The 60,948-nt window shown below is 38.7% G+C and overlaps 1 protein-coding gene across 1 annotated transcript; it reads left to right on the top strand.

Annotated features, from left to right (window-relative positions):
- The first annotated feature begins 4,221 nt into the window (after positions 1–4,221).
- Positions 4,222–33,831, top strand: Fgl1 (fibrinogen like 1). The gene is made up of 8 exons (XM_090354022.1): positions 4,222–4,291; positions 9,667–9,741; positions 11,227–11,407; positions 21,210–21,369; positions 22,095–22,192; positions 25,794–25,882; positions 26,265–26,452; positions 33,483–33,831. Exons 2-8 carry the CDS (start codon positions 9,682–9,684, stop codon positions 33,640–33,642), a joined length of 936 nt encoding a protein of 311 aa, XP_090210148.1. The 5' UTR covers positions 4,222–4,291; positions 9,667–9,681; the 3' UTR covers positions 33,643–33,831.
- The last annotated feature ends 27,117 nt before the right edge of the window (positions 33,832–60,948 follow it).

Genomic DNA, 60,948 nt, shown 5'->3' with positions numbered 1-60,948 from the left:
AGCAGGCTAACAGGGAAAACAGTCTAGCTTGGAACAAAAGTAAGACTCTCGATCCCCAGAAGAGAATATTCCACTGAGCAAATCCCTTCTCTCTCCCTTAACTTTCTTCCTTAGCAGCCTTATTATGACCATGTCAAAGCAGAACCTGTGGGATATGTAAGATCTGACTTAATTCAATTATACAAACTGATTAAACACTTACTGCAAGGCTATTTGCAAAAATGGTGGTGGAACTTAAAGTATGCATCACAGGTGAGTGACAAAAGTGGATAGATGCCAGGGAAAAAAAACCTGGATCCCATGAGGGGACTAAAACTTGTGTCCATTCTTATGGCCTCTGACTTTGAGAAGGTTTGTATTCTATAGAACCCAGGTCTTTTATCATGCACTCAAGAAAAGACTAGGGAGAGCGGAGCAATTACTGTCTTGGCTGTTTTGACTATTATCTAGGCCATCAAGGTAAGTGACAACACAGGCAATGGAGACAACATGGGGCTCAAATAGTAGTGTTCTTGCCTAAGTTAAGTAACGACATGTGAGAGCCACAAAGATAGGCTACACCTCATTTCTGCACTCCCTATCTCCTACAATGAACTCTAATGAGCCTAACAGGAAACAGAAAAGGCACGGATTTATGAGAAATGAAGTTCAGTTAGCTAAGCTGACACGTTATAAAATGTACCATTTTTTTCCTATCTCCCTCTTTATTAGTCTTCACTTCTTTTTTGCCATTTTTAGTCAGAATCATTTAAAAATTCTTACATGTCTGAAATGTCTATAACTCTATCATTGCACTAGATTATATAGACAGCTAACCATCGTTCTGTGGAGAAGGGTATCGCCATTCTCAATGTCAGTTGATTCTTGTTCTTCCTGAAAACATTTTCTGATTTTTCTATCACTGTTAAAATTTTTATCATGATTATCTAAGGGATATTTTTTATTTGAAAGGTTTTCTTCCATTTTTTAAATATATTTTTATTGTAATTAATAGAAGGGTTACATGATATTTGCCAGATAAAATAAGGGATTTTTTTTAAATTGGTCATGCTTAGCACTAAATATGTTATTTACTCATTGTCTCCTATAACTCTGTAGGTTGTGGGTTGTTTCCCTTTGATTTCCTTGATAATTTGTTCTCTGTTGTTTTTTGTGTTCTCCTTGAAAGTCTATTAAGTAGATTATTGATTGCCTGAATTAAAGCTTTAATTTTCTTATCTTTTTCTCTCCTGCTTTTGATATCCTTGTCACTTCATTTCACCTTCTATATACTTATATAGACATATATACTACAATTCATTCTGAATTGTATTTAAATTTTTCTGACTACTATATTTAATTATTTTGAGTTATTTCTTCTTCACAAATTGTTTCTTTGTGAAAAATAATAGCATTCTATTCTTATCCCTTATTCCTCTGATAATAAGTATAGTTTGGAAGAAAATTATCTCATGAAAATAGCTTCTTTAGAAATTTTTGTTTAGGGGTTGGATATATGGCTCTGTTGGCAGAGCATTAGCCAAAAAGTGAATGTGTCAGCTATTGAGTTCAATTCCTGGTCTCGGACAAAAAATAAAAGAAAAAAAATTGTTTAAAAAAAGAAAATAGGGGCCAGGAGTTTGGCCTAGTGGTGGTAGAGTGCTTGCCTAGCATGCATGAAGACCTGGGTTCAATTCCTCGGTACCACATACATAGCAAAAAGCCGGAAGTGGTACTGAGGCTCAAGTGGTAGAGTGCTAGCCTTGAGAAAAGTTCAAGGACAGTGCTCAAGCCCTGAGTTCAATCCCCAGAAATTGGGGGAAGTAGGGGAAACACTATAGCTGAGTGTGATGATGCATACCTGAGGTCCAAAGTATTCAGGAGTCAGACAGGAGAATGGCCCAAGAACAGGAATATGAGACCAGCTTGTTCACCCATAGGGATATTGTATCTTAGAAACATAAGAAAACAGAAATTAAAAACAACTGTTAGCTGCTACATTGTGCAGGTATCTTGTAGATTATTACACCTTCAAAGCTTTCCTTCCTTCCTTCTTTTCTTTCTTTCTTTCTTTCTTTCTTTCTTTCTTTCTTTCTTCCTTTCTTCCTTCCTTCCTTCCTTTCTTCCTTCTTTCCTGTCTTCCTTTTTTCCTTCCTCTCCTTCCCTCTTCCTCCCCCCTCTCTTTTCTTTCTTTTTTCGCCTAAGCTTTACAGAGAAAGCTAAGCATATCCAGGGATGTTCCTGTCTACCATCTTTATGATGCAATCTGAGCATGCCTGAAAGTACCTGTCCATCATTTAATCTTTGAAACATGTGACATAACCATGAAGGGGTTTTTTTTGTTGTTGTTTTTATTTTTTGACAGTTCTAGGGCTAGAACTCAAGGCCTGAGCACTATCCTTTGGCTTTCTCAAGACTAAAGCTCTACCACTTGGGCCACAACACCACTTCTGGCTTTTTTCTATGGATGTGCTACCAAGGAATGGAACCTGGGTCATCATGCATGCTAGGCAAGCACTCTACCACTAAGCCAAACAGCCAGCCAGATTTTAAACCTAAGTTCTACAGCTTTGCCTTTGTCTCCTTGCACCAGGAAGCTATGAAAGGATCTTCTCCTGGACTCAGTATCCAGGTCTCACATTAACTTGGATCACTCACAAGTATTTTCCATTTCTCACTGTCACCTGGTTATTTGCAAAACCCTTAATTCTGGTATGTGATATGCTTCTATGTTACATGTGAGGGTGTCTTATAATTAATAACAATTAAATAAAAAAATAAGAGTAGAAGTTGATCTTAGAAATTATTTGATTAGATTCTTTCATTTTATAGATGAGAAAAAATCAAGGTCAGAGAGGTGGAATGACTTTCTGGAGAGCACCTACTCAGCAATGACCAATTTTTCCTTAATAATCAACAAATTTTTACATAAATGATAAAAAATATTCAATAGGAGGCCTTACATGGAAGTGGAGGGACAAAGGGTGAACAGATGGTACACACTGGGCATTTTGTTGAAAAATGAACCTACAACTTGTAGGTGGAGATGGGAGAAAAAACTGGAAGCAGCAGGGGAAGGAATAACAATGTCCAAAAAGAAATGTACTGTTTACCTGATTCATGTAACTATAATCCCTTTATAATAACAATACAAAAATGTTATAATAACCTTTATAATAACAATACAAAAATGTAAAAAAAAAGGCCTTAGACAGGGAATGCTCTAGCCCAGGAAACAACAAAAACAAACAAACAAAAAAAAGCAACTTACATTTTACTGGAATCTGAGTTAGTAAGCAGGAACCACAGAACAAATAGCAAATAGCTACTTGAGTTGCATCATAATGGCATAAGATAAACCTGGATTTGGATTTCTAGTCTGAACTATTACCCAATATGATTTCTAAAGCTAACAAGTTAACTATTACATTAGAAAACCCCCTAGGAGATTTTCAAACTAAAGAAACAACTTGCTCGAATGTACTTGATATATACAGGAAAATTTCACCTTTGGGGGGGGGGGTGGTATGTGGCTTGAACTCTGAGCCTGAGCCCTGTCCCTGAGCTCTTCAGCTCAAGGTTACTGACTTGGAGCCACGGCCACACTTTCCCTTTTTTAGAGATCAGTTAGAGATAAGAGTCTCATGGCTTTGTATTGCCCGGGCTGGCTTTAAACCCAGATCCTCAGATCTCAGCCTCTTGAGTAGCTAGGATTTCAGGTGAGAGCCACCATACCTGGCTTAAAATTTCACCTCTTTAGTAAGGGATACGTTTACTTTCCTTAAGGATCAAATACACTGACCATTTCGCCTTGACTATTATTAATCTGCCATAAGTTATAATTAAGAAAAATTTGGCCTCTTTCCATATTTTAGTTGAAATTCTGTAATTTCATCGTTACAGGTAACTGCTTATCTCCCTTAACATCTATAAAGTAAATCTTCAGCTGAACTTGGGTTTTACTCCATCTGCAATTGGGCAGTACTGAAGTTTGAAGACAAAACTTTTTTGAAGGAGATAATGTGGGGTTAAAATAGAAACATATTGTTGGATCTTTTATCAAATTTCATGCAAATAAGGGGAAATAGATAATATCATCCTATTGGGATTGGTACTTGCTTATTTTTTTAAAGCTTTCCTTCCAGTTAAACTGATTTCCTAATGTTCTTTCTGGACTAAAACCAAAATCAACATTGTCCCAATTTCTGATCAAATGAGGAGAAAAAAAGTACCAATTCTGAGTTCAGTTAGAGAGGATCCTGGAAGGCACTGGATCAAGACTGAGCCGTCTCTAATTCATTTTTTTCTTTGGGTAAGTTATTCAATGTTTCTGTACTCTGGATCTGACTTTAATGATGCTAATTAATTTTCACAGGAATGAGAGGAGCCATAACTCAAGAAATAAGCATTGGTTTCTGGGAGAGATAAGACTGATTGAGAGAAGGCAGCTTCTTCAACTTGGAAGACAGATTTAAAATTGTATTTTCTTTCTATTCTCTTTATATTTGGGAGTGTGATGTAAAAGGATATGATTTTGTGTTTCAACCTACAAAATGAAAAATTAAATGGGTTATATTGTAATTGCCCCTCCATATGTTTTTCCCTTCATATATTTTTATTTCACCTATTTGGGGACAAATGCTTAGCTTTTCACAGGTCTTTATTAAATATAAGTTATTGTTATAAATAACAAATATTATATCTCAATTTCAAAAAAAAGGTAGAAGTTAGAGAAAGGAAAAGAGCCTCTAAGGCTGTGTTAATGGGTAAAGCATTAACTTTCTTTTTTTTAAGCGTTAACTTTCTCACATTAAGATTATAGTTTATTTGTGAGTCTTTGTTCAATAACTTTTTCCTTCTGTTTTCATCTGTCCTTAGATAAAAGCCTACTATTAACAGATAATTCTTGAAATTTTACGTTATTAATATACTTGCTTTTTAATTGTGCTTTTAAAAGTGATATTTTAGCAACAAAACTTACTAATTTACTGTTTAATTTTACTAGTAGAAAACAAAAACAAAAATATAGGGCCAGGAGTTTGGCCTAGTGGTAGAGTGCTTGCCTAGCATGCATGAAGACCTAGATTCAATTCTTCGGTACCACATATACAGGAAAAAAAGCTGGAAGTGGTGCTGTAACTCAAGTGGTAGAGCTCTAGCCTTGAGAAAGCCCAGGCCCTGAGTTCAAGCCCTAGGACTGAAAAAAAATAAAAATGGCTTTGATTTACAATTAGCTAGGATTATGGGCAGGGGTCACTGTTACTCAGCTCAGGAGCTGAATAATTCAGTACAATCTTGTTCAATCTAGATTTTCAGTACATACAATTTATTTATGTTAATAAATGATTTTCAAAGAAAATTTCTTTTTTTTTTTTTTGCCGGTCCTGGGGTTTGAACTCAGGACCCGAGCTCTGTACTGGAGCTACTAACTCAGGGCTTCATGCATGCTAGCAAGCATTCTACCTCTAAGCCATATCCCTAGCCCCTCAAAATAATTTATAAACTGTATGCCAGTGGCTTACACTTATTTCTTCAGGAGGCTGAGGGTGAGAATCAGAGTTTGAAGCAAACCCAGGCAGGAAAAATTTATGAGACTCTTATCTGTAATTAGTCACCAAAAAGCTAGAAGTGAAGCTGTGGCTCCAGGGTGAGAGCTCAAATCATAAGCACAAAAGTTTGGGTATACAAAAAAAGACATAAAATAATGTGTCTCATCAGAGAATAGTTACTTGAAAATAATTTTAACTTGATCATCAATTTTATGGTATTTTTTTAATAATGATAATGATTTATAGTTTGAAACAACTAAAAGCAAAAATATTGCAACTAATTTTAAGGTATAGTGAGAAGCAGGGTAAATATCTTTTTCCTTTGCATCTGGATTTGAACTCAGAGCTTCAAGCTCTAGTTTCTAGCCTTTTCTGCTTTGGTTATTTTTGAGTAAGTGTCACTTTATGCCTATGTCAACTTGGACTGTGATCTTTTTTTCTTGCGTTTCCCCATGTTCCTAGGGAAAAATAGGTGCACACCACAGGCATGTGTACAGGTAAATGTCATCATGCGTAGCTATGGAGTCCTCAAGAACTTTTATGTCTGAACAGGCTTGAAACTTTGATCCTCTAATTTTCACCAAGTAGCTAGGATTACAGATTTGAGCTATCATGCTCAACTTGACCATAAACAGTGTGCGGGTGTGTGTGTGTGTGTGTGTGTGCGTGTGTGTGTGTGTGCATGTATGTGTGTGTGCGCCTGTGTGTGTATGTGTCTGTGTTAATACTGGGGTTTGAACTCAGAACCTTGTGCTCATAGCTGGCACCCTGACACTTGAAGCATACCACCAGTATGGTTAATTGGAGATAGAATCTCTGAGCTTTTCCTACCAGGGCTGGCTTTGAATCTCAGTCATCAGATCTCAGTCACCTGAGTAACAAGGGTAACAGACATGAGCCACCAAACCCAGCCCCCAGGTTTTAAAACACTTACCTAAGAGCCGAGGTCAGAATATGAGTTAGAAAGTGCTTTGAAGTACTTTACGTTTGGAGTAAATAAAATATTTGACTCTACAACTACAAAACTTAAAGGCATTAAAGCAAAGTCTAGAAAACGTCAATATCTTAAATGAAATGACTTTAGCTTTATGGTAATATTAAATGCTACCTGGAATCTTTTCCTTAAAAATCAGATTACATTATCAATTAGAGAATATCACCTGGGTGCCAGCGGCTTATGCTTATAATCCTAGCTACTTAGGAGGATGAAATCTTAGAATTGTGATTTGAAGCCAGCCTGAGCAGGAAAGTCTGTGAGACTCTCATACCAATTAACCATTAAAAAGCCAGAAATAGAGCTATGGCTCAAGTTACAATGTGAGTGCCAGCTTGAACAACAACAACAACTAAAACCTAAGGTACAATACTTGGGCCCTAAATTCAAGCTCAAGTATTGCATTAAAAATCATCGGCCGGGAGTTTGGCCTAGTGATTTAAGTGCTTGCCTAGCATGCACGAAGGCCCGGGTTCTATTCCTTGGTACCACATACATAGAAAAAAGCCGGAAGTGGTGCTGAGGCTCAAATGGTAGAGCTCTAACCTTGAGAAAGTCCAAGGACAGTGCTCAGGCCCTGAGCTCAAGCCCAGGACTGGCAAAAAAATAAATAAATAAATAAATAAAAAATAAAAATCATCAATTGGCAGCAAACCTATTCACCTTCTGTTCTCAATTCTTTGCCACATCTCTTCCTTTACAAATGTCTCTCTTATTCTGCCCTCTACAAAAATACATTGGAAAACAGTGTCAGAATTTTTTTGTGCATTTTAAGTTAATATTTGCATGTAATTAGTGTATTTAATAAGTTATATATATATATACATATATATAAGCACCTAGTAAACTTAGCACCAGGCATAAATAGGTGCTCAATCTGAGATTAATTTCAAGAAATTGTTACAAATATAATAGAAAAAAGTGAAATTCCAGAGTTCTCCTAAATTCAATACTTATTAGAGGTTTTCTGTAATGAATAATTGTGTTCTTAAATTTTTTATCAAAGCTCTGCACATTTTATTGTGTAATTTCTTCAACCCCTCATCTCTTTCTATATACTTTCGGTTAGGTTAACATTGTTAAATGAAAGAATTAAGTTATAGTAAAAATATGTTTTCATGATAAATTAATTTCTATTATATGGGTTTGTGCCAAGTATTGCAATGTAAGACATTTGGTGCTTCTCTTTAAGTGGCTTAAGGATAGATACAAAATAAAACTTAATATGTATATATTTCTTCTGAAAGACCTTCTTTGAAACAGATGAGCTATTATGCCCATAGCTTTTCTGAAAGAATAGATGAGGCTTGCCAAGCAGTGAGCTTGAACAAGACCAGTGAAGGACAAGACTCTGCTGGTGTTAATCCAGGCAGGCCTTTTCCAGGTCCTTCAGAAAGGAGGCCCATGCTGGCCGCCTGGCTGCAGTGATAGAAGTAGCTAGGTAAGAGGGAATGTCCTCAGCGTTTGCCCTCTCCCAACCCCAGTCTCTCTTTTGTCCTCGAGGGTTCCCGCTATCACAACACCTGAACCTCTCTGCTTCATTCTCTCCACAGTCACCCTTCTGAGTGCTAAAGGCTTGAGAGAAGCTCAGGATTTAGATAGGGATCTGGGGTTAATTTCTTGCCTGCATTTTGTCTTCAGTCCAGCCCCAGGGCTGGGGTGCTAGTTTACATGTCATGCTGTACCCAATGTACTGCTTTTTCAGCCACAGGCTTTTTGTCATCTACAGACTCGTTAATGTTGTCCACCTTGTGTCTTTTCTCTTCCTTTCCATTTAAACTTGGTCACGTCACAACAAATTGACAGTTTCCCTTTGTTCCTTTGTTTTATTTTTTAAGTTAGGGTATCAGGACAAAGATAGGGAAAAAAAAGCTCAAGTTCCAATTAGACTGTAAGTCCTTAACTTTATTTGAGGGGAGCAATATGGGAAGCTCACACTCAGCTTGATTGCTTGGCAGGCACTCTACCACTTGAGCCTTGCCTCCAACCTTCTTAACTTATTCTTAATGGTTATTTTCCAACATACACCTAGCCTCTTCTTTTTCCATAGAGGAGGAAAGTATGAAGTACCAAAAGACTAGTTTTATAGCAAAGAGATCACATTTTCTCCTCTGGCAATGGTTTTCCATCGAGGAGGATAATTAATGCATAGACAACTAAACTTTTATGAGTTAAAAGCTGGGAGATATAATAGTTAGCAAGATCTGGATTTTGCCTTCACAGAATTTTATTCTAAGTGAAGCAAAGCAAAACATTTACCAAACAGTAACTCCATCACCTGGCATAGTGCTTAGAACACAGTAAGCACATAAAAACAGTGCCTATAAAATGAACAAACATTACATTGGTCTATAAATATAGTATGGAATCATGGTGGATTAAGTAATTAATTTTGAATTGAGAGATTCTCTGGGAAAGTTTAGATGCTTATACTTATTTGCATATCAGTTCATGTACACTTAGCTTATATTGCTATACGTTTCCATTTTAATAGTATTTCTTTTTCCCCTCTAAAACTCTAATAAGGCAACTATGCTTTATTTTTCATAGCACATAGCATATGGTGCTGAGCCATTCATTAATGATAAACTCTTGATACCATTACCATTACATAAGGTGTCTTAGATTGAGGGCTACTGTCTCCTAACCTAAGTGTAGTTAACCTAGCATTCTTCTAGAGGAATGCAGGAGTCAGGAATTCTTACAAAAGCTCAATATTATCACTGTTCAGCTCACTTCCTATGACAAAGGCTGGAAATCTAGGAGAATTTTCTGGGTAGTCTTCAGATCATGATTAACCTGTAGCTCCATTTGAGGCTTTTGGGGGAGGGGGGCATAGGACTTGAACTGTGGCCTGGGTGCTGTCCCTGAGCTCTTCAGCTCAAGGTTAGGGCTGTACCACTTGAGCCACAGAGCCACTTCTGACTTTTTGGTGGTTAATTGGAGATAAGAGTCTCACAGACTTCCGAGCCCAGGCTGGCTTTGAACCATGATTCTCAGATCTCAGTCTCCTGAGATGCTAGGACTACAGATGTGAACCACCAGTGTCTGGCTCCTTGAGCTTTTTGAATCTGAACCCAACTCTACTCTCATAGAAAAATTCAATGTTGATTAAGTGTAGGAAATCATTTTTGTTGCTTTCAGTTCTTTCTGGAGAACATGGAGAAGATACTCAGTTTTATCTTAGCCATGGCTCTGATGATGGGCAAGGAAAGTGGGGTAAGTTTATTGTGAAATCCTGTTGTATTCATAATGCTTGCTTTGAATTCTTTGAATTTGGATTCTTAATTTTGCAGAAAACTCATATTAACTGGTCACTAAAAAGAGTTGAGGGTAGCCAGGCACTGGTGGCTCACACTTGTAATCCAGGTTGCTCAGGTGGTTGAGTAGATGCCAGCCTGGGTAGAAAAAGTCTGAGAAATTCTTATTTGCAAGTAACCACAAGAAGCAAGAAGTGGAGCTGTGGCTCAATTAATAGAGTGCTAGCCTTGAACAAAAAGCTCAAGGATAGTGCCCAGACCTCGAGGTTAAGTCCTGGTACTGGCACAAACAAACAAAAAGCTTAAGGTGGAAGGAGGAAGAAGGAAAAAGTTTTATGCAACCACTTGACACATAGCAACACTTACCAAATACTTAGAATTTTTAAAAGTAAATATCAGTATTCACTGCAAATGAGGAAAATGTTTAAAAAGTCACTGATTTATTTCCTTGTTACTGTAATCTCAAGAATTTTCAATTGAGGGGGGCTGGGAGTTTGGCCTAGTGGTTAAAGTGCTTGCCTAGCATGCATGAAGACCCAGGTTCGATTCCTCGGTACCACATACATAGAAAAAAAGCCAGAAGTGGTGCTGAGGCTCAAGTGGTAGAGTTCTAGCCTTGAGAAAGTCCAAGGACAGTGTTCAGGCCCTGAGCTCAAGCCCAGGACTGTCAAAAAAAAAAAAAAAAGAATTTTCAATTGATCCTAGTATTTGTAATTTGCAATGGGCTTACCATTAGTATAAATTACCCATATTACTTAAAATCAGTGACAATGACCTGTGTCAATTATGAGTCAGAAAGGGCAAAATATGTATTCACTCAGAGTTTGGGGGGAAAAAAGGAAAAATCCTAGCAATATCATAAAGATTATACATACTTGACCTATGTTTCCTTCTCTTATTTTTAAACTGCACAGTGCATTGTGTCTAACATCATCACAATCAATTTCTCTATTTACTATTGCAAAGCACCATAGGTTCTAAAATGGTCTTAAAATGTCACAATATGTCCAGGAATTTGGCCTACTGGTACAGTGCTTGCCTAGTATGAATGAAAATCCAGGTTCAATTTCTCAGTACCATGTGCATAGAAATAGCTGGAAGTGGTGCTGTGGCCCAAATGTTAGAACTCTAGCCTTGAGAAAGCCCAAGGACAGTGCTCAGGCGCTGAGTTCAAGCCTCAGGGCTGGAAAAAAATACCATAAAATGCTCTTATTGTTCATTTTGTACCCTTTGTGACTTAAAATACTAGCAAACCACCCACTCAGGATTGTTAGTATAACCTTTATTCTTCAAATAGCAAATAGTATTAGAATTTTTCAAGACATTTTCTGGCTGGGATAATATTCTGCAATAGGGCAGTTGGAGACAAAATGCCATCATTGATTTATTTACAGTATTAACAGCTTTAATTTCCCATGAAAATGAGATGTTCATTTCTTTGCAGGCTCTGGAGAATTGTTCCCACGAGCTGGCACGACTCAGAGCCCAGGTACGACAGCTGGAAACTCAGGTCAAAAGGCAGCAAGTCACACTTGGGCAGCTCTTGCATGAGAAAGAAGTCCAGTTCATTGATAGAGGACTGGAGAATAGCATCATTGACATTGGAGGCAAGAGGCAGTATGCAGGTGAGAACTGATTCTTTTTAAGCGCTTCAATAACCTGCCACACATACACAGATTCAGTGATGGTGGTGGGTATTTGTTCTGAGAAAAGGTTTCACTATATAATTCATGCTGACCTTGAATTTGCAAACTTCCTGCCTCAGGCTTCTGAACATTCCCATTACAGGTATGGGTTAACACATCTGGCTTACTGCAAGTCTTGTGGAAACCCCTTTTCTATTCTAGTCAGAAGCAACATTTAAAATTGACACATTGTATCAACTTACATCTTGTGTCAATTTTACATACCTTTTACCTTATGTTATACTTTTAGTGTGAGATAAGTTTAGGTACAGAATTTTTTTTTTTCACCAGTCCTGGGCTTGGGCTCAGGGCCTGAGCACTGTCCTTGGACTTTCTCAAGGCTAGCACTCTACCACTTGAGCCTCAGTACCACTTCTGGCTTTTTTCCATGTATGTGGTACCAAGGAATCGAACCCACGTCTCTGTGCATGCTAGGCAAGCACTCTACCACAAGGTCAAACTCCAGGCCCTACAGGAATTTATTTTATTTTATTTTTTTGCCTGTCCTGGGCTTGAGGTCAGGGCCTGAGCACTGTCCTTGGACTTTCTCAAGGGCAGCACTCTACCACTTGAGCTTCAGCACCACTTTTGGCTTTTTTTTTTCTATGAATGTGGAATTAAACCCAGGTCTTCGAGCACTCTTCACTAGGCTAAATTCCCAGCCCAGGAAATGTTTATTATAAATGGTAAATATGTGAGAATTTCTATAGTTCAATAAGAAATCAGCATAATAGATTTATATTTTTATTGTACTCAACGGTAAGATATAATTATGAATTTTTATATCTGAATTTTCCTTTGTGGGTTACACTTGCAGTGTCTTACCTTCCATTTGTTTTGTTTCTAGTGATGTCTCCTTGTATTATTCGGTCTAATTTTGAACTCTTGGGCTCAAGAAATCCTTTATCTCAGCCTTCCAATAGCTGAGGGTACAGGTGCACACCACATTACCCAGTTTTCCCTTCTGAAACTCTAATATATCTAGGGTGGCAAATATGTGAATACAGTACAATAAGAGGGCAAAAAAGGGGGAAAGAACCACACTTGTTAGGAACATAGAGAGTAGTTTGTTAATGTGTATGTTTTATGATTTAATAATTTTCCTTTTGATTAGGCCAATATTTTCCTCCTAGAAATGATTTTAAATTGTCAATATGTTACACTAATCAATGCATATGTCATTATTTTCCATATAAGAAAATCCATTTGACTTTTTCCAGATACGTTACAGGCTTCTTTTAGAGCAAAGCTTAAAAGAGACAAAAAGAATACTCTCTAGAGCATATTGTTCATTTCTCTTCCTGCACTGCCATAATACATTTTAATTTCTCTGTTTATGAATGTATCCTGTGGTCTATTAGCTAGACAGTATATGAGGTTTTAGATGATACTTTACTTACTTTCCCTTTTTATTTATTTTATTTTACCTTCATTTTTTGCCAGTCTTGGGGTTTGAACTCAGGGCCTGGACACTGTCCTTGAGCTTTCTCAAAGTTAGCACTCTGTCACTTGAGCCACAGCACCACTTCCTGGTTTTTCTGTGTATGTGGCACCAAGGAATTGAACCCAGGGCTTCCTGCATGCTAGGTAAGCATGCTAGGCCACACTCCTGGCCCATTTCCCTCTTTATTAATGATCAGGGAACTTATGGATGAAAGTAAGGTAACACGTAGAAATAGGAAAAACAAGAGCAAATACAACTTAGGAAAAGTACATCTGACTAAAATCAAAAGATTGCAGATATCAAAGAGATGTCAAACATATAGGAATAAAATATATTTTGTGCTTCTAAATATACGCATTAGTGTATGATCTAAGAATTTGGAGAGGCCGGGAGTTTGGCTTAATGGTTAAAGTGCTTGCCTAGCATGCATGAAGACCCGGGTTCGATTCCTTGGTACCACATACATTAGAAAAAAGCCGGAAGTGGTGCTGAGGCTCAAGTGGTAGAGCTCTAGCCTTGAGAAAGTCCAAGGACATTGCTCAGGTCCCGAGCTCAAGCCCAGGACTGGCAAAAAAAAAAAAAAAAAAAAAAGAATTTGGGGAACTACAAAATGATAGCTTCAATAAAATTCTTCCCTTGTCTTCTTCTTCTTTTTTTTTTTTTTTGCCAGTCCTGGGGCTTGCACTCAGGGCCTGAGCACTGTACTTGGGCTTTCTCAAGGCTAGAGCTCTACCACTTGAGCCACAGCACCACTTCTGGACTTTTCTTTGTATGTGGTACTGAGGAATTGAACCCAGGACTTCATGCATGCTAGACAAGCACTCTACCACTAGGCCAAACTCCCAGTTCCTCCCTTGTCTTTTGTTACCAAGATCTCAATCTCTTTCTGCTCTCTTTCCCTGGATTCCAAACCCTTTGTTGCCCAGGATCTTGATCCTTAGTACCTAAATGTTATGCCTGTCCACCTGTATGGGTCAGAGAGAGGCCAGAGCCACTGGCCTGTAGTAGTACCAATGGATATAGAGCAAGGGTGGCTAAAGGGTCTGGAACATGGAGCAAAAAAAGAGCCAGGGGCAACCAAGACAGACTGGAGAAGAGAAAGGGAATGTTCTGTCTGAAGCAGTGGGGAAAGGGGAAAGATGGACAAAAACAGGAATCAGAACCTAAGAAGATTATTACTATGGAGATTAGGGAATGAAGTGAAAGACAAGTAAGGGCATCAATCCACAAGGAAGCAGGGTCCGCCTGCTTTGGAGACGGTGATTCTAGGCCAAGACTACTCATGAGAAGCACGTGGGGGCTTTTCACGATGCGGATGCCTAGTAAGAAGTATGTAGGGCTGAGGTTTTGCCCTATTTGGAAGCTAACAACTTGTTCTGAACAGACTCAACCAGATTTGGACTCCTGAATGAGAGGCAACGTCTCTGGTTCTCAAATAACCAAGAGCCCTGCTAGGCAGATACTGGGCAACATTACAGCTGGCAGTGTTAAGTTGAGGGAGCCATATATTGTCTTATTATTAACTGACTTTATGTTATTATAGAGGTGATATACAGAGACATTACAATCACATGAGTCAAGTAATGAGTACATTTCCTTTCAGTTTCTTCTGTTCCCTCACCCTCTCCCAGTTCCTCCCTCCTGTCTCCACCCAATATTTTTTAATGGGTTACAAGCAAAGATGCCCAATCTTTGTCACAGAGGGGGATGATATTTTTATTTGAATGGGCTGAAAACAAAATTACTGTCAGTTTCAGAGGAAGACATTAATTCTTATCTTCCAATGCTGATTACTATACAAATATCCTTTAAAAACTAGCTCAAGACATATAAAGCCTCAGATTAACTTTGTTTTCTTAAATTTATGTGCCAGTGATTGCATATAGAGATTCCCTTCTTGAATACTTGTTTGTTAACAATGACATTTGAAATATGATGTAAAAAATTAGTGTTAATAAAAAATTTTAATTAAAAAAACTAGTTCATGGTATAAACTCTGCTGGCCAAACATGGAATGTACTTGATCCATGGAGAATTAGCTATAAGCCATACCTACTCTATGCCAATTAAATGTGCATCCCTACAAAACAAAAAAAGATGTGTGCTTTTACTGTTGGGTGTGGATGAGAACAGTTAAGACCAGAACCAGGTCTCACAAAATTTCTTCCCAGGAGCTAAGAAAGCAGGTGAAGAAGACTTTCTCTCTTTTCTTTTCTTTCTCTCTTTTCTTTTCCTTTCTTTCTCTCTTTTCTTTCTCTCTTTTCTTCCTTTCTCTCTTTTCTTCCTTTCTTCCTTCCTTTCTTCCTTTCTTTCTTTCTTTCTTTCTTTCTTTCTTTCTTTCTTTCTTTCTTTCTTTCTTTCTTTCTTTCTTTCTTTTGCCAGTCCTAGGGCTTAAGCTCAGGGCCTAGGAACTGTCCTTGAGTTCTCTCAAGGCTAACACGCAACCACTTGAGCCAAAGGACCACTTCTGCTTTTTCTGGGGTACCAAAGAATTGAGCCCAGGTTTTCAGGCATGCTAGGCTACATTCCCGACCCAAAGACTTTCCTTCTTTCAAATAAAACATGGTTCCTGTGACAGTGGTTCTACATAGTAGCATTTTTATTGGTTGAGATTTGGGGCATGATTATAATTCAGGCAGGAATCTACTCAGGAAAAAAATGAAGCAAACTGGGTACCCATGGTTCATATCTGTAATATCAGTTAATCTGGTGGCTGAGATCTGAAGATCGAGGTTCCAAGACAACAGGAAAGTTGGTAACTACCAAAAAGTAGAAAGTAGAGCTATGGAATGAGTGGCAGATGTTAGGCTTGATCCAACATGCCAAAGGATAGTCCCCAGGCCTAAGTTCAAGCTCCAGTACACACACACACACACACACACACACACACACACACACACACACACACACACACCCCGCAACTCTGAGAGGTGTTTACAGATTTAAAGAGGCATTACCTTTTCTAGTTTTAAATATTTAAGCACCCATTTTGTCTATGTGTTAGACTGGAAGGATTTTTAACTCTTGGAATTTGCTAATAAATTTGAATGAGGTCCAGACTTTCTTTCTTTGTTTCTTTCTTTCTTTGTTTCTTTCTTTGTTTCTTTCTTTCTTTCTTTCTTTCTTTCTTTCTTTCTTTCTTTCTTTCTTTCTTTGCCAGTCCTCAGGCTTGAACTCAGGGCCTTGGCACTGTACTCAGGCTTTCTCGAGGCTAGAGCTCTACTACTTGAGTCACAGCACAACTTCTGGCTTTTTCTCTGTATGTGGTACCAAAGAATCGAACCCAGGTCTTCATGCATGCCAAGAAAGCACTCTAGCAGGAGGCCATGCTCCCGTAGGGTGCAGACAATCTGATGTTCTAATGTTTGTTACTAGGTCTGCATAACTAATCATCAATAAGGCCTGGGAGCTAAAACTCCAGACCCTTTGTTGAGAGAATACTATATATGCTGTAAAATATTACATAAAATGTAAGAGTCTGGTCACATCAGAGTTTATGTTTATAAAGCCTTTAATTGAAAAAACACATAGTATCTCTATATAAGTATAAATTCCCTTGTCTTTATTTACAAGTTACTGTATTCTACTAAATTAGTTACTTGTTGAATTGTAATTTGTTGCATAGTAACGAACATCTAATTACATGCAACCTAGCAATTTGTACAATGCACACTATTATTATATGCCACATAAAAATCCTGTATAATTAAACGGTATCATTTAAAGTCTTAGGTGTGATTGGGTTATGAATTAAAAGATTACTGTGCTGAATTTCCATCCATTAGTGATAAATCTCAACAATCTCGCATCTCATCTGTTCAGCCAACCAATACTGAGGGTTCCACTGCGACCTCTTGTGCAGTGACTTCTAGTTCTCATGGCATCCTTTTGAGGCAGGATGAGACAGGTTAAGGTGTAGACTTGGAAGCCTGGTTTCAAAGTCCCACTGCTCAACTTGATAGTTGTGGTCTTGGGTACAATCCTTAACATTTATGGGTCTTTATTCCTCATGAGTAAAATGGAACAGTAAGCATTTGTTGTGAAGGTCTAATGAAATATCTTTTAATACAACAGTTAGCCTCAAAGAAGTACTCATTCAATGGCTATTATCTAGGGCATGACCAGATCATCTATCCCTTGTTTTAGATCTAGAAATGGAGCACCTCCAGACCATGGCTGGGTAGATAAAGCCCTAGAAAGTATTTGGTCTGGCCTCACCAAGACAGGAACGGGCAGAAATCAAAATTCAGAAAATCTAGGAGCTTATGACATAGCCACACAAACATCAATATCAGCTAACATCATGTGCCAACTGACCCTTGCAGAAAAAGTTACCCCCAAAGAGTCACCCGCTCCACCTCCAAAAAAAACAGTGTTATTGACAAATAATCTCCTCCTCACTTTAATTGCATGGGGTAGGTGGATGATGAATGTGGTTCTAGCATGCATTCTTTGTGCCGTGACAGCCACTCTGTTGTCTGTTGCTTGCTTTTTTTAAAAAAAAATTAAGAATGTTCAACCTGCCAAGCATGGGAAGGCATGTGTTCAGGAGGCTGACACTAAGAGGATTGTGAGCTCAAGGCTAGTCTGTGCTACATAGTGAGACCCCGTCCCAAAGACAAACAAAACAAGTATAGGTCTTTAGTAGTCTCCCTTTGGTTCTCAACTTGGAACTTCAGCCACCATTCAGAGATAATAGGAAAAGCCTTTTTGGCAAGCTGGCATGCTACTTTGTGAGGCTTAAACATGTAGCCTTTCAACATTGTTTGCTTTCTGCATGATCAGAAGAACTATTCACATCACAGTTGAATGGGGTGTTTGTCAAAACAGAAGGCAGAGGCCCTGGCTTTATGCTGGTATTATGTAAGCATCCAAAGAAACCTGTACTTCAATGTTAATACTACCATAAACATCGAATTCTTCTAGCCTTGCCCTTCCGCCACCTATTCTCCAGGGGATTGAGTGGCTCAAAACATTTTGAAATCACAGTTTTAAAAATGTAGGTAATTTTTAAAAAAATCAATCATGGAGCTTGAAATCAGGGCCTAGGTGCTATCACTAAGTGTTTCCCTCTCCAGGCTAGCTCTCTACCACTTTTTTTTCTTTTAGTGGTCCACATAGATTTTCCTGCCCACGATCTGCAGCTCTCAGCCTGAGTAGCTAAGATTATAGGCATGAGCCACTCTGGTCCTTGGCTCAATTTTTTATTTTTTAGTAAAAGATTTTATTAACACTGATTTTTTACATCATATTTCAAATGCCATATTTAACAAACAAGTATTCAAGAAGGAAATCTCTATAAACAATTACTGGCACATAAGTTTTAGAAGGTAATTATGATTAAGCTGAGACTTTATTGTAGATACATATCAATCTATATAATATAACATTATGTCAATAGAATATATATTCTTTCATAGATTTTTATGTTTGTGTACTTAACTTTATATATCCAAGACTGTGTCAATAACCTTGGGTACTGGAATATTGAGTCATCACTCTTGTACTGTTTGGATCTAATATCCATATATCAAGGAGACCATGCACCTTTGGTTCCTTTGGTCTTATCTCACTCAACATGATGTGCTCTATTTTCATCCACTTCCCAGCAAATGCCATTATTTTATCTTGTCAGTTGGCTATGTGGAATTCCATTGTATATATGTCCCACATTTTTTGTATCCATTCATCTGCAGTAGGGCATCTGGGTTATTTCCATTGCTTGGCTATTGTGAATAGTGCAGAGAAGAACATGACTGTGTAGGTGTCCTTATCATATCCTGGTTTATGATGCTCAGGGTAGATTTGGCTCAATATTATTAAGCTCTACATTGATCAAACTTTCTGTTGTCTCCATTTAAGTAACATTTCCCAAGACAGACTTTATGTTTGTTCATTACAGGCAGCAGAAATACCAGTGTGTTTTACTTTTGTATGGGGGGGTGGGGGGAGTATGCGCAATTTTGGGCCCTGGAGATTAGACTCAGGACTTCCACTTACAAGGTAGGTGCTCCACACCTTCTAGCCTCACTTTATTTTATTTTGTTTCTGAGACAGGTTCTCAGTATGTAGCCCAGGCTAGTGTGGAGCTCAAAATCCTGCTGTCTCTATCTCCCAGTTATTAGTACTACAGATCTGCACCACTGTACCCAGTTTGCTTTTTTGCTGTGTATTTATTTATTGGGGCTTTTGGTTTTCTTTTGTTTGTTTGAGTGTTGCTTTTCTTCATTGAAAACTTTCTTGTGGATATTAAATAGCTCATTGCTTTTGAAATGGTCACTCTAGTTTACAACAATCCTTTACATTGTTGCCAGATAGTCAGGGTTGTGCTTGTGCTTTAACTACAATGATATAGAATCAGTCACTTTTCCATGGTGTTCTGCTTTGTTTTTCGTGATGAGAAGGAAAACTGTTTGTGAGAAGGAAAAAATGAAAACAAACTTAGTGATGTCATAAAATAAAAACAAATTCCAAGTGCTGGCAGTCATGCCTAGCATGCACGAAGACCAGGGTTCTAGTCCTCGGTACCACATACATAGAAAAAAAGCCAAAAATGGTGCTGAAGCTCAAGTGGTAGAGCTCTAGCCTTGAGAAAGTCCAAGGACAGTGCTCAGGCCCTGAGCTCAAGCCCAGAACTGGCAAAAATAAAAAAATAAAAATAAAAAACATTTAAGCTTTTTAATAACACTGAGATAGCTTCCTGTAGTCATTTTTTTCCTTTTTGGTTAATTGCTCAAAAAGGGTTAATTTTATAATCCATCATGTATAAAAAAAAACACTTGTGCTTTTGACTCCTGGAACAAAATGCATGAATAAACCCTAATTCTTACAAAGACTAACATCCTACTGGAGTAGTATAGGATTTTTTGAGTCTTGTGAGGGCTTTGGAAAATAAAAGTCTTTTGTCTTTTGTTTCTCTTCTGATTCCCATTGCCTATTCAACTTACTTCACATACAATGTATTTCTTTCTGTAATAGCAAAAACAAAAACCACTTTCAGAAAAAAAATTGGCAGGAGGGGCCAGGAGTTTGGACTAACGGCAGAGTGTTTGCCTAGCATGCATGAATACCTGGGTTCGATTTCTTGGTACCACCTACATAGGAAAAAAGCCAGAAGTGGTGCTATGGCTCAAGTAGTAGAGCTCTAGCCTTGAGAAAGCCGAAGGACAGTGTTCAGGCTGAGTTCAAGCCCCAGGACTGGCAAAAAAAGAAGAAGAAGAAGAAGAAGAAGAAGAAGAAGAAGAAGAAGAAGAAGAAGAAGAAGAAGAAGAAGAAGAAGAAGAAGAAGAAGAAGAAGAAGGAAAGACAGAAAAGAAAAAGAAAGAATTGGCCCGAGGGACCAGGAGTTTAGCTTAGTGGTAGAGTGCTTGCCTAGGATGCACGAAAACCTGGTTTCATTTCCTCCATATCACACACATAGAAAAAAACCAGAAGTGGTGATGTGGTTCAAGTGGTAGAGTGCTTTCCATGAGCATAATGAAGCTCAGGGACAGCGTCCAGCCCTCTTCTCATTACTACCTTTTTATGCTGTCCACTGCTTCAATCACCCTACAATGTAGCCACCTAGTTGTCTAAATAAAGCTTAACCATAATCCTCAGATCTGTACAGATCAATCTTGAATGAGATCCAGGTTAATTTTCCTGTCTTCAAGTAGCATGAGAATTAATATTGCTTTTTGATGACAAACTGGTAACTATTTTATTTCAAAGACCAAAGAAATACTCTGGCAAAGAAAAATACAAAGATGAAAGAAATAGCAGAAGCTTGTAGTTTCTAACAAAAATATTCACAAATGTGTGGGCTGGTAGACATTTCCGTGGGATAGTAAAAATGAAGTCTATGATAAAACTGAAGTTATAAGAACTTAAAGTGAAACCTGACAAGTTAAAAATGGAATTTGGGGCAGAGGGCAGGAGAGAACTGAAAATGATTACCAAACATTTCCATATGTTTTATAGGGTTATAAGTCAAGGTAACCCATACTAAATTATTTGGTGTTCCATTTTAAAACTTTTGAGTTTTAGATTTATAAGAGATATATTCTACTATGCTGCCTAATGAAGTGACAAGTTTCTCTTAGTATATTGCAGTTAACTAGATAGTGATTTAATTTTTAAATTTCTTTTTATGAAAATCATACATAACACAATGATCTCTGTTTCATTCACATGGTTCTCTAGGTCAAACTGCGGGGTATGGTGACAAATCGTGGGATAGCAAATAAGGCTTTTATTAACGCTCAGTTTTTTCTTAAAACAGTTCATAACAAATCTTACATTACTTTGTTTCACCAACAGATTGCTCAGAGATTTTCAATGATGGATTTAAGAACAGTGGATTTTACCAAATCAAACCTCTTCAGAGCCCAGCAGCATTCTCTGTTTATTGTGATATGTCAGATGGAGGAGGATGGACTGTAATTCAGAGACGCTCTGATGGCAGTGAGAACTTCTACAGGTGTGTTGATCACTAGACTTTGGAGTAATGAATGTTAGATGTATAAATCACATCTTCTTATCATTCCTAAAGTTCATTAGTTGGACAGACTTTCATTTTCTGTATTCTAAGAAAACTGGGCTGAGTGATGGTGGCTTATGCCTGTAGTCCTACCTACTCAGGAGGCTGAGATCTGAAAAATGCAGTTCCAAATCAGCCTGAGCAGGAAAGTCCATGAGATTTTTCTTTTTTAATCTCAATAAACCACCAGAAAATTGGAAGTGGTGCTGTGGCTCAAAGTAATAGAGCACGAGCCTTGTTCAAGAGCTCAGGGACAGTGTTCAGACCCTGAGTTCAAGCCCCAGGACTGATAAAAACAAAAACAAAAACAAAAACAAGTATTAAGAGCTGGGAAGGTAGCTTAGTAGCCAAGTGCTTGCCTAGTTTGAATGAAGCCCTGGATTCTATTCCTCAGTACCACATAAACTGAAAAAGCCAGAAGTGGTGCTGGACTGACTCAACTAGTAAAGTGCTAGCCTTGAGAAAGAGAATACAGGGGCAGTGCCCAGGCCCTGAGTTCAAACCCCAGGACCTCCCCCCCACCACAAAAGTACTGGTAGTGAAGTAAAAAACATTGTAAGTAAGGGAGGGGATAGAGTGTGAATCTTGGGTTCCACAAATGTTCATTCCAATTTTGCTAACACAAGCTTTGGTTGAAATTAGCTTTTGTTTTTAAAATTTTTTAGAGGCTGGAATGATTACAAAAATGGCTTTGGAAATTTTGTTCAAAGAAATGGTGAATATTGGCTAGGTAATAAATATCTTCACTTACTAACAACACAAGGTAAGATTTGACTGGTGTCAAGTTCATTTGAAATACAATAGAAACAAACCTAAAGTATCATCCACAATTTCATAGACAATGGAATTAATTCAATAACTAGTACAATTTACAGATGGTGTTATCACCTGTTTAGCAAAATTCCCCTTTATAGAATGTGGCTACTTAAAACCAAGAAGAGAGAATAAAAAGAAACTGGAACTGGATTGGAAGAGGATTATTTGCTCATATATATTCCTCTCCCTCTCTCTCTCTTTACATGTATGTCAGTAATGGGACTTAAACTCAGGGCCTGACTCCTGGCTCTTTGCCTTTTCACTCAAGACTAGGGCTCTACTACTGAGCCACAGTCTGCTTCTAGTCTTTTGATTGTTAAATGAAATAAGAATTCTCATGGACTTTCCTGCCTGGGCTAGCTTTGAACTGGGTTGCTCAGATCTCAGCTTTCTGAGTAGCTAGGACTATAGGCTTGATCCACCAGTGCCTGGCATGTTTTCTATTTCTTAAAGAGAAATTTAGTCACAGTCATTTCCAATAATTTAAAATTTGAAATTGGATAGGGAAGGGGGGAAAACAAGATGAGGGATGGGGGTGGGGGGGAGGGAAATGGGGATCAAGACATGTAAAAGGGTATCAATATATGTGAATTAATGCACCTCCTATCTGGCAAATAGCATGTAACCCTTCTATTAATTACAATAAAAATATGAAAAAATAAAATTATTGAAAACTGTATATACTATATGAGTTATCCATGGTGACAATAATATGGTGTTACCAAGCCCCTTTGAAATGTACTGATATCAAAATAACCACTCTTCATTGTTTCTCATAAATCTACAGAATAGCTGAGTGTTTTTGCGAATCAGGGCCAGGCTCTGCTGAACTTGGCTAGACTTGCTCACTACTCTATGCCAGCATCCTGGTTAGGGGGAGGCTGGCTGCTCTGGCTTGGCCTCAGGTGAAAATATTTCATTATGTTCCATATGGTCTCACTTTCCAGCTTGCTAGTCTGGACTTGTCCTTATATCAGAGGCAGGCGTTCAATAAGAAAGTGAAGCAGATAAATCTCTTGAGATCTAGGCTCAAGTAGGCGCACACTCATTTTTCTTCTACTAGTAAAGACAAAGTCACACAAACAGCCCAGATTTAACATATTTCATTTATTATTATTATTACTGGTATGAGGGTCTAAATTCTGGGTTCACACTTGCTAGACAGGAATCTTTCTCTTGAGCCACACCTCTAGCGTTGCTGTGCATTTGTTATTTTCTGAGATAGGATCTGGCTTCCTGCCTAAGCATGTACCTGCTTATTCTAGACTTATCAACATTACTGAGGTGATGGGTATGTGCCATGTATCACCACATTCAGCTAACTTCCATTGAGATAAACTTTTTTTTTGCTAGTCCTGGGCTTGACCTCAGGGCCTGGGCACTATCCTTGAGTCTTCTCAAGGCTCTCTATCACTTGAGCAACAGCATCACTTCTAGCTTTTTTCTATATATGTGGTACCCAGAGTTTTGTGCATGCTAGGCAAACAGTCTACCACTAGATCACACTCTCAGCCCCCAACAAATCTTTTTTCTGTTTCTTTGTTGGCTTTTTTGTCAGTTGTGGGGCCTGCGTGTTGTCCCTGAGCTCTTCAGCTCATCACTAGTGCTCTACCACTTTGAGCCATAGTGCCATTTCCTGAGGTGAACTTTTGTTCCTATTCAATCTCCTATGTAGTGTAGAATAATAAGCATATGCTACTGTGTCTAGCTATGGGTTGAGAAAGGACCTCATAATCTTCCTGTGTTGACCTCAAACTGTTCTCTTCTTGTTCTCAGCCTCCAAAGATTACAAGCATGATTTACCAGTGTCCACCTATTACCTATCAGTTTTTCATCACACATAAACATGAACATATGTCACATCAATGATTAAGTATGCTAAAATGGCTATCACATTCAGATATCAACTCTTCAGTTATACCTCTGACTTAGATTTGTTGATCTTATTTTCTGATAGTCATCCTACTAAGAATGTTGATATGAAATTTCTCTATGATCTGATATTCTCTCCCAGTGTCATCTATTTCATTACCTTGAGCTTATGAACCAGTATCAAAAGAAGATTTTCAAGCTGTCCGTGGTGGCTTACTCCTGTAATCCTAGCTACTCAGGAGGCTGAGATCTGAGGATCAAGGTTCAAAGCCAGCATGGATACAAAAGGACCTGAGACTCTTATCTCCAATTAACCTCTAGAAAATGGGAAGTGGGGCTTGGCTCAAGAGTAGGGTGGTAGCCTTAAGCTGAAGAGCTCAAGGACAGTACCCAGGCTAAGTTCAAGCTCCAGGACCCACAAAAAGAAAGAAAGGAAGGAAGAGAGAAAGAAAGAAAGAAAGAGAGAGAGAAAGAGAGAGAGAGAGAGAAAGAAAGAAAGAAAGAAAGAAAGAAAGAAAGAAAGAAAGGAAGAGAAAGAAAAAAGTTTTCAGATACTGAAGAAGAATTCATATTTCTTCTTGAAATTTTTTTTTTGCCAGTCCTGGGCTTGAGCTCAGGGCCTGAGCACTGTCCTTGGACTTTCTCAAGGCTAGAGCTCTACCACTTGAGCCTCAGCACCACTTCTGGCTTTTTTCTATGTATGTGGTACCGAGGAATCGAACCCGGGTCTTCATGCATGCTAGGCAAGCACTTTAACCACTAAGCCAAACTCCTGGCCCCTAGAATTGTTTTTAAAGCTTTTTCTGGATGATCTTTCTTAGTCATAGGAAAAATGACAGTTATTTCAATTGTAGATAATAGTGTTGATATTGTGATATATAGTAACATGAATACTAGAGACTACATATCAACCAAAAAATGACATAAATGAATTAGTGTTTACTTTTGAGATTTGAATTCTTACCTGGAGGAGAGATTCAGACTCATATTAAATATAATTTCAATTTTATTATTATTATTTTTGCCAGTTCTGGGGCTTGAACTCTGAGTAAGAGTGCTGTCCCTGAATTTACTTTGCTCAAGGTTAGCATTCTACTGGCTAGCACTACTCCTGGTTTTTTCTGTTATTAATTGGAGATAAGAGGACTCTTATCTGGGCTGGCTTTGAACCAAGGTCCTCATATCTCACCCTCCTGACTAGCTAGAATTACAGGCTCAAGCCACTGACACCTAGCTACAATCTCAATTTTTATAAATAAATATAAGGAAATACAAGGAAAGGGAAATATATATATATATATATATATATATATGGAAAGAGAAATGCTTATATATATATCCTTATATAATCCTTATATATACTTCTTTATATATAAGGTTTATATATATATTATATAAGGAAAGAGAAATCATTGCCTTAAACAAATACATAAAATTTAGATTTCTCAGTCTTTATTTCCCCAAACCCTTCCTGCTTTGCTTAACATGTAGTGTGTATTCTTCCAGGACCTCTAACCTTTGATTCTCAGACACATATAGTTTATCAATAAGCACATTATGGATCCATTCTCTCACTTTCCCTTCCAGCTTTCCTTTCTCTGTGTCTCCTTCCCCCTTCCCTTCCTCCCTTCCTTTTATGCATTTTAGGAGCTGCCATTTCTTGTTGTTTTTTTCAGGAGACTACACTTTAAAAATTGACCTTGAAGATTTTGAAAAAAATAGCCGTTATGCACAATATAAAAATTTCCAGGTTGGAGATGAAAAGGTACTAAAATTTTCATGAATGAATACTGAAAATATGCACCATAATGCTGAAATCAGTAGAAATAAAAACACACAACAGAGACTGCCTTTTATTCATTAAACAACTTATTGGTTAAAAAACAAAAACAAGGGGCCGGGAGTTTGGCCTAGTGGTTAAAGTGCTTGCCTAGCATGCATGAAGACCCAGGTTCGATTCCTCGGTACCACATATAGAAAAAAAAAAAGCCAGAAGTGGTGCTGAGGCTCAAGTGGTAGAGCTCTAGCCTTGAGAAAGTCCAAGGACAGTGCTCAGGCCCTGAGCTCAAGCCCAGGACTGGCAAAAAAAAAACCCCAAAACAAAAACTGATGACCAGTGGTAGTGAAACTTGCCTCATCTCCTCTAGAATGCTTATGAGCTGAATATTGGTGAATATTCTGGAACAGCTGGAGATTCCCTCTCAGGAAATTTTCACCCTGAGGTGCAATGGTGGGCCAGTCACCATAACATGAAGTTCAGCACATGGGACAGAGATAATGACAACTACAAAGGAAATTGTGCCAAGGAAGATCAGTCCGGCTGGTGGTTTAACAGGTTTGGTGCCTTATAAAAGTATTTCTTGTAAAAGCATTCATGAGATCTCACTTGAGGTATTAATTATAATATGTGATGTGATGTAGTCTTATTTGTGATACTGCCATTATTAAGTAATCATCCTTGTTAGGATTCTTCAGCAGTGAAACTTTGTTTGTTTGTTTATGGTGTACATTTACTGAAGTTTGAAAGATAGGAATGAATGACTGGCTTCACAAAGAATATTTGCCAACTGAACTATGAATGACCTATAAATAGAAAGTCGATACAAAGAGATAACATGAAAAGTATTCATGGCATATTGTTAATCAACTAGCTTCTTAATTTCTCCTATTGTGGTCATCGTTATTGTTCCCTTTTTTCTTTTTTTTTGACAGTCCTGGAGCTTGAACTCAGGATCTCGGCACTGTCCTTTAGTTTCTCAAGGTTAGTGCTCTATCACTTGAACCATAGCACCACTTCCAGCTTTTTCTGTGTTTGTAGTACAGAGGAATTGAATCCAGAGCTTCTTGCACGCTAAGTAAGCACTCTACCACTAGGCCATGCTCTTGGCCCCTGTTGTCTTATATATTATTTTGTTGTTTGTGCAATACTTCTTTTCATCCACTCTGACTTTTGGTAGCTCATTGAATTCAACTCCTCCCAAGCTGGAACTTTTGGCTACTTATTTCGAATACTTCAGTATTATTTTGTCAACAAGTTTATTCCATTTTGGGCTGAACAAACTTCTTCCATTTCTTTCTTTATTTTATTATGTTGTCTTTTGTACCAATCCTAGGGCTTGAACTCAGAATTTAGGTGCTGTCCCTGAACTTCTTTTGCTCGATGCTCATACTTTACCACTTGAGCCACAGATCTATTTTCAGCTTTTTGGTGGTTGATTAGAGATGAGTCTCACAGGCTTTCCTGCTTGGGCTGGCTTTGAACTGTGATCCTCTTTTCTTAGTTTCTTAATTAGCCAAGATTACTGTCATGAGCCATTAGCACCTAGTAGTTTCTTCCTTTTAAGGACCTGAAATCTACTGTCTTATGCATTGCCAGGTTTTCTCTTGGTGGCTATAGAGTAATTTTAATTTCCTTCCAATATAAGTCTCTAAGCACTGAATGAGAGGCTATTTATTGCATTCTTCAGTACTTTCTCTTCTTGGAGCCAAATAACTCTAATTCTTTTAGCCTAGATGGTTTCCAGACAGTTCCATTTATTATAATCACAGAACTCAGGAAGGAATGGAAACTTCATGTAGAAAATCTCTTAAAAGTGACCCCATGAGCCTTTTGTGTCTGCAAAGCAGATGTGCTCTACTTGTTAGACAGTTCACGAGCTCTGAATGTTTTCTCATAAGAAGACAAGAGCCATGCCCAAATACCTAAACATTTAAACTTTCCATTATGGAATCAGTATTTCTGAGGTGTCGGGTTTTCCATATAATTGAGGACCATTCATTTAAATTCCATCACCATCTCTTAACCTATTTCTTTCTTAATGTAAGTGCTTTCCAAGCATTTTAGAATCATCTATCCTATTGATTGGAACATGCTGAGCATACGTTATTTTTCCTTAGGTTAAGAAAATTCTCATTATTACCACAATTACTGTTATATGCTGACTTTAGTGTGGTAGGCTCAGTTAGATACTGCCCATAAATAATACTTTTTCTGGTTTTTTAACTTAGAGTCAATTTAATGCTTGGCTACTCATAAAGAAACTAAAATACAGTTCCTTTACAGAGAAAAGACAAAGAAAATTACTTTTCCAGCCTTCCCAATGAAAAGTGATAATAATAATCTTTGCCCTACTGATGTTCTTTGTCTTTTATGAAGTATCAGTATTTCTCTTATCCTCCTCTTTTTTCCTTTATTCTTCAAAGTTAGCATTATTTAAAACTTACCTATAACTCACAAAGCCATCAATAACCCATCAAAAATCAATCAGAGCTGGGACCCATGACTCATGCTTAATACCCTACCTACTCAGGAGGCTGAAATCCAAGAACTGCAGTTCAAAGCCAGCCTGGGCAGTAAAGCAGGGAAACTCTTATCGCTAATTTACTAACCAAAAAGCCGGAAATAGAGCTACAGCTCAAGTGGTAGTTTCCTAGCCTTAAGCAAAACAGCTCAGAGATGATGCTTAGGCACTATCAAGTCCCTGGACCAGCGCAACAGCAGCAACAACAACAAAACTCAATCTGTTTTCTGGGCACTGGTAGTTCACCCATGTAATCCTAATGGCTCAGAAGGTGAAGATCTCAAGATAGAGGTTCAAAGCCAGACAGCCAGACCTGAGTCTCATTTCCAAGAAGCCAGAAGTAGAGGTATGACTGAAGTGATAGAGCATCAGCCTTGAGCAAACAACAACAACAACAACAACAACAACAAGAAAACTTAGCAAGATCTCTTGGCTCTGAGTTTAAGCCCCAATAAGAGCACAAATAAAATACATCAATTTGATATTTGAACAGAATGGTCATATGCGGAAATAATCACCAGTATCCGCGTATGATCAAAAGAATGTTCTTTATCCAGTTGGCTGGCTTGCAACACTTGAGTGAAAAATGGCATAGATATATAATGATGTAGGCAAGTAAATGATTTGCTTGATAGAAATATGGGGACTCAGGAAGAACAATGAAAAGGAGCTACTTAAGAAAAAATGAAAAACACTGAGGACAAAGTAGTTTTCCAGGAAGTTAGTAGTGTTTCTACCATATTTGATGCTACTACCATAGTTTAACTCTACCATTCTCATTATGCTTTCTTTGCTTTTCTGCTCCTGATGTTCCAGTTTATGTGAATTGTTAACACTCCATAATTAAATCAAGCACCGAGCATTTCTGTCTTCTCTGCCTTCCTGTCTTCTTATGTGCAAGCTCACAGTTTCTTCTTTATCAAAGAGGCACAAACTGTTCCTCAATGTCATGTCATGTTCAGGCTATTCTAGAAACTGAAGAATGATGGAAACTTAGTGGTCCCAGGATGCTGTGGCCATACAATCTGTTTCCTAGTAGATTTCAAATCACAGACCAAATATTAAAGTATATGCATCTCAGGACCAGGAGTTTGGCCTAGTGGGAGAGCACTTGCCTAGCATTCATGAAGACCTGGGTTTGATTCCTCAGTACCACATACACAGAAAAAGGCAGAAGTGGTATTGTGGCTCAAGTGGTAGAGATCTAGCCTTAAGAAAGTCCAAGGACAGAGCTCAGGCCCTGAGTTCAAGGCCCAGGACTGGCAAAATAAAATATATACATCTTTATATAAAACTATGCCAAAATATTTATTCTAGGTACTCAATATATATATATATGTGTGTGTGTGTGTGTGTGTGTGTGTGTGTGTGTGTGTGTGTGTGTGTGTGTCTGTGTGTGTGTTCTCTCTTTCTTCCTCTTTCTCTCATTCTCCATTGGTAATGGGGCTTGAATACAAAATGCTATCCCTTAGCTTTATCACTCAAGCCTAGCACTCTATTGCTTGAGCCACAGCTCCATTTCTGAATTTTTTTTAACTTTTTTTTATTAAAGAATGAATTAACATTGATTTTTACATCATATTTCAAATGACATGTTTAACAAACAAGTGTTCAAGAAAGGAATCTCTATATATAGAATCACTGGCACTTAGTTTTTAGAACAAAATCAAAATTAGGCTAAGGGTCTGTATATCATAGATACATATTAATTTATGAAATAAACCATTATATCTATAGAGTCTTTGCATTTCTGGATTTCTGTTAGTTAATTGAAGATAAAGTTCTCACAAACTTTCCTGCTCTGGCTGTCTGTGAACTTCAATCTTCAAATCTCAGCCTCTTGAGCAGCGAGGATTACAGGGAAGGGTGAGCCACAGGTGGCTGGATCTTTCTCTGTTGTTTTAAGACATTTTCTTTTTTTCTCATATATTTTTATTGTAATTAATAGAAGAGTTACAGTATATTCACCAGATAGAAGGTGCATTACTTCACATACATTGATACCCTTTCTCATGTCTTGGTCCCCATTTCCCTCCCCCCACCCCCCGCCCCTCATCTTGTTTTCCTCCCTTCCCTATCCAATTTCAAATAACCAAATACACATATATACAGTGTATCAGATAACAATGTGAAATACTATAACAATATGAGATAACCAAAGGATAACAAAAGAGATGAGAGATAACATAGTACATTAAGGACAACAATCACTCATTATATGGCTTTTGTTGCTATATCCTGGAGGTCCTTTCATTTAGTGTCATACTATATGGCCTTATGTATCTAGGTTTTGTTCTATTGTAAATCTCTGCTAGAAGAGTCCAAGGTTTCTACTGATTATGACAAATGAAGGAAACCATTGAGCCTATGTTCCTTTGAGTCTGGCTTATTTTACTTAATATGATTTTTTCTAAGTCTTTCCATTTCCTTACAAATGGGGCAGATGTTCTTTCTGATAGCAGCATAGAATTCCATTGTGTACAAATACCACATCTTGTTGATCCACTCATCAACTGAGGGACATCTGGGTTGGTTCCATATCTTTGCTATGGTAAATAGTGCTGCAATGAACATCATTATGCTAGTGGATTTAGTATGCCCTTGTTTCTGGACGATTGGGTAAATGCCAAGTAGTGGAATTGCTGGGTCATAGAGGAGCTCTATGTTTAGTGTTTTGAGGAACTGCCATACTGCTTTCCATAGTGGCTGAACGAGTTTGTACTCCCACCAACAGTGTAGTAGTGAGCTCTCCTGTCCATATCCTCTCCAGCATCTGTTGTTATTAGTTTTCTTGAGCCTGGCCATTCTAACTGGAGTGAGGTAGAATCTTAGAGTTGTTTTGATTTGCATTTCTTTTATGACCAGAGATGTTGAGCATTTCTTCATGTGTCTATAGGCCATTTTTATTTCTTCTTCAGAGAAGACTCTCTTTAAGTCTTTGGCCCATCTTTCAATGGGATGGTTGTTTCTTTGGAGATTAGTTTTGAAGTGATTCAATTTTTGAGCTGTTAATATATTTTAGATATGAGACCTTTGTCTGTTGTATGGTTACTGGAGGTCTTCTCCCACTCTGTAGGCTTTCTAGTTAATTTGCTAGCTATGTCCTTTGCCATACAGAAGCTCTGCAGTTAAATGCAGTCCCACTTATTCAGACTTTCTCTGATTTGTTGTGATTTTTGGTCCTTATTAAGAAAGTTTTGACTTGTGCCAAGGAGACCTAGTGTAGAGTGTAAAGTATAGAACTTCTTGTAGAGTTTAAGACATGTTCTTAAATGTCACAGGTTTTAGTAGACCTGATTTATTTAGGAGGACTATCAAGGTAGTTAATAAAAGCAAATTACTAAGCTAAATGATCCAAGCCAGCCACTCTTCACTTTGGGATGGATTGTATGTGTGCCCATGTGCGTGTGCGCATACACACACACACACACACACACACACACACACACACACACACACACAGAGGCACACTGACTCTTATATTGCAGACCTGGGCACTGTCTCTGAGCAATTTGGATTTCAGACATGAGCCATCAGTGCCTGGCTTGAATTATGTGCTTCATTTGGTTCAATGTAGTATCACAATAATGTGATACAGAAAATCATCACATACTCTTATATGTAATGCATATATATCAAAGACAAATAAATGTAGACTCCAAACCAGGAAAAGGGTCATTGAAAGAACTTTATGATAACCTAATGACTCACAGATTGGTTCAGTGTATGTTAAAAATTAACAGTTCAGGCAAATGATTGTTAGTTGATGATTAGGAAAAACTTAAATGATGGTTTAGGCTTTGCTTGCTTAACTTTTTGAGATTGACCTAACTGATATGCTAGTGATTCAAAGGAGGAGAAGAAAGGGAGTTTGAATTGCACAAGTCACATTTTGGAAACACACTGATGAACCTGAGAGTGAAAATAATCCAGAGAGGTGGCACAGAGCACTTTCCTAATCCAGGCCACTTTTGCTAAGGACAAAGGTGACACTGCTCTGACCAGGAGAATATAAGACTGGAGGCCTCAAGGTCCTTTTTATTCGACTTACTTTCTTTCTTTCTTTCTTTCTTTCTTTCTTTTTTGTTTTAAAGCTGTAGAGGCCAGGAACCAGTGGCTCATGCCTATAATTCCAGCTACTCAGCAGACTGAGGTCTGAGACACAGTTTAAAGCAAGAGCAGGAAGGGCCATGAGACTCTATCTCAAATTAACAACCCCAAACCCAGAAGTGAGCTGTGGCTCAAGTGACAAAGCATTGAGCTTTGAGCAAAAAAGCTCAGTGACAGTACTCATGCCCTAAAGTTCAGGCCTTAGGACTGGCACCAAATAAATACATAAGGGCTGGGAGTTTGGCCTAGTGGTAGAGTGCTTGCCTAGCATCCATGAAGACCCAGGTTCCATTCTTCCATACCACATTAATAGAAAAAGCCAGAAGTGGTGCTGTGGTTCAAGTGGTAGAGCTCTAGCCTTGAAAAACCCAAGGACACTGCTCAGGTCCTGAGTTCAAGCCCCAGAACTGGGAAAAAAATACATAAATAAAAGCTATTGAATGGGGACCATGTCATGAAAAAGGGTATCAATGTTTGTGAAGTAATGCACCTTCTATCTGGTGAATATAATGTAACCCTTCTATTAATTACAATAAAAATATCAAAAAAAGAGAAGATAAGTCATTTGGAAAAATAAATAGAGGCAGATCCCAGCCTCATTCATTATAATGAATAAAATTCCAGAGGGATCAACAATTTAAATGTCAAAATTTGAACAATAAAAGTAATAGGAGATAAACAAAAACAAAAACAAAAAAGCTATTGAGAATGTAAATGCTTTCTTTCCAGAGGCTATGTAAGTGGCCCAATTGGATCTTAAGATTTGTTATGACACATAAAAAGCCATGTTTCTTGAAATTTCCCTGTTTGGGGAAACTGATATTTATTTATTTAAGAAATTTCAAAAGTTATAGTTTACAAGTTTTGATCATTTGCTAGCAAAGTAAACAGTTTGTAAAGAATTCCATTCTAGTCTATTCTATTGCTGAGTGTTATCTCTTTTCCTCCCACCAGGTGTCACTCTGCAAACCTGAATGGCATATACTACCAGGGCCCCTACACAGCCCAAACGGATCGCGGGATTGTCTGGTACACTTGGCATGGGTGGTGGTATTCTTTGAAATCTGTAGTCATGAAAGTCAGGCCAAGTGACTTCATTCCAAATATTGTTTAGTGTTCCTGTTAGGCTCTCATTTCTGCAATTCAGCTTGGTTTAGAAAAAATAACAATTTTAAACAGACGTGTATGATAACAATCATATGGAATACTTTCCATTTTATAAATTTGCCTTTACTGCTGAATGTACTGACAGTGCATCAAATATCAATGTTTACCAAATAAATGTAAATTATGTTACTATTTATTGCATTGTTTTTCTTTTGTTGGTCATGGTGCTTGAACTCCGGGCTCTGTCCCTGAGCCTTTTTATGCTCAGGGCTGGTGCTTTACTACTTTGAGCCATAGTGCCACTGCTGGTTTTCTGGTAGTTAATTGGAGATTAGAGTCTCCTTCCCAGGCTGGTATTAAGCCACGATTCTCAGATCTCAGCCTCCTGAGTAGCTAGGATTCTGGGTGTGAGCCACTAGTTCATGGCTACTTACTGAATTTTTGTGTGCAAAGAACTACAATAAAGAACGCACAATGTACCAAAAAAGAAGAAAAGTAAACATATGAACTTTGTACCATGATTTAAAATAAATTGAGGAGGATATTATATTTGCAGATATTAGATTGCCAATCAATTATATAGACCATAAATATAATTTAGCTTTGACTCAGGACTTTGGATAGGATGCTTATTTAGGTGATATACCCTTCTTTCGTAGGCCACATTTTGACTCTTATGTTAACCCCAGCAGGCATTAGGATAATCCATTAGCAGAGTTGAGAATTTGTAGATCTGAGTTTCTGTAACAGTTCAAAGTTACAAAGTTAATGAGGAGACAACTCATAACGAAAAAGACTCAGTTAAGTCCTGTGATGCTGACTAAATGTTTTACCTCTGTCATGTAGCTCTTCTAGATAGATTTTGGATGAGTGGCTTTCAACTGAGAGTAAATATATGAATCTAAAGCCAAAATATTCTACAAAGTATTTGTGTGACAACTGTGTGCCAGACACAGAGGTTGTAGTTCAAACACAAATAGAGTTTAGTTGTTTGAGAAAGATATGAAAGGACATGAGAGGTAAAGGCCCAAGGATTGCAATTCAAGGTCAGTATGGGCTATACAATGCATTCAAAAAGTTTAGATAGAGCTACATTGGGAGACTGTCTCAAATAACCAAGGACTAGAGGTGTAGTTTACTGGCTGAACACTTGGGTAGCGTGCTAAGTTCAATACTACCTGGTTTCCTAACACAACACTTAGGCCAAAGAAAGATACACATTCATGACATAATCATAGATGTGTAAATAATCTCACAAGCTGAAAAACAGGGAATACTTGTCCGGTAAGTACAAGGCCCTAAGTTCAAATCCCAATACAACCAAAAGAAAACAAAAAGGAAAGAAGAAAGGACTGTGGATCATGGGGCTCTAAAGTAAAGCAGGTGGCCTGACCTCACTGGGGGGTTGAGGAGTGGCTTTTGAATTAATACCTTTAAACAGGCTGATGGAACCCCATGTGTAAAATACTCAATGAAAGAAAGTACATGGGAGCAAAAGAAGGTTAGAAAGGCAGTCTAATTTAATGATGCTTAACTCCTCAAACCGCTTTATAGCTAGTAGATAGCTGTCGCTTTATAGCTGAGTGACCATAGGCAAAGAACTACCTTTTCAGATTCTCACCCTTCTCACTTGTAACACTGTGTACCTTCCAACTTTGCCTTGAGGATTATATAAAACAAACATGTAGCATAATATCTTGCATAAAGTAAACATTCAGTAAGAGCTAGTTGTTGACTGTTGGTGAAGTAGGTTAAGTAGCAAGACATTATGGTTCAGATAAAGATATGAAGGTTATACTTCATCCTCTAAAGCAGTGTTCAGGGCTGGCTTAGTGGTTGAGTGCTTGCCTAGGATGCATGAAGCCCTGGGTTTGGTTCCTTAGTACCACATACACAGAAAAAGCCAGAAATGATGCTGTGGCTCAAGTGGTAGAGCTCTAGCCTTGAGAAAACTCAAGGACAGTGCCTAGGCCCTGAGTTCAAGCTCCAGGACTGGAAAAACAAGTGCAAGTTGTCAGCTAGGAATGGTAGTTCCTACCTGCAATCTCAGATACCTAGGAAATGTAAGTAGGAGGATTATAGTCCCAAACTAGCCTGAGAAAAGTCAGCTCCAGACACTATCTAAACACAAAAAGGACTGGGTACTACAAAATGAATAAATGAATGAGTGAATAAACACACAAGCTACCCAATGTAATCCACTCTCAAAGCAGTCAAAGAAAGGTGAGGGAGGGGCAGACTTCATTTTGACCTCGTTGGTGAGATACATCATAAGTGCACTCGATCTGTAAATGAGGTCAGGAAAGAGAAGAGTTAATTTTATTTTCTTTCAGAACGCACAGGTCAGGGAAAGACTGCAGTTTATAGGAGCAGTGTTCCATAGGATGTACTTTAGGGTTAAAATAATGGAGCACCAGTGATAATTTAAAATACAGGTATTACTTGCTCAAGCTTGATGAATTCACACAATTGGGACAGCAAAAGAAGAAGAGCTTTAAAAAAAAATTCCACAGAAAAGTGAAATGGTAGTTAAACAAGTATGTTACATAAATCTCAGTATAATTGCTTTTCAATACAGAAGTAATTAAAATACCAGAAAGAAAGATGGAAGGGAAAGAGTTGTATAATGAAAGATTAGATTTAATGAGAGTGTTATCTACATTAAGACCATTTCAGTGGAAAGGGAGGAAGCTAGCAGGCACTAAAGACAGAAAACAACCATTTTAGGAACATTCACATAAAAGAGAGATACTGAACTTAGTTTAAAAATTTAATATTCAATTTTTTAAATGATTTTATTTTTTGTTGGTTGTGTAGCTTGAACTCAGAACCTGGGCACTATCCCTAGGCTCTTTTTGCTTAAGGCTAGTGCTCTCCCACTTCAAGCCACCACTCCATTTCTGGTTTTTTTGAGTGTTTGAGATAAGAGTCTCATGGGGACTTCTCTGCCTGAGCTAGCTTCTAACTTCCATCCTCAGATCTCAGCCTCCTGAGTAGCAAGGATTACAGGCATGAGTCCCCAGCCCCTAGCTGCAAAATGATTTTAATTCATATCAGCTTATTATACTTTAAGGTTCAAAACTTTCAATGGCTTTGAATGCTTTTATTTATTATTTTAATCAAGCATAGAGAAAATGGAAGGATGTTGGTTTTATGGAAAGAGAATCATCTGATATTAGAATTATCACCTATTCTGTTTAATTTTCTTTCTTTCTTTTTTGCACCAATCCTGGAACTTGTACTCAGGGCCTGGGAGCTCTAACCCTTGGCTTTTGTGCTTTACCACTGAAGCTACATTTCCAGCTCTTTGGAGATCAGTCTAATGGACTTTCCTTCCTAGGGCTGGTTTTTAATTGAATCTCTTGAATAGTTAGAATTACAAAAGTAAGCCACATCTGTCTTCCCACCTCCTCCTTGCCTCTCCCTTGTCTTCTCTTCCCTTCCTCTCCTTTCCCTTCCCTTTCTTGTTTTTTTTTTTTTTTTGCTTTCTTTCTTTCCAGTAGTGTACTTTGAACTCAGAGCCTTGCACTTGCTAGGCAGGGTGTTTGATTCATGAACTATGCCCCCAACTTCATTTACCTAGGCTGGCCTAAGACCAAGATCCTGCTCTTCAAAGCATCCTGCGTACCTGGGATGGCTGACAGCTTGTTTGTAGAGATCTAGATAGCTTTTTGCTTGAGCTGGCTTTAATCTTAGATCCTCCCTATCTCCACCTCTTGAATGGTTGGATTATAGAAAGGAGCCACCACTCCAGCAAACGGAATTGAATCCTAAGATAAGCTTAGCAACCAGAAATTGCTTCCTTCTTTCCAAAAGTTGAGTCAATTAAGCCTTGTTTTGGTCACATAGGAACTGAGGAAACTGAGCTTTCATAATAGAAGTATCTTTATCTCAAAGGTTCATCTTTTCTTTTCTTTCTTTCTTTTTTTTTGCCAGTCCTGGAACTTGAACGCAGGACCTGGATGTCCTTGGGCTACAGCACAACTTCCAACTTTTTCTGTGTATTTGGTTCCAGGGAATTGAACCCTGGCCTTCGTGCATGCTAGGCAAGCATGCTACTTCTAGGTCAAACTCCCTGCCCTCAAGGTTCCTGTTTTCTATTAGAAATTAGTTTTTAAATTTTCCACCAATTGGATTGAAGATGTGGCTCAGTTGGCACAGTACCAACCAGTGAGTGACCGCACCAAGACTGAGTTTGAGTCCTAGTCTCAGAGCCCCCCTCCCCAAATTTCCATCAAGGGGAATGGATTAGTGGACAAATACAGCCATAATCCTCAATATACATATGTGAAAATGGAAGTAGGTAACAAGGGGATGGCTGAGACTGAGGTAGATGCGAGAGGGATGAAAGGTAGGAGGTATGACACAATCAAGATACGGTGGCCTAAAAAACGGACACGTTGAGCTGAAATACTTTTGTTCAACTACTTAAAGATATTTTTCATTCATTAATTAAATCTCCATCAAGTTAAACATTGACTTTTGCAATAATTTTTTTTTCTTTTAATGATCATGGTCAAATTGTTTTATCCTTTCAGGGAAACAGACTGCTAGATTGAGCATTTAACAATCATTGAGAAGTATAGTGTGGCTCAAGTAATTAAGAGTCAAATTAAAGTGCTTCTGTCTTGTATTTGATTTTTTTTTTGGTATTGATCTTTTCTGTAATGATTTGCTTTTTGACTTCAATTGTAACTATTATCTACACTGTTTATGAACTGCAGCCATGTAAGGAATGGGAATCTTGTGTTAAAGGTGTTAAAAGAATAAATTGTGTGCTGTTGTGACCAGCTAGCCAAGTTAAGGAAATAAATCTTTATCAGTAGAGTTAAAAGGGAGAAGACCCCCTTTGGAGCAGGAGCTTTCCACTGACCTCCTCAACCTCCCCCAATTGTATCTGCCAGCCACTCCATATCCAGCTCTACTCCCAGCCAGCTGTGCTTTTTTTTTTTTTTTAAAAAAGTTGTTGGGCAGGGAGTTTGGCCTAGTGGTTAAAGTGCTTGCCTAGCATGCACGAAGACCCGGGTTCCATTCCTCGGTACCACATACATAGAAAAAAGCCGGAAGTGGTGCTGAGGCTCAAGTGGTAGAGCTCTAGCCTTGAGAAAGTCCAAGGGCAGTGCTCAGGCCCTGAGCTCAGGCCCAGGACTGGCAAAAAAAAAAAAAAAAAAAAAAAAAAAGTTGTATTTATTTATTTATTCATTTTGCCAGTCCTGGGGCTTGAGCTCAGGGCCTGAGCACTGTCCTGGGGATTTCTCAAGGCTAGAGCTCTAACACTAGAGTCACAGCACCACTTCTGGGTTTTTTCTATATATGTAGTACTGAAGAATCGAACCTGGGTCTTCGTGCATGCTATGCAAGCACTCTACCACTAGGCTAAACTCCTGGGCCCCAGCTGTGCTTTAAAAAAAAAAAATTACAAACTTTTGGGGAAAAAAAAATAAAGAATAGCCCTGTTTCTGATGTTGGTAATCAATTACAGGATGTAAGCCCAACTTCTTCATAAGGACGAGGGACAATTTGGACTGGGGTTCAAAACCTAGCAAACTGCTTTGCCTGATATGCCTGCCTAACTCTGGTAGAGTTGTGGTATTGCACCCTTTTACCCAAAATTGCTTTGATGAAATCTCCTGTATCTCTTGTGTGTCTACTAATTTCTAACACTGGAAAGACATTGTGCATTTCTACCAACACATGATAATAGTAATAATAATATTAATAATAATTTTTTTCTGGGGCTCCCTCCTGATGCAAGCCTGAAATCTGAGGGTCACAACTGGAAGCCAACCCAGGCAGAAAAATCCAAGAGACTTTTTTTTGGGGGGGGGTCAATCATGGGGCTTGAACTCTGGGCTTGGACATTGTCCCTGAGCTCTTCAGCTCAAGGCTAGTGCTCTACTATTTTGACCCACAGTGCCACTTTGAGTTTTTGAGTGGTAAATTAGACATAAGAGTCTCATGGCCCTCTGTGCCTGGGCTGGCTTTGGATTGCGATCTTCAGATCTCAGCCTCTTGAGTAGCTAGGATTACAGGCCTGAGCCTTGGCACCTGGCTCCCAGAGACTCTTATCTCCAATTTTTCAGCCAAAGCTGGATGTGGACTTGTGCCTCAACAGGTAGCCTGTCAGCCTAGAGCAAAAAAGCTAGAAGACAGTACTTAGGCCCTGAGTTCAAACTCCTGTACCACCAGTACCAAAAACAACAACCAAAAAAACCCAACCACACAAATAAAAAACCAGAGAAAGAGACAACTTTTCATCTCTAAAAGGTTTTGACTATCTTATAAATAAAGAGAATTCCTACATTCTTTATATGGACTTTTTTTTTTTTAACTTAGGGCCTGGGTATTTATCCCTGAGTTTTTGTGATCAAGGTTAGTATTCTACCACTTTGAGCCACAGCACCATTTCTGACTTTTTAGTACTTACTTGGAATCTCCTGGACTTCCCTGCCTAGTCTGGATTTGAATCCAAGCCTCAGATCTCAGCCTCCTGCCTGAGCAGTTAGGATTACTGGCATGAGCTGCCAATGCCCAATTTAATCATGAACTTCTTACTGTCTTGACTCAGATTAATTAACACATTTTGGAAACCTAAGACTACTCTGTCTTCTGATGAATGCCAGCTCCTCACTTGCAATTCAGGCTTCAAATGCACATCCTCTCTTTACAAACTACACTCCACAGTGGGCAAGTTGGAGACAAGCTTCAACCTTTTACCGAGGATAAAAGAGGGAATTAAGTATTCAATCATAACAAGCAGACTGAGTCTTAGAGAGAATATGACACAGGGCTTTGACTCCTAAACTTAACTCCTGGGGGTTTGGCACCATTTGTAGTTTCTAGGCCTTTCTAATTATAGCTGTGCTGTGTAACACTGCCTCCACCTGCACCTAAAACAATACCGATATTCAGCACTTTACTGTACCAAAGACCTTTGCAGCTTGAACTAATTAATTCCTACAATTCTGACCATCTGGGACAGATAGTATTATTATCCAGGTTTTATAGACCCAGAAAACTTCAAAAGAGGCTTCTTCAAGGCTATATAGTAATTGGAATGGGGCCAGGAATATGTGTGTAAAAGGACTGGGTTTTTAAGTTCATTAGATGATGATATCTTTTCACAGATTGTTGAGATTTAGGGGTAATTTGATTTTCTTTCATCCAGTATGCCAAAGAGATAGCTTTTGTTGGATACTAGCTCACTAATGGTTGTCTATTATGGCTTCTTTCCCAGAAGGAAAACTATGCCTGCAGGAGTTATCACACACAGACACACAGACACAGACACAGACACAGACACAGACACACACACACACACACGCACGCACACACACGCACGCACACACACACACATACACACACACCATCCTTCTTTAGATTCTTTCAGGTAATCTTGGAGTGCTTAAAGGAATCTAAAGCTGCTTGCTTTCCTTCCTTCTGTCCTCCTTCCCCCCTTTCTCCCTCCCTATTTATTTATTTATTTATTTATTATTATTTTGCCAGCTCTGGGGCTTGAACTCATGGCCTAGGCACTGTCCCTAAGCTTCTTTAGCTGGAGCTCTACCACTTAGCTAGAGTGCTTCTTCTGGCTTTTTCTGTTTATGTGGCACTGAGGAATCAAACTCAGGAATTCATGCATACTAGCCAAGCACTAAGCCACATTCCCAGACTGACTTTCTTTCTTTCTTTTCTTTTTTTCTTTCTTTCTTTTTTTCTTTCTTTCCTTCCTTCCTTCCTTCCTTCCTTCCTTCCTTCCTTCCTTCCTTCCTTCTTCCTTCCTTCTTTCCTCTCTCTCTCTCTTTCTCTCTCTCCCCTCCCTCCCTCCCTCCTTCTTCTTTCTCTTAGTATCTTTAATTAATTGTAAAAAGGGGTTTTAATTCCAATTCAACGTGTCAGTATATAAGTTCAATACATCTTCCCAATCTCTACCAACCCCACCCGTCCTTTCAATTTTCCTAGTCCCATTTTCACATGTACACACTGAACTCACGACTGCACTGTCACTGTTCCTCCCTTTATTCAATGTTCCCCTCTCCGTGACATTATCATTCCCCTTGTCACCCTAAGTTCTAGCTTCCCTGTATTTATTTGGTTAGACTGTAAATTAGATGTTCAAAGGAATTACAGCTTTAAAATTCTCCTCTGCACATTCCATACTCTGATGTTTCATTTCTTCCTCCTTTATTGTACTTATCATATCCGTTTTCAGTTGAGTGGTATTAGAATACAGAGCTTGGGAATTGTAAAATGAAACCTTAGAAAGGTTAGCTAGTTATAAAGCTGTTTCTATTCTTTGCTGAATAGAACAACTAATTCAGGTTCTTAAGAATAAATATCTCTCAAAGGAGGTCCTTTCTAGATAATGCAAGCCTTCATATCACTAGTTTTTAAAGATAAAAATAGCCATGTTTCCCTAGTTACAAGAACATTAAATTTGAAATAACTACAAAGTAGCTCTTTAGTGGAAAAAAAATCACTATTCCCTTCAACTTTTGTCCTATCCTAGTGACTGTAATTGGAAAGCTTACATCCTTCTGCATTCCTTCATGTTGAACCAGCAAGAAATCACATTCTAATAGAAAAAAAAAAACATTTCTAAATTGTTAAACAGGCATTTATATACGGAATCGTTAGGCAAAACAATATAATGTCAAATTAAAGTGAAGTATTAACAGATTTGTGTTGACTGAGAGGTCAGTAAGACCAGGAAAAAATGAATAATTTGGAGAATAGTCAAATTATGTATGGAATTCAGTAAATGTGATTAAGAATTTTTCCAAACATGGATCTTTTGAAATCCAGGTTCAAAGAATATCTATTATTTGTTGATGAATCACCAAGCAGTAGAGTGAAAAACTCTGAGGGAACAACTGGGAGGGAGTGTGTGGTTTACACTCAAGGCTGGTTTTTTTTTTTTTTTCCTGTCCTGGGCTTAATCTCAGGGTCTGAGCACTGTCCTTGGATTTTTCTCAAGGCTAGAGCTCTACCACTTGAGCCTCAGCACCACTTCTGGCTTTTTCTAAGTATGTGGTACTGAGGAATCGAACCTGGGGCTTTGTGCATGCTAGGCAAGCACTCTACCACTAGGCCAAACTCCTGGCCCTCAAGGCTGTTTTTAAGATTAAGTTTAGGCACAGGACACTTAGTTTTTAATTTGTGTGTGTGTGTGTGTGTGTGTGTGTGTGTGTGTGTGTGTGTGTGTGTGTGTGTGTGTGTGTGTGCCAGTCCTGGGCTTAAGCTCAGGGCCTGAGCCCTATCCTAGGACTTTCTCAAGGCTAGAGCTCTACCACTTGAGCCTCAGCACCACTTCTGGCTTTTTTCTATGTATGTGGGACCAAGGAATTGAACCTGGGTCTTCGTGCATGCGAGGCAAGCACTCTACCACTAGGCCAAACTCTGGCCCCTGACACTTAGTTTTTTAATGAGTTGCATAGATACATGTTATTCACCCCGCAATGCTTAAAGATTCCTGGAAATCATTCCTTAATACTTTTTTTTTCTTTTCCTTTTCCTTTCTTCCTTCCTTCCTTTCCTTCTTTCTTTCTTTCTTTTTTTTTTTGTCAGTCCTAGGGCTTGAATTCATGACTTGAGCACCATCCTTGGGCGTTCTCAAGGCTATGGCACTACCACTTGAGCCACAGGACTACTTCTGGCTTTGTCTGTGTATATGGTAAAAGGGAGTCAAACCCAGGGCTTCATGAATGCTAAGCAAACGCTGTACCATGAGGCCATCCTCACAGCTCTCCTCATCCACAGAGGATGAGCAGTTTTGACATTTTAGTTTCAGTTCTGGAACCATTTTCCAGGATGAACCTAAAAATGAAAAGTTAGTGTGAACACTTTAGATCTATATTGCATATATTTTCCTGAAACAGAACAAAAAACTGCTAAGGCTGGGCCTGATACTTTACACCTGCAATCCCAGCTATATCCAAGGCATTGGCAAGAAGAAGAAAGTCAATTTGAGACTCAGTAGGGTATGATGGTTCATGCCTCTAATCCTAGCTACACAGGAGGCTGAGATCTGAGGATCTCAGTTCTCAGCCAGCCTGGGTACTAAAGTCTGTGAGACTCTTTTTTTTCCATATGTTTTTATTGTAATTAATAGAAGGGTTACATGATATTTGCCAGATAGAAGGTGCATTAATTCACATACATTGATACCCTTTCACATGTCTCGGTCCCCATTTCTCTCCCCCCACCCCCACCCTCATCTTGTTTCCCCCCCTTCCCTATCCAATGTCAAATAACCAAATACAAATATATCTGATATATCAGATAACAGAGTGAGATACTGTAACAATATGAGATAACCAAGGCAATGTCTTTTTTTAATTTTTTATTGTAATTAATAAAAGGGTTACATGATATTTGCCAGATAGAAGGTGTATTAATTCACATATATTGCTACCCTTTCACATGCCCAGGTAGAGTTCAAGCCACATGACCCACACACACAAAAAAATGTACTCATTACCTGACCTATGCAATTGTATAACAACTGTAAATCACCTTTACAATAACAATAAAATGTTAAAAAATTTTAAAAAATGAGATAACCAAGGGACAGCAAAACAGATGAGCGATAACAGTACATTAAGGACAACAATTATCTCTAGTTAATCACTAGAAAATCAGAAGTGTTTCTGTGGCTCAAGGGCTAGGGTGGTAGCCTTAAGCTGAAGAGCTCAGGGACAGTGCCCATGCCTAGAGTTCAAGCCTCATGACAGACAAAAAATAAATAAATGAGAGACCCAAATGGTAACCCCCTGTACAACACTTTAATAATACTAAAATTATAATTAAAAAAAAAAATTGGAGCTGGAACAGTGGCTCACGCCTCTAATCCTACTCAAGAGGCTGAGATCTGAGGATCAAGGTTCAAAGCCAGTCCAGGCACAAAAGGACCTGAGACTCTAACCTCTAAAAATCAGGAAATAGGGCTTGGCTCAAGGGTAGGGTGGTAGCCATGAGCTAAAGAGCTCAGGGAGAATGCCCAGGTCCAGAGGCGGGGCAGTAGCCTTGAGCTGAATTGATCAGGGACAGTGCCCAGGCCAAGTTCAAGCCCCATCACACACACACACACACACACACACACACACACACACACACACACACACACAAACGTTTAAGTAAAGTTATGATTCAAGTGCCTTAAGCAAAGTGGCTTAGGGACAGTGCTTAGGCCCTGAGTTCAAGCCCCTGAACTGCCACACACACACACACACACACACACACACACAGTGTACACATGCACACACACAAAAAAAATAAATTGAGAGACCCTAATTAAAAACAAAACAAAAAGCATTGAAAGCAGAAAAGGCTAACAGTATGAACTGAATCGTAGAAACCTGCTTAGCAAGTGTGAAGTCCTGCGTTCAAAGCTGAGTATCACAAAAAAAGAAAAGCACGTGTGTGGTAAATACAATTTGCAGGTGGCTATGAGTGTGTTTCTTGAATTCTTCAGCAGGACTCTGAGGTAGGTGGTGATCTCCCACATTCTTTCCTTCACTTAACAAGCCTGGAAAGCTGATTTGACTACCAGCTCAGGATGTATGTGTGCCATTCATGTTATAATTTAATAAAAAGTGAAAGCCAGGCATCGGTCGCTGATGCCTGTAATCCTAGCTACTCAGGAGGCTGAAATCTGAGGATCGTGTTTCAAAGCCAGCCTGGGCAGAAAGGTCCCTGTAAGACATTTATTTCCAGTTAACCATTCAAAAACTGGAAGTGGTGCTGTGGTTCAAAATGGTAGAACACTAGACTTAAGAAAAAGAATTCAGGGAAAGCTTCCAGTGCCTTGAGTTCAAGCACAACTGCAGAGAGAGAGAGAGAGAGAGAGAGAGAGAGAGAGAGACAGACAGACAGACAGACAGACAGACAGACAGACAGACAGACACAGAGACAGAGACACAGAGAGACAGAGACAGAGAGAGAGACAGAGAGAGAGACAGAGAGACAGAGAGAGAGACAGAGAGAGGAGTCACTACTGAAATCTCAACCTGGTCATTCTGGGTATATATTTATGTGTGTGGGCTTTTTATGTTGGCCTTTTTCTTTTGAGGCTGATCCTCTCCCACTAAAACCACAACTATTTCTGATTTTTTTTTTGGTTAATTGGAGATAAAAATCAAGGATTTTTCTTCCCCGAGTGGCACTGAATCAAGATCCTCATATCTCAGTGTGATTAGGATTATAAGTGTATACTATCAGCACCTAGCTACTTTTATTTTTTTTTCCACTGGAAAATACTCATCACAGCTCAAGTTAAGGTAACATACCCTTCTCTTTCTACCATCTTCACCATCAGACCAAACTTCCTATTTAGGATCTATTTAAAGTCTAGAAATTTTCCATGCTGGAGTCTGGCCTGGGGTTGGGGTGAGATTTGATTTTTTTTTTTTTTTGGTACAGATGGGGCAGTCTATTTTGCCATTTTCAGTTAACCGTTTTTCCCCCTTAGATCCCTAAAATCAAAAACTTGCCAAAACACAGTCTTTAATAACAAGATGTGACAAGTTTTCCATAAACAGTACTTTGTAGGCCAGTGTTTGAAATATATAAATATTACAAAAATAAATATTTGTATATCTTACATAAAAATATTCTCTTCAAATTTCAAAACTAACAGAGAGAAAATTCAAGTAGCTACTCTGTGTTAGGCAGAAATTTTATGAAGTGGTTGATTTAAAAGAAAAAAATTCCACCCAAGGCTGGATATGAAGGCACACTTGTTAGCTTTTTCCAGCACTGGTCTTTATGAGTTTAGCAAGAAATGGTTGCCAGGCCTTAGGTCCTTAGGCACTGGATGGCTGTGACCAATATTCTGTGGGGAAGACACTGTGACCACTGTTTGCAGATTGGCCACAGTTTGCCAGCTTTCCTGCTACACAATGTATGTCTCATGAAGTGACTGCTTGTCTCATCCTGGGTGGTAGTTTTGTGGGTCTCTTCCTGCTGCCTTCCAGGCAAGACTTCACTGTGAATTCATACACGTCTTGCCTGTCTTGGCAAAGCTAGCAAGGGCTATTACTCATGGACAGTTTGGTGATCCAGTCTCCATCCTTCCATCTCTGAAGATCTAGTGCCAGTGCCTAGCCCACTGCCTTGAGCTGGAGTCTCCATGCTCAACCTCTGCATCTGCCTCTCAGGGTCTAGAAAGGCTCCATGTGTGGACTGAGGGCCCACTACAGTCACTGAAGGCTCTTTTTGACCTGGGAATTGATTGGTGGAGATTTAGTTCCTCTTGTAGATTTTTTTCATTCGTACCTTCACAGGTGTCCACGATTGCCTTGTCAAGTGCTAACAAAGCAGGGCTAGGATGTCTTCTCTTCCGTCTGAGATAGTGGGAAAATGCTCTCCAAGAGCAGAGCAATAATTGTTTAAGTACCTTCACCAATGAGATTTGTTGGACAGAAGAGAAATGAGCCATGTTAACAGTGTACCCACCAGTAATCCTAGAACTTAGAAGGCTGAGGCAGGAGTATAGACTTCAAGGCTAGTCTGAATTATGTTGTGAGATCCTGTTTGAATAAATATTTTCAGTTGAGAAATTAATTTAAGAAGGAAAGTAGAAGCCAGGTGCTGGTGGCTTATATCTATCATCCTAGCTACTCAGAAGGTTGAAATCTGAGAACTAAGGTTTGAAACTAGCCTAGACAGACAAATCCAAGAGACGCTTTATCTCCAACTAACCAGCAAATGATCTACCAACTGGTAAATTTCCAGCCATGAGCGAGAAAACCCAGTGAGAGTACAAGGCCCTGACTTCAAGCCCTAGTACTTGAATGCGCACGAGTGCATGTGCTCCCACAAGAAAAGGAAAGGGAGAAAAGGAAATTGCAATTGGATTTGCTTTGAAAAAGCACATCAAAGACATGGACACTGACTATATTGTTGCTACTGTTAACCATGTGGTGCACACAGAATCCCACTGTCAGGTGAATTAGTTGCAAGAGCCTCTATTATCATTTTAAAAGATCGACATCAAAGCTGAGCTAGATATTGAATACCAAGTTTCCAAAATCTAGTTGAGTTAATATATTGAGAGTATCTGTTCCTCTGTGATCCCTATAACAGCTGTTAGCAAGGAATATGAATTAAGGAAATACCAATGAAGGAATGATATGCAACACATATAAAACACGAACAACATCGACAGGACCAGAGTTGTGTATGCTCCTAGTGTCGAGTCTTATGGTCAGACTCACCGCAATCGCCTAAAAGTCTTGTTCAAGACTGTTGGATAACCTATAACTGCTGGAGCAGCAGAATTCCCTGAGTTTTCAGTATCAGGTTACCTTGAGGCAGACTTGTACATGGTTGCAGTCTATTGTCAATGACTTGGCCATAGTGAGAGCTGACTCTGCATGAAAATCTAGATATGTGTGGAAGTTAATTAATCTATATAAACATTTGATATCAGAAATTTTTTTTTGCACCAGTCCTGGACTGAATTCTGAGCCTGAGCACTGTCTTTGCTCTTTCCTCAAGGCTAGTGCTCTACTACTTAAGCCACAGCACCACTTCTGGCTTTTTCTGTGTATGTAGTACTGAGGAATTGAACCAGGGTCTTTGTGCATGCTAAGCAAACACTCTACCACTAGGCCAAACTCCTGGCCTTGATATCAGAATTTTTGTATGTTAGTATAAAGTGATCTTTGTTAACTACAGTTACCCATCAAATACTATCAAGGGATTAATCTAATATTTATTTATTCAACAAACATGTTTTGAGTAACAGACAAATTATTAGTCACCACAATGAAATAATGAAAACACCGTTGACAGTCAAATGCAAGGAAAAATAGCATTAGAATTAGAATTAGAATGAATTAGCATCAAACTTTGCATGTTGTCTTAATATGGAACCTCTAAAGAATGATTTTGTTAACCTGGTATATCCGGAATAGGGAAAAGTCAATTGGACATAATTAACACTACGTTATTCACAAAGACTTTGTAGTTTCCAAAAATAAGTTATCATGACCTTGGGGGTCCAGATCTGGATAATAATACTCTAAACTTACTTAACTATATGTGAAATACTGGGTTCTCTGTAGAACAAAAATAAAAAACATAATAAGTCCTGAGTTTAGTCTGAATAGACTATTCGCATTAGGGAAAGGCATATTTAGCTCAGTGGAGATAAGAGCACTTAGAAAAGCATTATAGCAGCTAGTAAATATCTAAAATGTGTGTGTGTGTGTGTGTGTGTGTGTGTGTGTGTGTGTAGATGTACTATATTTATTCTGTAAGAATTAGAAAATCAAGGGCTTAGTGGTAGAGTGTTTGTGTAGCATGCATGAAGCCCTAGGTTTGATTCCTCAGTACCACATAAATAGAAAAGGCTGGAAATGGGTGCTATGGCTCAAGTGGTAGAATGCTAGCCTTGAACAAAAGAAGCTCAGGGACAGCTCCCAGGCCCTGAGTTCAAGCCCAGAATTGGCAAAAAAAAAAATTAGAGAATCAAATAAGAAAAATACATGATGGGTTTCCATCCATCACACACATTAACTGACTATAGTTATAAAATAACCTCTCAAGTATCAGAGCTATCTCAGTGATAGAATAAATTCTCTTGTGTTGCTAAGATACACTTTGCTTAACTGAAGTTGGAACTTTGGTATAGAACATTGCAGTCACATATAAGCATCACTTGGGTGGATAGACTAAGTGATTTTGTTTGGTCACTTCTATATCTTAGACTTTACACTTTGGGGGTGCACTTGTGATATTAAATACTATTCCCGATACACACCAATCAAGGTAAATTTTCTGTTCTGATCTTCACCATCCTCAGAGAACTGCACAGTCACAAAGAAATAGGAAAACATTACATACCACTTGATATGAAGTTTGCAATGTGATACAACAGATGTGGCACTGATATGGTGATAGAAATAGAACAAAGCAGATGAGTGATCTTTTCATCTGTTCCTTTTCATTGTCTTATGACTCACGTAGGACAATAGGTAATCAATGAATCACTTAGCAAGTGACAGGCCTCCTGCTCTTCTTCCTCTTTCTTCTTTTCCTCCCCTCCTTCCCCTTCATCCTCCCCTCCACATTCTTCTTTTCCTCTTCCTCTTTTTCTTTCTCCTCCTTCTCCCTCTTCTCGCCTTCCTCCTCCTCTCTCTATCCTTCTTTTGATCTTCCTCCTCTCTCTTCTCAACCTCTTCCTCCTCTAGCAATCTGAACATGCTATCCTGGGGTGTTGGTAATTAGGTAATGGAGGTTAGTGAGAATCTCCTCCTCGTTTTCCTATTATGAAAAAATCTTAAAATTCAAACCTTTTGAAAAAAATACCAAGGAACAAAACAACAACAAAAAATAAGCATGTGGAAGTAGAGCAAAACCTAGGGTTAAGACTGGACTAGACACTAGAGTGGGAAAAAGCAATCACAGGCTCGAAGTACAAAGGATTCCTTCAGCAAGAATAGGATCATGACTAACACTGACTGAACATGGATTTGCCTGAAGCCAGCCTCACCTCATTCTGCCTACGTCTTTCACTCTCACATAGCTGGGATTACCATGTGTTACATGATCAAGAAATTTTAGCACTCTAATTTCTGCTTTGAAAAGAAAGATAAATAAAGGTAATATGTATATGTGTTTTGTATATACCCAGAAATGAATATTTGTAGCACTATTGCACTTATCTAAAAACAATTCCCTTGTAAATGCTCCCTAGACATTTTGGCATTTGCACCTCATGAATCTGACCTAACATCCCACTGATAAAAACCCCAAAAGATTTCCTTTGAAATTATGTGCTGGGACAAAGGAAAGATGCATCTTTTTTCATCACTGACTTTGTGCCAAACTCCCAGCTCAGCCACAAATGAATCAGGATTCAGACATTCAGAAACTCAGAGCAAAAAGTATTATGTTCTGCATGTGGCCAGACACATATAGAAGAAGAATACTTAATAACCTCAAAGCAATGTTCTGCCATGAATGTGCTAAACTGCTGTGATATCATAGGGACAAGATGATAGATATTGGCCCTTTCTCTGAATCTAGATCTTTCTTTACTCTTTATCTGATAAAGTCAGCAACAAATGAGAGAACTTGCAAATATCTGTTGCTATTTGTAATGTACTGGCCTTGCAGAAAACATATCCAAAGCTGCTATGCAGGAATTTCAGCTGGCTCTTCCCTTCTGGAGCCAAGGGTAGGAGTTGGCTGACTGTGATGTATCAGTTGCATTCGATATCTTCTAGTTTCATGGTACAGAATGCAGCACACAGTATGTCAACATAATGTCAACATGCATCAGAATGTCACAAAGATTTTCTTGAATAAAGGTGAACTTTCCAATGGCTTTTCAAAGTTTGTTAAATGATTACTCTGTGGCCTACATTCTGATCAATTCCCACCTTAGAGGCACTGTGATCACAGGCAAAGCAAAGCTGAAAGTAAAATAAATAAAAACTAAACATAGAGCTCCCCTATGACCCAGCAATTCCACTACTTGGCATTTACCCAATCATCCAGAAACAAGAACATACTAAATCCAACAACACAACAATGTTCATTGCTGCACTATTTACAATAGCAAAGATATGAAACTGACCTAGATGTCCCTCAGTTGATGAGTGGATCAACAAGATGTGGTATTTGTACACAATGGAATTCTATGCTGCTGTCAGAAAGAATGACATTGCCCCATTTGTTAGGAAATGGAAAGACTTAGAAAAGATCATATTAAGTGAGGTAAGCCAGACTCAAGGAACTTAGGCTCAATGGTTTCCCTCATTTGTCATAATCAGTAGAAACCTTGGGCTCTCCTAGCAGAGATTTGCAATAGAGCAAAACCTTGATACAAAAGGCCATATAGTAGGACGCTAAATGAAAGGATCTCTAGGATATAGAAACATAAGCCATATAATGAATGATTGTTGTTCTTAATGTACTATGTTATCTCTCATCTCTTTTGCTGTTCCTTGGTTATCTCATATTTTTACAGTATCTCACTTTGTTACCTGATATATCGGATATATTTGTATTTGGTTATTGGAAATTGGATAGGGAAGGGGGGAAAACAAGATGAGGGGTGAAGGTGGGGGGAGGGAAATGGGAACCAAGACATGTGAAAGGGTATCAATGTATGGGAATTCATGCACCATCTATCTGGCAAATATCATGTAACCCTTCTATTAATTACAATAAAAATATATGAAAAAAATAAATAAAATTGCAACTCTCTGCCTGTTCAGTGAAGCCCAAATACCCAGTCGGTGTTCTGTAATGAATGGAAAGAGCTGAGTGACAGGAGGGTGGAAAGCTGGCTCACAGGGAAGTCTGAGAAATATTTAAAGGCATCTATGCACTTGAAGCATGTGTCATTTATTTACACAAGTTGTAATTTAGAAGGTGGAAAGCCATAAAATCTGACAGAAAACCCTTAAGATTCAAAGGCAAAGATTTGTGGCCAGGAGGGGTGCAGTTAGAATAAAAGTGTGTGTGTGTGTGTGTGTGTGTGTGTGTGTGTGTGTGTGTGTGTGTGTGTGTTTAGGGATCCCCTCCTGTCCCTCTTCTCCAAGTTCTGATTCACAAATGGAAAGCAGTCAGAAGTAAGTGGCACAGTCACTGTATAGAATCTGTGCTGTCCTCTCCGCCGCCTTGTTCCATGGATGTATTATTGCTCATAAGGCCATGAGCAATGTGGAATTTTACCAGGCTGATTCCATATTTAGCAGAGCCAGTTACATTTGTCTGATCAGACTACTATTCAATATCTTTCGGTCTTTTACTTTTTTATTTTTATTGTTATTATAAAGGTGATGTACAAAGGGGTTGCAGTTACACAAGTCAGGAAGAGAGTGTATTTCTTTTTGGACAATATCACCCCTTCCCTTGTTTTCTCCCAGTTTTTCCTTCCCATCCCCAAGACAATAAGTTTTACAGTTAATTTTCAATGTGGTGTCTAGTGAGCTTTTCTGTCTGTTACTCTGCCAAAGCTGGAAATTATTTAGCACACACACATATGCATACATATGATATATGATTCCTTGGTTTAAAAATTAACAAAATATATGGAAACAAGAGGTTTATCTTGCATGATTCCTGTTCTTAGTGTACTATGTTATTTCTCTTCTCTTTTTTTGCCCTTATGGTTAATCTCATGTTGTTACTATATCTGACTTTTTTACCTGGTACATTATATATACATTTGTTTATTTGAAATAGGGAAGGTAGGGGTTAAAGCAAGATGATTGTGAGGGGGTAGGGGGAAGGAAATGGGGACAAAAACACGGTAAGGGGTATCAATGTGTGAGAAGTAATGCGCCTACTACCTGATGAACTTAACTGTAACCCCTCTATTCATTATCCTGACAATTAAAAAAAGAAAAGAAAAAAATTAACAAAATCAGTGACTAGGCATGTATGTGTATGTGTGTGTATATATATATAATGTTTTGTGGTCTTCTTCATATTTTTGAAAGCAGCATACTGTCATCTTGGATTTTTTTTTATCAGTCCTGGGGATTGAACTCAGGGCCTGGACACTGTCCTTGTGCTTTCTCAAGGCTAGCACTGTAGCACTTGAGCCACAGCACCGCTTCCAGTGTTTTCTGTGTATGTGATACTGAGGAATTGAACTCAAGGTTTCATGTGTGCTAGGCAAGCACTCTACCACTAAGCCTTATTTCTATCCTGAAAGCAGTATATTTTCCAGAAAAAAAAAATTGGGGGCAATACTGAGATTTGAACACAGGGACTTGTACTTGCTTGGTGAGTATTCAACTTCAGCCATGCCCCAGCTCTTAGAAACTTTGTAGGAGTTTGTTTTCTATTATTTCACTTAAATGTGTATTCTAATTGCTCTTTTTAGTTCATTTTCAAATATCTCATTTAAATGAACAGATATACAGAATCCTCTGATCAACAGGTTCTTTTTTCCTCTCTATACTATGATTAGGAAGTTCACAAATATCACAGTTACTTTATATAACCGATTCTGTTTTCAGACTATGGTTTCTGTCCTGTGTTTCTTCTCCCCCTTTGAGTTCACTTCTCTCCTTTGCTCCCATATCTGGCGAAAAGCCATTTCATTTTGCACTAAAGAACACAATCATATTTTCTTCCTTCTACTCCTTTGGCAGTAAAACCATTTTGACACTTGGTCTCTGCAAACAATTATCTAGCTTCTTCAAGTCTTTGTTATTCTTTAAAGGAGTGGGAACATTTAAAATAGCCCTTTGCCTATACTTAACTGTTTCCAGCTGTTTCAAGATATGAACCAAATTAAACCAAGGAGTTTATCTTCTTAAGAATAAAGTCCGCCGCAGTGATTCTAGATTCCCTAACTTGGAATACAAGGTTCATAATATTCAGCTCTTCTGGAATATCTCTCTTAGTTTACCTTTCTGCTTTCTGAGGATTATGTGTGGTCTCCAGTGTCTCCATGGTGTTATTTACTCTTCTATGACTCCATAAAGGTCATTGCTGTTGCTCATCTCTTAACTTCACATGATGCGATGGAATTTCATAGAGGGCAGGAGCATTGCTAGCTCCTGATATACATGAGAAAACTGGAACTTAGAGGGTTCTGCCGCTCTGAATTCTTACCAGCTGCTCCACTCAGTACTCTCTATATTGCCTCCTAATCTTACCTTTTATTTTGTGTACAACTTACAACGGCTTGCCTGTTTCATGTTTTTTTGCAGTGCTAGGGATCAAATCCATGGCTTGGTACGTGCTAGGTAAGCATGTACTGTGGAGTGACACCTCTGCGCCTTAAGAGCAGGCAGCTGATCTTCCTGATGTTTGTATTCTCCATGAAAAGAACTCAGTAATTATTATTTCTTAATTTTTTATTTTTAAACCAAGGAAATATAAAAGGCAGCCTTATAGATCATTTAGCCTTATAGATCATTTAGCCTTATAGATCATGTTATTCAAACATGTTTGAGTTTGAACATATCTACCATACTATTCTTTATTTTTATTTATTTATTTATTTATTTTTGCCAGTCCTGGGCTTGAGCTCAGGGTCTGAGCACTGTCCTTGGACTTTCTCAAGGCTAGAGCTCTACCACTTGAGCCTCAGCACCACTTCGGGCTTTTTTTCTATGTATGTGGTACCGAGGAATCGAACCCGGGTCTTCATGCATGCTAGGCAAGCACTCTACCACTAGGCCAAACTCCCGGCCCCCCATACTATTCTTTAATACCATTCTCTCTGTGTGTCTTCCGTTCTATTCTCTTCCCTTCCCTTCCCTTCCCTTTCCTCCCTCCCTTCCTGCTTGCCTCTTTCCCTCCCTCTCTCCCTCCATTCCTTCCTCCCTCCTGCCCTCTCTCCTTTCCTTCCTCCCTTCCCTCCCTCCCTCTCTCCCTCTCTCCCTCTCGTTCTCTCTTTCTCTCTTTCTCTCTTTCTTTCTTTCTTTCTTTCTTTCTCTCTTTCTCTCTTTCTCTCTTTCTCTCTTTCTTTCTTTCCTTTCTTCCTGTTAGTGAGGTTTGAATTCAGGGCTTCATTCTTACAAGGCAATGCCTGGCCACTTGAGCCAGGCCCCTTAGCCCTTAGCTAAGTGAGGTAAAACTATTTTAGTCTTAAGTAGCGGTTAAATAATAATGTGGAGCATAAAACAAAATGTTTTCAGATACAAAAATTTTAAAAGTGGGCTGGGAGTTTGGCCTAGTGGTAGAGGGCTTGCTGAGGATGCATGAAAACCTGGGTTTGATTGATACAACATATACAGGAAAAGCTGGATGGTGCTGTGACTCAAGTGGTAGAGCTCTAGCCTTTAGAAAGCCCTGAGTTCAAGCACCAAGACTGGCAATAAATAAATAAAGAAAGATGGGACACAAAATGTTAACAAAACTCTAGAAAACATCAGAATTACAATTGGCTGTGTCAGACTACCTTAGAATTTAGGAGATGAGAGATAAAAGGGAATCTCTCTCTCCCTACCTCACCTCTGGTATTTGGTGTTATTTTTATCAAAAGATGTGAGAAGCTCTCCAGGGAGGGGGGGAGAGATGGAGGGAAGGAGAGGGAAGGGCAGGGCAGAGAGAGAGAAAGAGAGAGAAGGGAGAGAGAGAGAGAGAGAGAGAGAGAGAGAGAGAGAGAGAGAGAGAGAGAGAGAGAGAGAGAGAGAGAAACTGGGTAGAGCTTGAACTCAAGGCCTGGTAGGATTCTTAAACTTTTTTGTTCAAGGCTAATGTTTTACCACTTGCATGACACTCCACTCCCCGAGTTTTGTTTCTAAATGGCAGATAAGCATCTCGTGGATTTTTATCTCTGGGTGGGCTTTGGACCATAGCCCTCAGCTCTCAGCATCTTGAGTAGCTAGGATTATAGACATAAGTCACCAGCGACTGCTTGATGTTTTTGTTTTTGTGCTGCTTGGAATTGAACCCAGGGCCTTTTACAAACTAGACAAGTGCTCTGACACTGAGTTATACCCTGGATTACTTTCTGATTTTTAATTTTTGCTCTTTTTGATGCTCTCATGATTATGTTCATCTTCCTCTTTTGCTTTAAGATACCTTTAATAATACTGGTTTACTGGTCATAAATTCCTTTAGTTTATAATTACCTTAGGAAGTATTTCTCCTTCAGTTTTTTTTTTTTTTTTTTTTTTTTTTTTTTTTTTGCCAGTCCTGGGCTTGAGCTCAGGGCCTGAGCACTGTCCTTGGACTTTCTCAAGGCTAGAGCTCTACCACTTGAGCCTCAGCACCAGTTCTGGCTTTTTCTATGTATGTGGTACCGAGGAATCAAACCCGGGTCTTCATGCATGCTAGGCAAGCACTTTAACCACTAGGCCAAACTCCCGGCCCTCTCCTTCAGTTTTAAAGGATTCTTTTGGTGAGTTTAGTAATCTAAGTTACTTTTGTTCAGATCTTGTCATATTTAGTTCCATGCCCTCCTGGACTTTAGACTTTTTTCCTGAGAAATCTCTGCTGTTATTCTAATGAATTTACCTTTGTGTCTTGGTGTTCTCTCTTACAGGTTCTAATATTATTCATTTATATTGTAATTTTGGCAATTTAACTATAATATGCTAAGGACAGGTTATTTTAGAGTCATGTCCTAAGATTTACAAAATTTTCTCTATTGCTTTACTGAAGAAGTTTCCCTCCTTTAGCCTATTTTATGCCTTCCTTTACAGATAATTCAAAATGTTCATCTTTTCATTGTGTCCTTTTATTTGTTCCTGTTTTTCTTTCACTTGACCTAGCCTTTTAGTGAGATATTTCTCTTTGACTCTCAAAATTTTTCTTTTCTTTTTTTTTTTTTTTTGCCAGTCTTGGGCTTGGGCTCAGGGGCCTGAGCACTGTCCCTGGATTTTTCTCAAGGCTAGGGCTCTACCACTTGAGCCACAGCACCACTTCTGGCTTTTTGCTACGTATGTGGTACCAAGGAATCGAACCCGGGTCTTCGTGCATGCTAGGCAAGCACTCTACCACTAGGCCAAACTCCCGGCCCTCAAAATTTTTCTTTATTGACCTCCGAACTGTTGACTTCAAGAAACAGAATTAAAAGGCATTGAAAACTGCATAGAGGAATATAAGACAGATATCATGCAGACACATTTGAATTAGTGTGTATTAATGGCACTTTCTTAGCTATGAGCCACGAAATGTGTCCTTTCTTTGTATTGTGTTAGTAATTTGGGATTGTGTTCTGGGCACTTGATGATACATGGTAAAGACTTTTGACGATCTTATACTATGTTTTGTTCTAATAGGCAGTTAATTGCACTACACTATGAACTATTCCTGCATCATTCAAAACCAGCTGAAGTCTATATGCAGTTTTCAAAATCTCTTCAGTTGGGTCCCTTGAAGTCAACACTGTTCAGAGATCTGTGAGAGTAATGCAGGTTTCACACACAGGTCTAGGCATATCCCTTTCCTCTTCCTCCTCTTCTTCTTGACAATGCTGTGTTTGAACTCTAGGTCCAACATTTGCTATGCTAGAGTTCTACCACTTGAGCTATGCCTATAGAAATTTTTTCCTTTAGTTATTTTCAGAGGTATCACACTTTTTTGGTTATTTTTGTTATCACATTTTAGTTGTTTTACAGTCATCACATACCTGACTCAGGCATTAGACCAGAAGCCTCCTGTTCATACCTTCTCCCTTGCTGGATCCCACCACATCCAGTTTATTGATTGAGATGGTGTTGGGCTAATATTTTATCTGGTTTGACCTTGAACTGAGATTTTTCTAATCTCTGCCCCCTGAATAACTGCAATTGCAGGATTGATTCACTGTGTTTCTGGGTTTTTAGTCCTCCATCCCTCCTGACCTGCAAGAGGGAGAGGGAGAACAGACCAACCAGGACTAGCCCAGAAAGGAAAAGGCCTACTGTCAGCCCCTACCCAACATGTCAGAGAGACCCGTCAAGGCAAGAATTCGTTTATTGAGGAAGTCCATTCAGCTAATATAGGATGCAGGAGCCTATCAGCACAAAGGTGGGCAGGGTGGGGGGGGGCGGTCGGGGAGGTAGGTAAATGAGGGGAATCAGGTGTTTTTTGAGAGGACAGAAGCGTTTGGGGCCTATCCAGAGGTAGCCTTACTTTGCATCACAAGCCACAGCCTCGCCTCCAACTGGGCAACAGGCAGGTTGGGTCCAAAAACCAGGAAATGAGCATTGGGCCATGAGTTAGGCCTCTTTTTACAGTATAGGTTTCCATTTCCCTCATGTGACATGCCCCACAACTCTGCCCAGCCTGTATCCACTTTCTTTATGGAATTTCTCCCCGCTTCAAATTCAGCCAAGTTAGCAGCCCCAAACTGTCCTTTTATCCTTTTGTGTGTGTGTGTGTGTGTGTGTGTGTGTGTGTGTGTGTGTGTGTGTGTGTGTGTGTGCTAGTACTGGGATTTGAACTAAAGGCCTAGGAGTTGCCCCTTAGCTTTTTCACTCAAGGCTGGAGCTTACCACTTGAGCCACAGCTCTACTTCTGGTTTTGGTGGTTAACTGGAAAAAAGAGTAGCTTTGAAGCTGGAGCTTCAGATCTTAGCCTCCCGACTGATTGGGACTATAGGCCTACGTCACAGATGCGCAGCATTGATTTCTTTTATTCTTTAAGCAACTAGGATGATTGAGTTCTAACTTCTTATACCACTGAGGCTGGGAAATAGCCTCAGTTGAAAAACCATGCACATACTCTTCCTTCAGGAATTGACTCTCTTCTAGTTCCTGATTGTTAAAAAAAATTAGTGTATAATTTGTTTTCTGCAAGAGGTTTTGTCTGATACCAGACATTCCATCACTTAGGAAAATGAAACTCCAGATGACCATATTTGAAAGCATGCTGTTGCATATAGTACAGTTGATGAATCACTGAAAACATGATTTGTTTCATTGCCAAAAAATAATCTGGTCTTCTAATCATCAGCACTCACTTGAAGCAGAGAGTGAGTAAGAGAGCTTAAGTGATTGTTTACAAATAATTTAGATAGCCTGGTGCCAGTGGCTTCTGCCTGTAATCTTAACTACTCAGAAGGCTGAGATCTGAGGATCCTGGTTCAAAACCAGTCTGGGCACTAAAGTCCATAAGACTCTTCCAATTAACCACCAGAAAACCGGAAGTGTTGCTGTGGCTTAAAGAGTGCTAGCTTTGGGGTCTGGGAGTTTGGCCTAGTGGTAGCGTGCTTGCCTAGCATGCACGAAGACCCGGGTTCGATTCCTCGGTACCACATACATAGAAAAAGGCCAAAAATGGTGCTGAGGCTCATGTGGTAGAGCTCTAGCCTTGAGAAAGTCCAAGGACAGTGCTCAGGCCCTGAGCTTAAGCCCAGGACTGGCAAAAAAAAAAAAAAAAAAAAAAGAGTGCTAGCTTTGAGCTGAAGAGGTCAGGGACAATGCCCAGGCCCAGAGTTAAAAAAAAAAGAAAGAAAGAAAGAAACAAAGAAAGAAACAAAGAAAGAAACAAAGAAAGAAGCAAAGGAGGGCAGGGTGGGGGAAGGGAAATGGGGACAAAGACATGAGAAAGGGTATCAATGTTTGTGAAGTAATGTACCTTCTATCTGGTGAATATAATGTAATCCTTCTATTAATTATAATAAAAATATATGAAAAAAGAAAGAAAGAAATGGAAAGAAAAAGAAAATAGAGGAAGAAGAAAAGAAATAATATAGACAACTGCTGTTTTAAATGCCACCATTGTACCATTCTGGAATAATTAGCTTGGGAAATGTACATTAATGTCTTTCTGTAAACTAGTTACTAAGGAAATAGGTGTGGTAGAAAAACTAGATTGGTTTTTCAGATTACAACCATAAAAAGTCTATGTGAAGGCTAAATAATACAATAACCAACTAAACACAATAAAGTAGAACAAAATGTGTATGAGTACATGTCTCCTCCTTCATCCCATCCTATCTCCCCTCTCTATCCCCTCTCTCCCCCTTCCTCTCTTCCCTGCCTCTCCTGTTTTCTTCCTCTCCTCCATCTCTGCATTTAAAAAGCAGCACTGTCCTTGGGCTTTCTCAAGGTGAGAGCTCTACCACATGAGCCACAGAACCACTTCTGGCTTTTTCTATGTGTGTGGTACCAAGGAATCGAACCTGGGTCTTTGTGCATGCTAGGTAAGCACTCTGCCACTAGGCTAAATTCCCAGACCCCTCCATCTCTGTATTTTGAGATGATGCCTTGCTATGTGGTTTATGGTGGGTTCAAACCTGTGGTGTTCTGTCCCAGTCTCCTGAGTGCTGAAATTACTGGCACATACTGACATACTTACAAGACAGATTTTTATATGATATGCTAACAGTTATCATCTCTTAGTTCTTTTAGGGCAGAACTATACAGTAGAGTATCTGTGTATAATGAAACATATAGAAGAAATAATCTAGTATATAATCTTTGTTTAGTTATAATGAAGAATAAATAACTAGAATGCATTTCACTGTACTTTTTTGTAACAATTTATCCTTCTTGAGTATTTACCATATAATCTGTCTGAAACTGCAAGTGTGCTATTTATTTAAGTCTGCTGAATGGAAAAAGTAAGTCATATTAGATACCAGAACCAAAGATAGGTTTCATAACTTAAATAAATCTATAATTATCCTATAAAAAGATACTAAGCCTGCTAGAAAAGATTCTAATAGGTTTAAGCCACTTTAAAACTAGGTTTCATGAATCATCATAAAGGGTTTTTTTTTTTTTTAGTTAAATAAAACTAGCTTTTTTCCTTATAGGCAAAAATACACGTAAGTCCTTAGCTTCAGAGCACCTTGACAGTACCATTTTTAAAGATCATACAGCTTCTTTTTAAAAAAACAATTAAAATGATATCTGATAAAGACATGCATAGTTGTGTTTTCTATTTTCATATTCTT

Source organism: Megascapheus bottae, chromosome 20, assembly GCF_031878675.1.
Source record: "Megascapheus bottae isolate mThoBot1 chromosome 20, mThoBot2.hap1, whole genome shotgun sequence".
NCBI lineage: Eukaryota > Metazoa > Chordata > Mammalia > Rodentia > Geomyidae > Megascapheus > Megascapheus bottae.
This window is presented reverse-complemented; position numbering and strand designations above follow the sequence as displayed.

Excerpts from the sequence above, each read along its gene's own strand:
- Fgl1 (XM_090354022.1), top strand. The coding sequence starts at position 9,682 with ATGGAGAAGATACTCAGTTTTATCTTAGCCATGGCTCTGATGATGGGC. Across the intron at positions 11,408-21,209 it reads AGGCAAGAGGCAGTATGCAG|ATTGCTCAGAGATTTTCAAT; the intron begins GTGAGAACTGAT and ends TTTCACCAACAG. Across the intron at positions 21,370-22,094 it reads GGCAGTGAGAACTTCTACAG|AGGCTGGAATGATTACAAAA; the intron begins GTGTGTTGATCA and ends AAAATTTTTTAG.